The sequence below is a fragment of the Podarcis tiliguerta genome (genome assembly GCF_965153285.1).
Source record: "Podarcis tiliguerta genome assembly, chromosome: 10".
Taxonomy (NCBI): Eukaryota; Metazoa; Chordata; class Lepidosauria; order Squamata; family Lacertidae; genus Podarcis; species Podarcis tiliguerta.
The window spans coordinates 7,434,588-7,506,676 of NC_139543.1; positions in this window are offsets into that span (position 1 = coordinate 7,434,588).

The following is a 72,089-nucleotide window of genomic DNA, read 5'->3' on the forward strand; positions in this document are numbered from 1 at the left end:
TGTATCATGGGAAACAAAATTAGCCCTCCATGTCTGAACACCTTTTTTTGAAAAAATCCCTAAGCCGCGCGGTCACAATTTCAGCAAAAATCTGACGTTCTGCAATTCACTCAGAAATGGTGACAAACTGTTGCAAACGATCGACTGAAAGCTTTTTCGGTGAAAACAGATGGGTTTTTATCATGGGAAACAAAATTAGCCCTCCATGTCTGAACACCTTTTGTTGAAAAAATCCCTAAGCCGCGCGGTCACAATTTCAGCAAAAATCTGACGTTCTGCAATTCACTCAGAAATGGTGCCAAACTGTTGCAAACGATCCCCTGAAAGCTTTTTCGGTGGAAACAGATGGGTTTGTATCATGGGAAACAGAATTAGCCCTCAACGTCTGAACAACTTTTTTTGAAAAAATCCCTAAATCGCGCGGTCACAATTTCAGCAAAAATTTGACGTTCTGCAATTCACTCAGAAATGGTGCCAAACTGTTGCAAACGATCCCCTGAAAGCTTTTTTGGTGGAAACAGATGGGTTTTTTTCACGGGAAACAGAAATAGCCCTCAACGTCTGAACACCTTTTTTTGAAAAAATCCCTAAGCCGCGCGGTCACAATTTCAGCAAAATTCTGACGTTCTGCAATTCACTCATAAGTGGTGCCAAACTGTCGCAAACGATCCCCTGAAAGCTTTTTTGGTGGAAACAGATGGGTTTTTTTCACGGGAAACAGAAATAGCCCTCAACGTCTGAACACCTTTTTTTGAAAAAATCCCTAAGCCGCGCGATCACATTTTCAGCAAAAATCTGATGTTCTGCAATTCACTCAGAAATGGGGCTAAACTGTTGCAAACGATCGACTGAAAGCTTTTCCGGTGAAAACAGATCGGTTTTTATCATAGGAAACAGAATTAGCCCTCGATGTCTGAACACCTTTTTTTGAAAAAATCCCTAAGCCGCGCGGTCACAATTTCAGCAAAATTCTGACGTTCTGCAATTCACTCATAAGTGGTGCCAAACTGTCGCAAACGATCCCCTGAAAGCTTTTTCGGTGGAAACAGATGGGTTTGTATCATGGGAAACAGAATTAGGCCTCAACTTCTGAACAAGTTTTTTTGAAAAAATCCCTAAGCCGCGCGGTCACAATTTCAGCAAAAATCTGACGTTCTGCAATTCACTCAGAAATGGTGCCAAACTGTTGCAAACGATCGACTGAAAGCTTTTTCAGTGGAAACAGATGGGTTTGTATCATGGGAAACAGAATTAGCCCTCGAGGTCTGAACAACTTTTTTTGAAAAAATCCCTAAGCCGCGCGGTCACAATTTCAGCAAAATTCTGACGTTCTGCAATTCACTCAGAAATGGTGCCAAACTGTTGCAAACAATCGACTGAAAGCTATTTCGGTGAAAACAGATGGGTTTTTATCATGGGAAACAAAATTAGCCCGCCATGTCTGAACACCTTTTGTTGAAAAAATCCCTAAGCCGCGCGGTCACAATTTCAGCAAAAATCTGACGTTCTGCAATTCACTCAGAAATGGTGCCAAACTGTTGCAAACGATCACCTGAAAGCTTTTTTGGTGGAAACAGATGGGTTTTTATCATGGGAAACAGAATTAGGCCTCAATGTCTGAACACGTTTTTTTGAAAAAATCCCTAAGCCGCGCGGTCACAATTTCAGCAAAAATCTGACGTTCTGCAATTCACTCAGAAATGGTGCCAAACTGTTGCAAACGATCCCCTGAAAGCTTTTTCGGTGGAAACAGATGGGTTTTTATCATGGGAAACAGAATTAGCCCTCGATGTTTGAACACCTTTTTTTGAAAAAATCCCTAAGCCGCGCGGTCACAATTTCAGCAAAAATCTGACGTTCTGCAATTCAATCAGAAATCCTGCCAAACTGTTGCAAACGATCCCCTGAAAGCTTTTTCGGTGGAAACAGATGCGTTTGTATCATGGGAAACAAAATTAGCCCTCCATGTCTGAACACCTTTTGTTGAAAAAATCCCTAAGCCGCGCGGTCACAATTTCAGCAAAAATCTGACGTTCTGCAATTCACTCAGAAATGGTGCCAAACTGTTGCAAACGATCACCTGAAAGCTTTTTCGGTGGAAACAGATGGGTTTTTATCATGGGAAACAGAATTAGGCCTCAATGTCTGAACACGTTTTTTTGAAAAAATCCCTAAGCCGCGCGGTCAGAATTTCAGCAAAAATCTGACGTTCTGTAATTCACTCAGAAATGGTGCCAAACTGTTGCAAACGATCGACTGAAAGCTTTTTCGGTGGAAACAGATGGGTTTTTATCATGGGAAATAGAATTAGCCCTCAATGTCTGAATAACTTTTTTTGAAAAAATCCCTAAACCGCGCGGTCACAATTTCAGCAAAAATCTGACGTTCTGCAATTCACTCAGAAATGGTGCCAAACTGTTGCAAACGATCCCCTGAAAGCTTTTTCGGTGAAAACAGATGGGTTTTTATCATGGGAAACAAAATTAGCCCTCCATGTCTGAACACCTTTTGTTGAAAAAATCCCTAAGCCGCGCGGTCACAATTTCAGCAAAAATCTGACGTTCTGCAATTCACTCAGAAATGGTGCCAAACTGTTGCAAACGATCCCCTGAAAGCTTTTTCGGTGGAAACAGATGGGTTTGTATCATGGGAAACAGAATTAGCCCTCAACGTCTGAACAACTTTTTTTGAAAAAATCCCTAAACCGCGCGGTCACAATTTCAGCAAAAATTTGACGTTCTGCAATTCACTCAGAAATGGTGCCAAACTGTTGCAAACGATCCCCTGAAAGCTTTTTTGGTGGAAACAGATGGGTTTTTTTCACGGGAAACAGAAATAGCCCTCAACGTCTGAACACCTTTTTTTTGAAAAAATCCCTAAGCCGCGCGGTCACAATTTCAGCAAAATTCTGACGTTCTGCAATTCACTCATAAGTGGTGCCAAACTGTCGCAAACGATCCCCTGAAAGCTTTTTCGGTGGAAACAGATGGGTTTGTATCATGGGAAACAGAATTAGGCCTCAACTTCTGAACAAGTTTTTTTGAAAAAATCCCTAAGCCGCGCGGTCACAATTTCAGCAAAAATCTGACGTTCTGCAATTCACTCAGAAATGGTGCCAAACTGTTGCAAACGATCGACTGAAAGCTTTTTCGGTGGAAACAGATGGGTTTGTATCATGGGAAACAGAATTAGCCCTCGAGGTCTGAACAACTTTTTTTGAAAAAATCCCTAAGCCGCGCGGTCACAATTTCAGCAAAATTCTGACGTTCTGCAATTCACTCAGAAATGGTGCCAAACTGTTGCAAACAATCGACTGAAAGCTATTTCGGTGAAAACAGATGGGTTTTTATCATGGGAAACAAAATTAGCCCTCCATGTCTGAACACCTTTTTTTGAAAGAATCCCTAAGCCGCGCGGTCCCAATTTCAGCAAAAATCTGATGTTCTGCAATTCACTCAGAAATGGTGCCAAACTGTTGCAAACGATCGACTGAAAGCTATTTCGTTGAAAACAGATGGGTTTTTATCATGGGAAACAAAATTAGCCCTCCATGTCTGAACACCTTTTTTTCAAAAAATCCCTAAGCCGCGCGGTCACAATTTCAGCAAAAATCTAACGTTCTGAAATTCAATCAGAAATGGTGCCAAACTGTTGCAAACGATCCCCTGAATCACTTTTCGGTGGAAATAGATGGGTTTTTATCATAGGAAACAGAATTAGCCCTCGACGTCTGAACACCTTTTTTTGAAAAAATCCCTAAGCCGCGCGGTCACAATTTCAGCAAAAATCTAACGTTCTGAAATTCAATCAGAAATGGTGCCAAACTGTTGCAAACGATCCCCTGAAAGCTTTTTCGGTGAAAACAGATGGGTTTTTATCAAGAGAAACAGAATTAGCCCTTGACGTCTGAACAACTTTTTTTGAAAAAATCCCTAAGCCGCGCGGTCACAATTTCAGCAAAATTCTGACGTTCTGCAATTCACTCAGAAATGGTGCCAAACTGTTGCAAACGATCGACTGAAAGCTTTTTCGGTGGAAACAGATGGGTTTTTATCATGGGAAATAGAATTAGCCCTCAATGTCTGAATAACTTTTTTTGAAAAAATCCCTAAACCGCGCGGTCACAATTTCAGCAAAAATCTGACGTTCTGCAATTCACTCAGAAATGGTGCCAAACTGTTGCAAACGATCCCCTGAAAGCTTTTTCGGTGGAAACAGATGGGTTTTTATCATGGGAAACAGAATTAGCCCTCGATGTTTGAACACCTTTTTTTGAAAAAATCCCTAAGCCGCGCGATCACATTTTCAGCAAAAATCTGATGTTCTGCAATTCACTCAGAAATGGGGCCAAACTGTTGCAAACGATCGACTGAAAGCTTTTCCGGTGAAAACAGATCGGTTTTTATCATAGGAAACAGAATTAGCCCTCGATGTCTGAACACCTTTTTTTGAAAAAATCCCTAAGCCGCGCGGTCACAATTTCAGCAAAATTCTGAGGTTCTGCAATTCACTCATAAGTGGTGCCAAACTGTCGCAAACGATCCCCTGAAAGCTTTTTCGGTGGAAACAGATGGGTTTGTATCATGGGAAACAGAATTAGGCCTCAACTTCTGAACAAGTTTTTTTGAAAAAATCCCTAAGCCGCGCGGTCACAATTTCAGCAAAAATCTGACGTTCTGCAATTCACTCAGAAATGGTGCCAAACTGTTGCAAACGATCGACTGAAAGCTTTTTCGGTGGAAACAGATGGGTTTGTATCATGGGAAACAGAATTAGCCCTCGAGGTCTGAACAACTTTTTTTGAAAAAATCCCTAAGCCGCGCGGTCACAATTTCAGCAAAATTCTGACGTTCTGCAATTCACTCAGAAATGGTGCCAAACTGTTGCAAACAATCGACTGAAAGCTATTTCGGTGAAAACAGATGGGTTTTTATCATGGGAAACAAAATTAGCCCTCCATGTCTGAACACCTTTTGTTGAAAAAATCCCTAAGCCGCGCGGTCACAATTTCAGCAAAAATCTGACGTTCTGCAATTCACTCAGAAATGGTGCCAAACTGTTGCAAACGATCACCTGAAAGCTTTTTCGGTGGAAACAGATGGGTTTTTATCATGGGAAACAGAATTAGGCCTCAATGTCTGAACACGTTTTTTTGAAAAAATCCCTAAGCCGCGCGGTCACAATTTCAGCAAAAATCTGACGTTCTGTAATTCACTCAGAAATGGTGCCAAACTGTTGCAAACGATCCCCTGAAAGCTTTTTCGGTGGAAACAGATGGGTTTTTATCATGGGAAACAGAATTAGCCCTCGATGTTTGAACACCTTTTTTTGAAAAAATCCCTAAGCCGCGCGGTCACAATTTCAGCAAAAATCTGACGTTCTGCAATTCAATCAGAAATCCTGCCAAACTGTTGCAAACGATCCCCTGAAAGCTTTTTCGGTGGAAACAGATGCGTTTGTATCATGGGAAACAAAATTAGCCCTCCATGTCTGAACACCTTTTGTTGAAAAAATCCCTAAGCCGCGCGGTCACAATTTCAGCAAAAATCTGACGTTCTGCAATTCACTCAGAAATGGTGCCAAACTGTTGCAAACGATCCCCTGAAAGCTTTTTCGGTGGAAACAGATGGGTTTTTATCATGGGAAACAGAATTAGCCCTCGATGTTTGAACACCTTTTTTTGAAAAAATCCCTAAGCCGCGCGGTCACAATTTCAGCAAAAATCTGACGTTCTGCAATTCAATCAGAAATCCTGCCAAACTGTTGCAAACGATCCCCTGAAAGCTTTTTCGGTGGAAACAGATGCGTTTGTATCATGGGAAACAAAATTAGCCCTCCATGTCTGAACACCTTTTTTTGAAAAAATCCCTAAGCCGCGCGGTCACAATTTCAGCAAAAATCTGACGTTCTGCAATTCACTCAGAAATGGTGACAAACTGTTGCAAACGATCGACTGAAAGCTTTTTCGGTGAAAACAGATGGGTTTTTATCATGGGAAACAAAATTAGCCCTCCATGTCTGAACACCTTTTGTTGAAAAAATCCCTAAGCCGCGCGGTCACAATTTCAGCAAAAATCTGACGTTCTGCAATTCACTCAGAAATGGTGCCAAACTGTTGCAAACGATCCCCTGAAAGCTTTTTCGGTGGAAACAGATGGGTTTGTATCATGGGAAACAGAATTAGCCCTCAACGTCTGAACAACTTTTTTTGAAAAAATCCCTAAGCCGCGCGGTCACAATTTCAGCAAAAATCTGACGTTCTGCAATTCACTCAGAAATGGTGCCACACTGTTGCAAACGATCCCCTGAAAGCTTTTTCGGTGGAAACAGATGGGTTTTTATCATAGGAAACGGAATTAGCCCTCGACGTCTGAACACCTTTTTTTGAAAAAATCCCTAAGCCGCGCGGTCACAATTTCAGCAAAAATCTGACGTTCTGCAATTCAATCAGAAATGGTGCCAAACTGTTGCAAAAGAATCCCCTGAAAGCTTTTTCGGTGGAAACAGATGGGTTTGTATCAAGGGAAACAGAATTAGCCCTCAAGGTCTGAACAACTTTTTTGAAAAAATCCCTAAGCCGCGCGGTCACAATTTCAGCAAAAATCTGACGTTCTGCAATTCACTCAGAAATGGTGCCAAACTGTTGCAAACGATCCCCTGAAAGCTTTTTCGGTGGAAACAGATGGGTTTGTATCATGGGAAACAGAATTAGCCCTCGATGTCTGAACACCTTTTTTTGAAAAAATCCCTAAACCGCGCGGTCACAATTTCAGCAAAAATTTGACGTTCTGCAATTCACTCAGAAATGGTGCCAAACTGTTGCAAACGATCCCCTGAAAGCTTTTTTGGTGGAAACAGATGGGTTTTTATCATGGGAAACAGAAATAGCCCTCAACGTCTGAACAACTTTTTTTGAAAAAATCCCTAAGCCGCGCGGTCACAATTTCAGCAAAAATCTGACGTTCTGCAATTCACTCAGAAATGGTGCCACACTGTTGCAAACGATCCCCTGAAAGCTTTTTCGGTGGGAACAGATGGGTTTTTATCATGGGAAACAGAATTAGGCCTCAATGTCTGAACACGTTTTTTTGAAAAAATCCCTAAGCCGCGCGGTCACAATTTCAGCAAAAATCTGACGTTCTGTAATTCACTCAGAAATGGTGCCAAACTGTTGCAAACGATCGACTGAAAGCTTTTTCGGTGGAAACAGATGGGTTTTTATCATGGGAAATAGAATTAGCCCTCAATGTCTGAATAACTTTTTTTGAAAAAATCCCTAAACCGCGCGGTCACAATTTCAGCAAAAATCTGACGTTCTGCAATTCACTCAGAAATGGTGCCACACTGTTGCAAACGATCCCCTGAAAGCTTTTTCGGTGGGAACAGATGGGTTTTTATCATGGGAAACAGAATTAGGCCTCGATGTCTGAACACGTTTTTTTGAAAAAATCCCTAAGCCGCGCGGTCACAATTTCAGCAAAAATCTGACGTTCTGTAATTCACTCAGAAATGGTGCCAAACTGTTGCAAACGATCCCCTGAAAGCTTTTTCGGTGGAAACAGATGGGTTTTTATCATGGGAAATAGAATTAGCCCTCAATGTCTGAATAACTTTTTTTGAAAAAATCCCTAAACCGCGCGGTCACAATTTCAGCAAAAATCTGACGTTCTGCAATTCACTCAGAAATGGTGCCAAACTGTTGCAAACGATCCCCTGAAAGCTTTTTCGGTGGAAACAGATGGGTTTTTATCATGGGAAACAGAATTAGCCCTCGATGTTTGAACACCTTTTTTTGAAAAAATCCCTAAGCCGCGCGGTCACAATTTCAGCAAAAATCTGACGTTCTGCAATTCAATCAGAAATCCTGCCAAACTGTTGCAAACGATCCCCTGAAAGCTTTTTCGGTGGAAACAGATGCGTTTGTATCATGGGAAACATAATTAGCCCTCCATGTCTGAACACCTTTTTTTGAAAAAATCCCTAAACCGCGCGGTCACAATTTCAGCAAAAATTTGACGTTCTGCAATTCACTCAGAAATGGTGCCAAACTCTTGCAAACGATCCCCTGAAAGCTTTTTCGGTGGAAACAGATGGGTTTTTATCATGGGAAACAGAAATAGCCCTCAACGTCTGAACAACTTTTTTTGAAAAAATCCCTAAGCCGCGCGGTCACAATTTCAGCAAAAATCTGACGTTCTGCAATTCACTCAGAAATGGTGCCACACTGTTGCAAACGATCCCCTGAAAGCTTTTTCGGTGGGAACAGATGGGTTTTTATCATGGGAAACAGAATTAGGCCTCAATGTCTGAACACGTTTTTTTGAAAAAATCCCTAAGCCGCGCGGTCACAATTTCAGCAAAAATCTGACGTTCTGTAATTCACTCAGAAATGGTGCCAAACTGTTGCAAACGATCGACTGAAAGCTTTTTCGGTGGAAACAGATGGGTTTTTATCATGGGAAATAGAATTAGCCCTCAATGTCTGAATAACTTTTTTTGAAAAAATCCCTAACCGCGCGGTCACAATTTCAGCAAAAATCTGACGTTCTGCAATTCACTCAGAAATGGTGCCAAACTGTTGCAAACGATCCCCTGAAAGCTTTTTCGGTGGAAACAGATGGGTTTTTATCATGGGAAACAGAATTAGCCCTCGATGTTTGAACACCTTTTTTTGAAAAAATCCCTAAGCCGCGCGGTCACAATTTCAGCAAAAATCTGACGTTCTGCAATTCAATCAGAAATGGTGCCAAACTGTTGCAAAAGAATCCCCTGAAAGCTTTTTCGGTGGAAACAGATGGGTTTGTATCAAGGGAAACAGAATTAGCCCTCAACGTCTGAACAACTTTTTTTGAAAAAATCCCTAAGCCGCGCGGTCACAATTTCAGCAAAAATCTGACGTTCTGCAATTCACTCAGAAATGGTGCCAAACTGTTGCAAACGATCCCCTGAAAGCTTTTTCGGTGGAAACAGATGGGTTTGTATCATGGGAAACAGAATTAGCCCTCGATGTCTGAACACCTTTTTTTGAAAAAATCCCTAAACCGCGCGGTCACAATTTCAGCAAAAATTTGACGTTCTGCAATTCACTCAGAAATGGTGCCAAACTGTTGCAAACGATCCCCTGAAAGCTTTTTTGGTGGAAACAGATGGGTTTTTATCATGGGAAACAGAAATAGCCCTCAACGTCTGAACAACTTTTTTTGAAAAAATCCCTAAGCCGCGCGGTCACAATTTCAGCAAAAATCTGACGTTCTGCAATTCACTCAGAAATGGTGCCACACTGTTGCAAACGATCCCCTGAAAGCTTTTTCGGTGGGAACAGATGGGTTTTTATCATGGGAAACAGAATTAGGCCTCAATGTCTGAACACGTTTTTTTGAAAAAATCCCTAAGCCGCGCGGTCACAATTTCAGCAAAAATCTGACGTTCTGTAATTCACTCAGAAATGGTGCCAAACTGTTGCAAACGATCGACTGAAAGCTTTTTCGGTGGAAACAGATGGGTTTTTATCATGGGAAATAGAATTAGCCCTCAATGTCTGAATAACTTTTTTTGAAAAAATCCCTAAACCGCGCGGTCACAATTTCAGCAAAAATCTGACGTTCTGCAATTCACTCAGAAATGGTGCCAAACTGTTGCAAACGATCCCCTGAAAGCTTTTTCGGTGGAAACAGATGGGTTTTTATCATGGGAAACAGAATTAGCCCTCGATGTTTGAACACCTTTTTTTGAAAAAATCCCTAAGCCGCGCGGTCACAATTTCAGCAAAAATCTGACGTTCTGCAATTCAATCAGAAATCCTGCCAAACTGTTGCAAACGATCCCCTGAAAGCTTTTTCGGTGGAAACAGATGCGTTTGTATCATGGGAAACATAATTAGCCCTCCATGTCTGAACACCTTTTTTTGAAAAAATCCCTAAGCCGCGCGGTCACAATTTCAGCAAAAATCTGACGTTCTGCAATTCACTCAGAAATGGTGACAAACTGTTGCAAACGATCGACTGAAAGCTTTTTCGGTGAAAACAGATGGGTTTTTATCATGGGAAACAAAATTAGCCCTCCATGTCTGAACACCTTTTGTTGAAAAAATCCCTAAGCCGCGCGGTCACAATTTCAGCAAAAATCTGACGTTCTGCAATTCACTCAGAAATGGTGCCAAACTGTTGCAAACGATCCCCTGAAAGCTTTTTCGGTGGAAACAGATGGGTTTGTATCATGGGAAACAGAATTAGCCCTCGATGTCTGAACACCTTTTTTTGAAAAAATCCCTAAACCGCGCGGTCACAATTTCAGCAAAAATTTGACGTTCTGCAATTCACTCAGAAATGGTGCCAAACTGTTGCAAACGATCCCCTGAAAGCTTTTTCGGTGGAAACAGATGGGTTTTTATCATGGGAAACAGAAATAGCCCTCAACGTCTGAACAACTTTTTTTGAAAAAATTCCTAAGCCGCGCGGTCACAATTTCAGCAAAAATCTGACGTTCTGCAATTCACTCAGAAATGGTGCCAAACTGTTGCAAACGATCCCCTGAAAGCTTTTTCGGTGGAAACAGATGGGTTTGTATCAAGGGAAACAGAATTAGCCCTCGACGTCTGAACACCTTTTTTTGAAAAAATCCCTAAGCCGCGCGGTCACAATTTCAGCAAAATTCTGACGTTCTGCAATTCACTCAGAAATGGTGCCAAACTGTTGCAAACGATCCCCTGAAAGCTTTTTCGGTGGAAACAGATGGGTTTGTATCATGGGAAACAGAATTGGCCCTCGATGTCTGAATAACTTTTTTTGAAAAAATCCCTAAGCCGCGCGGTCACAATTTCAGCAAAAATCTGACGTTCTGCAATTCACTCCGAAATGGGGCCAAACTGTTGTAAACGATCGACTGAAAGCTTTTCCGGTGAAAACAGATCGGTTTTTATCATAGGAAACAGAATTAGCCCTCGATGTCTGAACACCTTTTTTTGAAAAAATCCCTAAGCCGCGCGGTCACAATTTCAGCAAAAATCTGACGTTCTGCAATTCAATCAGAAATCCTGCCAAACTGTTGCAAACGATCCCCTGAAAGCTTTTTCGGTGGAAACAGATGCGTTTGTATCATGGGAAACAAAATTAGCCCTCCATGTCTGAACACCTTTTTTTGAAAAAATCCCTAAGCCGCGCGGTCACAATTTCAGCAAAAATCTGACGTTCTGCAATTCACTCAGAAATGGTGACAAACTGTTGCAAACGATCGACTGAAAGCTTTTTCGGTGAAAACAGATGGGTTTTTATCATGGGAAACAAAATTAGCCCTCCATGTCTGAACACCTTTTGTTGAAAAAATCCCTAAGCCGCGCGGTCACAATTTCAGCAAAAATCTGACGTTCTGCAATTCACTCAGAAATGGTGCCAAACTGTTGCAAACGATCCCCTGAAAGCTTTTTCGGTGGAAACAGATGGGTTTGTATCATGGGAAACAGAATTAGCCCTCGATGTCTGAACACCTTTTTTTGAAAAAATCCCTAAACCGCGCGGTCACAATTTCAGCAAAAATTTGACGTTCTGCAATTCACTCAGAAATGGTGACAAACTGTTGCAAACGATCGACTGAAAGCTTTTTCGGTGAAAACAGATGGGTTTTTATCATGGGAAACAAAATTAGCCCTCCATGTCTGAACACCTTTTGTTGAAAAAATCCCTAAGCCGCGCGGTCACAATTTCAGCAAAAATCTGACGTTCTGCAATTCACTCAGAAATGGTGCCAAACTGTTGCAAACGATCCCCTGAAAGCTTTTTCGGTGGAAACAGATGGGTTTGTATCATGGGAAACAGAATTAGCCCTCGATGTCTGAACACCTTTTTTTGAAAAAATCCCTAAACCGCGCGGTCACAATTTCAGCAAAAATTTGACGTTCTGCAATTCACTCAGAAATGGTGCCAAACTGTTGCAAACGATCCCCTGAAAGCTTTTTCGGTGGAAACAGATGGGTTTTTATCAAGGGAAACAGAATTAGCCCTCGACGTCTGAACACCTTTTTTTGAAAAAATCCCTAAGCCGCGCGGTCACAATTTCAGCAAAATTCTGACGTTCTGCAATTCATTCAGAAATGGTGCCAAACTGTTGCAAACGATCCCCTGAAAGCTTTTTCGGTGGAAACAGATGGGTTTGTATCATGGGAAACAGAATTGGCCCTCGATGTCTGAATAACTTTTTTTGAAAAAATCCCTAAGCCGCGCGGTCACAATTTCAGCAAAAATCTGACGTTCTGCAATTCACTCAGAAATGGGGCGAAACTGTCGCAAACGATCCCCTGAAAGCTTTTTCGGTGGAAACAGATGGGTTTGTATCATGGGAAACAGAATTAGGCCTCGACTTCTGAACAAGTTTTTTTTGAAAAAATCCCTAAACCGCGCGGTCACAATTTCAGCAAAAATCTGACGTTCTGCAATTCACTCAGAAATGGTGCCAAACTGTTGCAAACGATCGACTGAAAGCTTTTTCGGTTTAAACAGATGGGTTTGTATCATGGGAAACAGAATTAGCCCTCGACGTCTGAACAACTTTTTTTGAAAAAATCCCTAAGCCGCGCGGTCACAATTTCAGCAAAATTCTTACGTTCTGCAATTCACTCAGAAATGGTGCCAAACTGTTGCAAACAATCGACTGAAAGCTATTTCGGTGAAAACAGATGGGTTTTTATCATGGGAAACAAAATTAGCCCTCCATGTCTGAACACCTTTTTTTGTAAAAATCCCTAAGCCGCGCGGTCGGAATTTCAGCAAAAATCTTACGTTCTGCAATTCACTCAGAAATGGTGCCAAACTGTTGCAAACGATCCCCTGAAAGACTTTTCGGTGGAAACAGATGGGTTTTTATCATAGGAAACAGAATTAGCCCTCGACGTCTGAACACCTTTTTTTGAAAAAATCCCTAAGCCGCGCGGTCACAATTGCAGCAAAAATCTAACGTTCTGCAATTCAATCAGAAATGGTGCCAAACTGTTGCAAACGATCCCCTGAAAGCTTTTTCGGTGGAAACAGATGGGTTTGTATCAAGGGAAACAGAATTAGCCCTCGATGTCTGAATAACTTTTTTGGAAAAAATCCCTAAACCGCGCGGTCACAATTTCAGCAAAAATCTGACGTTCTGCAATTCACTCAGAAATGGTGCCAAACTGTTGCAAACGATCCCATGAAAGCTTTTTCGGTGGAAACAGATGGGTTTGTATCAAGGGAAACAGAATTAGCCCTCGACGTCTGAACACCTTTTTTTGAAAAAATCCCTAAGCCGCGCGGTCACAATTTCAGCAAAATTCTGACGTTCTGCAATTCACTCAGAAATGGTGCCAAACTGTTGCAAACGATCCCCTGAAAGCTTTTTCGGTGGAAACAGATGGGTTTGTATCATGGGAAACAGAATTGGCCCTCGATGTCTGAACAACTTTTTTTGAAAAAATTCCTAAGCCGCGCGGTCACAATTTCAGCAAAAAACAGGCGTTCTGCAATTCACTCAGAAATGGTGCCAAACTGTTGCAAACGATCCCCTGAAAGCTTTTTCGGTGGAAACAGATGGGTTTGTATCAAGGGAAACAGAATTAGCCCTCGACGTCTGAACACCTTTTTTTGAAAAAATCCCTAAGCCGCGCGGTAACAATTTCAGCAAAATTCTGACGTTCTGCAATTCACTCAGAAATGGTGCCAAACTGTTGCAAACGATCCCCTGAAAGCTTTTTCGGTGGAAACAGATGGGTTTGTATCATGGGAAACAGAATTGGCCCTCGATGTCTGAATAACTTTTTTTGAAAAAATCCCTAAGCCGCGCGATCACATTTTCAGCAAAAATCTGACGTTCTGCAATTCACTCAGAAATGGGGCCAAACTGTTGCAAACGATCGACTGAAAGCTTTTCCGGTGAAAACAGATCGGTTTTTATCATAGGAAACAGAATTAGCCCTCGATGTCTGAACACCTTTTTTTGAAAAAATCCCTAAGCCGCGCGGTCACAATTTCAGCAAAATTCTGACGTTCTGCAATTCACTCATAAGTGGTGCCAAACTGTCGCAAACGATCCCCTGAAAGCTTTTTCGGTGGAAACAGATGGGTTTGTATCATGGGAAACAGAATTAGGCCTCAACTTCTGAACAAGTTTTTTTGAAAAAATCCCTAAGCCGCGCGGTCACAATTTCAGCAAAAATCTGACGTTCTGCAATTCACTCAGAAATGGTGCCAAACTGTTGCAAACGATCGACTGAAAGCTTTTTCGGTGGAAACAGATGGGTTTGTATCATGGGAAACAGAATTAGCCCTCGAGGTCTGAACAACTTTTTTTGAAAAAATCCCTAAGCCGCGCGGTCACAATTTCAGCAAAATTCTGACGTTCTGCAATTCACTCAGAAATGGTGCCAAACTGTTGCAAACAATCGACTGAAAGCTATTTCGGTGAAAACAGATGGGTTTTTATCATGGGAAACAAAATTAGCCCTCCATGTCTGAACACCTTTTTTTGAAAGAATCCCTAAGCCGCGCGGTCCCAATTTCAGCAAAAATCTGATGTTCTGCAATTCACTCAGAAATGGTGCCAAACTGTTGCAAACGATCGACTGAAAGCTATTTCGTTGAAAACAGATGGGTTTTTATCATGGGAAACAAAATTAGCCCTCCATGTCTGAACACCTTTTTTTCAAAAAATCCCTAAGCCGCGCGGTCAGAATTTCAGCAAAAATCTTACGTTCTGCAATTCACTCAGAAATGGTGCCAAACTGTTGCAAACGATCCCCTGAAAGCTTTTTCGGTGGAAACAGATGGGTTTGTATCAAGGGAAACAGAATTAGCCCTTGACGTCTGAACAACTTTTTTTGAAAAAATCCCTAAGCCGCGCGGTCACAATTTCAGCAAAATTCTGACGTTCTGTAATTCACTCAGAAATGGTGCCAAACTGTTGCAAACGATCCCCTGAAAGCTTTTTCGGTGGAAACAGATGGGTTTTTATCATGGGAAATAGAATTAGCCCTCAATGTCTGAATAACTTTTTTTGAAAAAATCCCTAAACCGCGCGGTCACAATTTCAGCAAAAATCTGACGTTCTGCAATTCACTCAGAAATGGTGCCAAACTGTTGCAAACGATCCCCTGAAAGCTTTTTCGGTGGAAACAGATGGGTTTTTATCATGGGAAACAGAATTAGCCCTCGATGTTTGAACACCTTTTTTTGAAAAAATCCCTAAGCCGCGCGGTCACAATTTCAGCAAAAATCTGACGTTCTGCAATTCAATCAGAAATCCTGCCAAACTGTTGCAAACGATCCCCTGAAAGCTTTTTCGGTGGAAACAGATGCGTTTGTATCATGGGAAACAAAATTAGCCCTCCATGTCTGAACACCTTTTGTTGAAAAAATCCCTAAGCCGCGCGGTCACAATTTCAGCAAAAATCTGACGTTCTGCAATTCACTCAGAAATGGTGCCAAACTGTTGCAAACGATCACCTGAAAGCTTTTTCGGTGGAAACAGATGGGTTTTTATCATGGGAAACAGAATTAGGCCTCAATGTCTGAACACGTTTTTTTGAAAAAATCCCTAAGCCGCGCGGTCACAATTTCAGCAAAAATCTGACGTTCTGTAATTCACTCAGAAATGGTGCCAAACTGTTGCAAACGATCCCCTGAAAGCTTTTTCGGTGGAAACAGATGGGTTTTTATCATGGGAAACAGAATTAGCCCTCGATGTTTGAACACCTTTTTTTGAAAAAATCCCTAAGCCGCGCGGTCACAATTTCAGCAAAAATCTGACGTTCTGCAATTCAATCAGAAATCCTGCCAAACTGTTGCAAACGATCCCCTGAAAGCTTTTTCGGTGGAAACAGATGCGTTTGTATCATGGGAAACAAAATTAGCCCTCCATGTCTGAACACCTTTTGTTGAAAAAATCCCTAAGCCGCGCGGTCACAATTTCAGCAAAAATCTGACGTTCTGCAATTCACTCAGAAATGGTGCCAAACTGTTGCAAACGATCACCTGAAAGCTTTTTCGGTGGAAACAGATGGGTTTTTATCATGGGAAACAGAATTAGGCCTCAATGTCTGAACACGTATTTTTGAAAAAATCCCTAAGCCGCGCGGTCACAATTTCAGCAAAAATCTGACGTTCTGTAATTCACTCAGAAATGGTGCCAAACTGTTGCAAACGATCGACTGAAAGCTTTTTCGGTGGAAACAGATGGGTTTTTATCATGGGAAATAGAATTAGCCCTCAATGTCTGAATAACTTTTTTTGAAAAAATCCCTAAACCGTGCGGTCACAATTTCAGCAAAAATCTGACGTTCTGCAATTCACTCAGAAATGGTGCCAAACTGTTGCAAACGATCCCCTGAAAGCTTTTTCGGTGGAAACAGATGGGTTTTTATCATGGGAAACAGAATTAGCCCTCAATGTTTGAACACCTTTTTTTGAAAAAATCCCTAAGCCGCGCGGTCACAATTTCAGCAAAAATCTGACGTTCTGCAATTCAATCAGAAATCCTGCCAAACTGTTGCAAACGATCCCCTGAAAGCGTTTTCGGTGGAAACAGATGCGTTTGTATCATGGGAAACAAAATTAGCCCTCCATGTCTGAACACCTTTTTTTGAAAAAATCCCTAAGCAACGCGGTCACAATTTCAGCAAAAATCTGACGTTCTGCAATTCACTCAGAAATGGTGACAAACTGTTGCAAACGATCGACTGAAAGCTTTTTCGGTGAAAACAGATGGGTTTTTATCATGGGAAACAAAATTAGCCCTCCATGTCTGAACACCTTTTGTTGAAAAAATCCCTAAGCCGCGCGGTCACAATTTCAGCAAAAATCTGACGTTCTGCAATTCACTCAGAAATGGTGCCAAACTGTTGCAAACGATCCCCTGAAAGCTTTTTCGGTGGAAACAGATGGGTTTGTATAATGGGAAACAGAATTAGCCCTCAACGTCTGAACAACTTTTTTTGAAAAAATCCCTAAACCGCGCGGTCACAATTTCAGCAAAAATTTGACGTTCTGCAATTCACTCAGAAATGGTGCCAAACTGTTGCAAACGATCCCCTGAAAGCTTTTTCGGTGGAAACAGATGGGTTTTTATCATGGGAAACAGAAATAGCCCTCAACGTCTGAACAACTTTTTTTGAAAAAATCCCTAAGCCGCGCGGTCACAATTTCAGCAAAAATCTGACGTTCTGCAATTCACTCAGAAATGGTGCCACACTGTTGCAAACGATCCCCTGAAAGCTTTTTCGGTGGAAACAGATGGGTTTTTATCATAGGAAACGGAATTAGCCCTCGACGTCTGAACACCTTTTTTTGAAAAAATCCCTAAGCCGCGCGGTCACAATTTCAGCAAAAATCTGACGTTCTGCAATTCAATCAGAAATGGTGCCAAACTGTTGCAAAAGAATCCCCTGAAAGCTTTTTCGGTGGAAACAGATGGGTTTGTATCAAGGGAAACAGAATTAGCCCTCAACGTCTGAACAACTTTTTTTGAAAAAATCCCTAAGCCGCGCGGTCACAATTTCAGCAAAATTCTGACGTTCTGCAATTCACTCAGAAATGGTGCCAAACTGTTGCAAACGATCCCCTGAAAGCTTTTTCGGTGGAAACAGATGGGTTTTTTTCACGGGAAACAGAATGAGTCCTGGACGTCTGAACAACTTTTTTTGAAAAAATCCCTAAGCCGCGCGGTCACAATTTCAGCAAAAATCTGACGTTCTGCAATTCACTCAGAAATGGTGCCACACTGTTGCAAACGATCCCCTGAAAGCTTTTCCGGTGAAAACAGATCGGTTTTTATCATAGGAAACAGAATTAGCCCTCGACGTCTGAACAACTTTTTTTGAAAAAATCCCTAAACCGCGCGGTCACAATTTCAGCAAAAATCTGACGTTCTGCAATTCACTCAGAAATGGTGCCAAACTGTTGCAAATGATCACCTGAAAGCTTTTTCGGTGGAAACAGATGGGTTTTTATCATGGGAAACAGAATTAGGCCTTAATGTCTGAACACGTTTTTTTGAAAAAATCCCTAAGCCGCGCGGTCACAATTTCAGCAAAAATCTGACGTTCTGTAATTCACTCAGAAATGGTGCCAAACTGCTGCAAACGATCGACTGAAAGCTTTTTCGGTGGAAACAGATGGGTTTTTATCATGGGAAATAGAATTAGCCCTCAATGTCTGAATAACTTTTTTTGAAAAAATCCCTAAACCGCGCGGTCACAATTTCAGCAAAAATCTGACGTTCTGCAATTCACTCAGAAATGGTGCCAAACTGTTGCAAACGATCCCCTGAAAGCTTTTTCGGTGGAAACAGATGGGTTTTTATCATGGGAAACAGAATTAGCCCTCGATGTTTGAACACCTTTTTTTGAAAAAATCCCTAAGCCGCGCGGTCACAATTTCAGCAAAAATCTGACGTTCTGCAATTCAATCAGAAATCCTGCCAAACTGTTGCAAACGATCCCCTGAAAGCTTTTTCGGTGGAAACAGATGGGTTTGTATCATGGGAAACAAAATTAGCCCTCCATGTCTGAACACCTTTTTTTGAAAAAATCCCTAAGCCGCGCGGTCACAATTTCAGCAAAAATCTGACGTTCTGCAATTCACTCAGAAATGGTGACAAACTGTTGCAAACGATCGACTGAAAGCTTTTTCGGTGAAAACAGATGGGTTTTTATCATGGGAAACAAAATTAGCCCTCCATGTCTGAACACCTTTTGTTGAAAAAATCCCTAAGCCGCGCGGTCACAATTTCAGCAAAAATCTGACGTTCTGCAATTCACTCAGAAATGGTGCCAAACTGTTGCAAACGATCCCCTGAAAGCTTTTTCAGTGAAAACAGATGGGTTTTTATCATGGGAAACAAAATTAGCCCTCCATGTCTGAACACCTTTTTTTGAAAAAATCCCTAAGCCGCGCGGTCACAATTTCAGCAAAAATCTGACGTTCTGCAATTCACTCCGAAATGGTGACAAACTGTTGCAAACGATCCCCTGAAAGCTTTTTCGGTGAAAACAGATCGGTTTTTATCATGGGAAACAAAATTAGCCCTCCATGTCTGAACACCTTTTGTTGAAAAAATCCCTAAGCCGCGCGGTCACAATTTCAGCAAAAATCTGACGTTCTGCAATTCACTCAGAAATGGTGCCAAACTGTTGCAAACGATCCCCTGAAAGCTTTTTCGGTGGAAACAGATGGGTTTTTATCATGGGAAACAGAATTAGCCCTCGATGTTTGAACACCATTTTTTGAAAAAGTCCCTAAGCCGCGCGGTCACAATTTCAGCAAAAATCTGACGTTCTGCAATTCACTCCGAAATGGTGACAAACTGTTGCAAACGATCCCCTGAAAGCTTTTTCGGTGAAAACAGATCGGTTTTTATCATGGGAAACAAAATTAGCCCTCCATGTCTGAACACCTTTTGTTGAAAAAATCCCTAAGCCGCGCGGTCACAATTTCAGCAAAAATCTGACGTTCTGCAATTCACTCAGAAATGGTGCCAAACTGTTGCAAACGATCACCTGAAAGCTTTTTCGGTGGAAACAGATGGGTTTTTATCATGGGAAACAGAATTAGGCCTCAATGTCTGAACACGTTTTTTTGAAAAAATCCCTAAGCCGCGCGGTCACAATTTCAGCAAAAATCTGACGTTCTGTAATTCACTCAGAAATGGTGCCAAACTGTTGCAAACGATCGACTGAAAGCTTTTTCGGTGGAAACAGATGGGTTTTTATCATGGGAAATAGAATTAGCCCTCAATGTCTGAATAACTTTTTTTGAAAAAATCCCTAAACCGCGCGGTCACAATTTCAGCAAAAATCTGACGTTCTGCAATTCACTCAGAAATGGTGCCAAACTGTTGCAAACGATCCCCTGAAAGCTTTTTCGGTGGAAACAGATGGGTTTTTATCATGGGAAACAGAATTAGCCCTCGATGTTTGAACACCTTTTTTTGAAAAAATCCCTAAGCCGCGCGGTCACAATTTCAGCAAAAAACAGGCGTTCTGCAATTCACTCAGAAATGGTGCCAAACTGTTGCAAACGATCCCCTGAAAGCTTTTTCGGTGGAAACAGATGGGTTTGTATCAAGGGAAACAGAATTAGCCCTCGACGTCTGAACACCTTTTTTTGAAAAAATCCCTAAGCCGCGCGGTAACAATTTCAGCAAAATTCTGACGTTCTGCAATTCACTCAGAAATGGTGCCAAACTGTTGCAAACGATCCCCTGAAAGCTTTTTCGGTGGAAACAGATGGGTTTGTATCATGGGAAACAGAATTGGCCCTCGATGTCTGAATAACTTTTTTTGAAAAAATCCCTAAGCCGCGCGATCACATTTTCAGCAAAAATCTGACGTTCTGCAATTCACTCAGAAATGGGGCCAAACTGTTGCAAACGATCGACTGAAAGCTTTTCCGGTGAAAACAGATCGGTTTTTATCATAGGAAACAGAATTAGCCCTCGATGTCTGAACACCTTTTTTTGAAAAAATCCCTAAGCCGCGCGGTCACAATTTCAGCAAAATTCTGACGTTCTGCAATTCACTCATAAGTGGTGCCAAACTGTCGCAAACGATCCCCTGAAAGCTTTTTCGGTGGAAACAGATGGGTTTGTATCATGGGAAACAGAATTAGGCCTCAACTTCTGAACAAGTTTTTTTGAAAAAATCCCTAAGCCGCGCGGTCACAATTTCAGCAAAAATCTGACGTTCTGCAATTCACTCAGAAATGGTGCCAAACTGTTGCAAACGATCGACTGAAAGCTTTTTCGGGGGAAACAGATGGGTTTGTATCATGGGAAACAGAATTAGCCCTCGAGGTCTGAACAACTTTTTTTGAAAAAATCCCTAAGCCGCGCGGTCACAATTTCAGCAAAATTCTGACGTTCTGCAATTCACTCAGAAATGGTGCCAAACTGTTGCAAACAATCGACTGAAAGCTATTTCGGTGAAAACAGATGGGTTTTTATCATGGGAAACAAAATTAGCCCTCCATGTCTGAACACCTTTTTTTGAAAGAATCCCTAAGCCGCGCGGTCCCAATTTCAGCAAAAATCTGATGTTCTGCAATTCACTCAGAAATGGTGCCAAACTGTTGCAAACGATCGACTGAAAGCTATTTCGTTGAAAACAGATGGGTTTTTATCATGGGAAACAAAATTAGCCCTCCATGTCTGAACACCTTTTTTTCAAAAAATCCCTAAGCCGCGCGGTCAGAATTTCAGCAAAAATCTTACGTTCTGCAATTCACTCAGAAATGGTGCCAAACTGTTGCAAACGATCCCCTGAAAGCTTTTTCGGTGGAAACAGATGGGTTTGTATCAAGGGAAACAGAATTAGCCCTTGACGTCTGAACAACTTTTTTTGAAAAAATCCCTAAGCCGCGCGGTCACAATTTCAGCAAAATTCTGACGTTCTGCAATTCACTCAGAAATGGTGCCAAACTGTTGCAAACGATCGACTGAAAGCTTTTTCGGTGGAAACAGATGGGTTTTTATCATGGGAAATAGAATTAGCCCTCAATGTCTGAATAACTTTTTTTGAAAAAATCCCTAAACCGCGCGGTCACAATTTCAGCAAAAATCTGACGTTCTGCAATTCACTCAGAAATGGTGCCACACTGTTGCAAACGATCCCCTGAAAGCTTTTCCGGTGAAAACAGATCGGTTTTTATCATAGGAAACAGAATTAGCCCTCGACGTCTGAACAACTTTTTTTGAAAAAATCCCTAAACCGCGCGGTCACAATTTCAGCAAAAATCTGACGTTCTGCAATTCACTCAGAAATGGTGCCAAACTGTTGCAAATGATCACCTGAAAGCTTTTTCGGTGGAAACAGATGGGTTTTTATCATGGGAAACAGAATTAGGCCTTAATGTCTGAACACGTTTTTTTGAAAAAATCCCTAAGCCGCGCGGTCACAATTTCAGCAAAAATCTGACGTTCTGTAATTCACTCAGAAATGGTGCCAAACTGTTGCAAACGATCGACTGAAAGCTTTTTCGGTGGAAACAGATGGGTTTTTATCATGGGAAATAGAATTAGCCCTCAATGTCTGAATAACTTTTTTTGAAAAAATCCCTAAACCGCGCGGTCACAATTTCAGCAAAAATCTGACGTTCTGCAATTCACTCAGAAATGGTGCCAAACTGTTGCAAACGATCCCCTGAAAGCTTTTTCGGTGGAAACAGATGGGTTTTTATCATGGGAAACAGAATTAGCCCTCGATGTTTGAACACCTTTTTTTGAAAAAATCCCTAAGCCGCGCGGTCACAATTTCAGCAAAAATCTGACGTTCTGCAATTCAATCAGAAATCCTGCCAAACTGTTGCAAACGATCCCCTGAAAGCTTTTTCGGTGGAAACAGATGGGTTTGTATCATGGGAAACAAAATTAGCCCTCCATGTCTGAACACCTTTTTTTGAAAAAATCCCTAAGCCGCGCGGTCACAATTTCAGCAAAAATCTGACGTTCTGCAATTCACTCAGAAATGGTGACAAACTGTTGCAAACGATCGACTGAAAGCTTTTTCGGGGGAAACAGATGGGTTTGTATCATGGGAAACAGAATTAGCCCTCGAGGTCTGAACAACTTTTTTTGAAAAAATCCCTAAGCCGCGCGGTCACAATTTCAGCAAAATTCTGACGTTCTGCAATTCACTCAGAAATGGTGCCAAACTGTTGCAAACAATCGACTGAAAGCTATTTCGGTGAAAACAGATGGGTTTTTATCATGGGAAACAAAATTAGCCCTCCATGTCTGAACACCTTTTTTTGAAAGAATCCCTAAGCCGCGCGGTCCCAATTTCAGCAAAAATCTGATGTTCTGCAATTCACTCAGAAATGGTGCCAAACTGTTGCAAACGATCGACTGAAAGCTATTTCGTTGAAAACAGATGGGTTTTTATCATGGGAAACAAAATTAGCCCTCAACGTCTGAACAACTTTTTTTGAAAAAATCCCTAAGCCGCGCGGTCACAATTTCAGCAAAATTCTGACGTTCTGCAATTCACTCAGAAATGGTGCCAAACTGTTGCAAACGATCCCCTGAAAGCTTTTTCGGTGGAAACAGATGGGTTTGTATCATGGGAAACAGAATTGGCCCTCGATATCTGAATAACTTATTTTGAAAAAATCCCTAAGCCGCGCGGTCACAATTTCAGCAAAAATCTGACGTTCTGCAATTCACTCAGAAATGGTGCCACACTGTTGCAAACGATCCCCTGAAAGCTTTTCCGGTGAAAACAGATCGGTTTTTATCATAGGAAACAGAATTAGCCCTCGACGTCTGAACAACTTTTTTTGAAAAAATCCCTAAACCGCGCGGTCACAATTTCAGCAAAAATCTGACGTTCTGCAATTCACTCAGAAATGGTGCCAAACTGTTGCAAATGATCACCTGAAAGCTTTTTCGGTGGAAACAGATGGGTTTTTATCATGGGAAACAGAATTAGCCCTCGACGTCTGAACACCTTTTTTTGAAAAAATCCCTAAGCCGCGCGGTCACAATTTCAGCAAAAATCTGACGTTCTGCAATTCACTCAGAAATGGTGCCAAACTGTTGCAAACGATCCCCTGAAAGCTTTTTCGGTGGAAACAGATGGGTTTTTATCATGGGAAACAGAATTAGCCCTCGATGTTTGAACACCATTTTTTGAAAAAGTCCCTAAGCCGCGCGGTCACAATTTCAACAAAAATCTGACGTTCTGCAATTCAATCAGAAATCCTGCCAAACTGTTGCAAACGATCCCCTGAAAGCTTTTTCGGTGGAAACAGATGCGTTTGTATCATGGGAAACAAAATTAGCCCTCCATGTCTGAACACCTTTTGTAGAAAAAATCCCTAAGCCGCGCGGTCCCAATTTCAGCAAAAATCTGATGTTCTGCAATTCACTCAGAAATGGTGCCAAACTGTTGCAAACGATCGACTGAAAGCTATTTCGTTGAAAACAGATGGGTTTTTATCATGGGAAACAAAATTAGCCCTCCATGTCTGAACACCTTTTTTTCAAAAAATCCCTAAGCCGCGCGGTCAGAATTTCAGCAAAAATCTTACGTTCTGCAATTCACTCAGAAATGGTGCCAAACTGTTGCAAACGATCGACTGAAAGCTTTTTCGGTGGAAACAGATGGGTTTTTATCATGGGAAATAGAATTAGCCCTCAATGTCTGAATAACTTTTTTTGAAAAAATCCCTAAACCGCGCGGTCACAATTTCAGCAAAAATCTGACGTTCTGCAATTCACTCAGAAATGGTGCCAAACTGTTGCAAACAATCGACTGAAAGCTATTTCGGTGAAAACAGATGGGTTTTTATCATGGGAAACAAAATTAGCCCTCCATGTCTGAACACCTTTTTTTGAAAGAATCCCTAAGCCGCGCGGTCCCAATTTCAGCAAAAATCTGATGTTCTGCAATTCACTCAGAAATGGTGCCAAACTGTTGCAAACGATCGACTGAAAGCTATTTCGTTGAAAACAGATGGGTTTTTATCATGGGAAACAAAATTAGCCCTCCATGTCTGAACACCTTTTTTTCAAAAAATCCCTAAGCCGCGCGGTCAGAATTTCAGCAAAAATCTTACGTTCTGCAATTCACTCAGAAATGGTGCCAAACTGTTGCAAACGATCCCCTGAAAGCTTTTTCGGTGGAAACAGATGGGTTTGTATCAAGGGAAACAGAATTAGCCCTTGACGTCTGAACAACTTTTTTTGAAAAAATCCCTAAGCCGCGCGGTCACAATTTCAGCAAAATTCTGACGTTCTGCAATTCACTCAGAAATGGTGCCAAACTGTTGCAAACGATCGACTGAAAGCTTTTTCGGTGGAAACAGATGGGTTTTTATCATGGGAAATAGAATTAGCCCTCAATGTCTGAATAACTTTTTTTGAAAAAATCCCTAAACCGCGCGGTCACAATTTCAGCAAAAATCTGACGTTCTGCAATTCACTCAGAAATGGTGCCAAACTGTTGCAAACGATCCCCTGAAAGCTTTTTCGGTGGAAACAGATGGGTTTTTATCATGGGAAACAGAATTAGCCCTCGATGTTTGAACACCTTTTTTTGAAAAAATCCCTAAGCCGCGCGGTCACAATTTCAGCAAAAAACAGGCGTTCTGCAATTCACTCAGAAATGGTGCCAAACTGTTGCAAACGATCCCCTGAAAGCTTTTTCGGTGGAAACAGATGGGTTTGTATCAAGGGAAACAGAATTAGCCCTCGACGTCTGAACACCTTTTTTTGAAAAAATCCCTAAGCCGCGCGGTAACAATTTCAGCAAAATTCTGACGTTCTGCAATTCACTCAGAAATGGTGCCAAACTGTTGCAAACGATCCCCTGAAAGCTTTTTCGGTGGAAACAGATGGGTTTGTATCATGGGAAACAGAATTGGCCCTCGATGTCTGAATAACTTTTTTTGAAAAAATCCCTAAGCCGCGCGATCACATTTTCAGCAAAAATCTGACGTTCTGCAATTCACTCAGAAATGGGGCCAAACTGTTGCAAACGATCGACTGAAAGCTTTTCCGGTGAAAACAGATCGGTTTTTATCATAGGAAACAGAATTAGCCCTCGATGTCTGAACACCTTTTTTTGAAAAAATCCCTAAGCCGCGCGGTCACAATTTCAGCAAAATTCTGACGTTCTGCAATTCACTCATAAGTGGTGCCAAACTGTCGCAAACGATCCCCTGAAAGCTTTTTCGGTGGAAACAGATGGGTTTGTATCATGGGAAACAGAATTAGGCCTCAACTTCTGAACAAGTTTTTTTGAAAAAATCCCTAAGCCGCGCGGTCACAATTTCAGCAAAAATCTGACGTTCTGCAATTCACTCAGAAATGGTGCCAAACTATTGCAAACGATCGACTGAAAGCTTTTTCGGTGGAAACAGATGGGTTTGTATCATGGGAAACAGAATTAGCCCTCCATGTCTGAACACCTTTTTTTCAAAAAATCCCTAAGCCGCGCGGTCAGAATTTCAGCAAAAATCTTACGTTCTGCAATTCACTCAGAAATGGTGCCAAACTGTTGCAAAGGATCCCCTGAAAGCTTTTTCGGTGGAAACAGATGGGTTTGTATCAAGGGAAACACAATTAGCCCTTGACGTCTGAACAACTTTTTTTGAAAAAATCCCTAAGCCGCGCGGTCACAATTTCAGCAAAAAACAGGCGTTCTGCAATTCACTCAGAAATGGTGCCAAACTGTTGCAAACGATCCCCTGAAAGCTTTTTCGGTGGAAACAGATGGGTTTGTATCAAGGGAAACAGAATTAGCCCTCAATGTCTGAACACCTTTTTTTGAAAAAATCCCTAAGCCGCGCGGTCACAATTTCAGCAAAAATCTGACGTTCTGCAATTCACTCAGAAATGGTGCCAAACTGTTGCAAACGATCCCCTGAAAGCTTTTTCGGTGGAAACAGATGGGTTTGTATCATGGGAAACAGAATTGGCCCTCGATGTCTGAATAACTTTTTTTGAAAAAATCCCTAAGCCGCGCGATCACATTTTCAGCAAAAATCTGACGTTCTGCAATTCACTCAGAAATGGGGCCAAACTGTTGCAAACGATCGACTGAAAGCTTTTCCGGTGAAAACAGATCGGTTTTTATCATAGGAAACAGAATTAGCCCTCGATGTCTGAACACCTTTTTTTGAAAAAATCCCTAAGCCGCGCGGTCACAATTTCAGCAAAATTCTGACGTTCTGCAATTCACTCATAAGTGGTGCCAAACTGTCGCAAACGATCCCCTGAAAGCTTTTTCGGTGGAAACAGATGGGTTTGTATCATGGGAAACAGAATTAGGCCTCAACTTCTGAACAAGTTTTTTTGAAAAAATCCCTAAGCCGCGCGGTCACAATTTCAGCAAAAATCTGACGTTCTGCAATTCACTCAGAAATGGTGCCAAACTGTTGCAAACGATCGACTGAAAGCTTTTTCGGGGGAAACAGATGGGTTTGTATCATGGGAAACAGAATTAGCCCTCGAGGTCTGAACAACTTTTTTTGAAAAAATCCCTAAGCCGCGCGGTCACAATTTCAGCAAAATTCTGACGTTCTGCAATTCACTCAGAAATGGTGCCAAACTGTTGCAAACAATCGACTGAAAGCTATTTCGGTGAAAACAGATGGGTTTTTATCATGGGAAACAAAATTAGCCCTCCATGTCTGAACACCTTTTTTTGAAAGAATCCCTAAGCCGCGCGGTCCCAATTTCAGCAAAAATCTGATGTTCTGCAATTCACTCAGAAATGGTGCCAAACTGTTGCAAACGATCGACTGAAAGCTATTTCGTTGAAAACAGATGGGTTTTTATCATGGGAAACAAAATTAGCCCTCCATGTCTGAACACCTTTTTTTCAAAAAATCCCTAAGCCGCGCGGTCAGAATTTCAGCAAAAATCTTACGTTCTGCAATTCACTCAGAAATGGTGCCAAACTGTTGCAAACGATCGACTGAAAGCTTTTTCGGTGGAAACAGATGGGTTTTTATCATGGGAAATAGAATTAGCCCTCAATGTCTGAATAACTTTTTTTGAAAAAATCCCTAAACCGCGCGGTCACAATTTCAGCAAAAATCTGACGTTCTGCAATTCACTCAGAAATGGTGCCAAACTGTTGCAAACAATCGACTGAAAGCTATTTCGGTGAAAACAGATGGGTTTTTATCATGGGAAACAAAATTAGCCCTCCATGTCTGAACACCTTTTTTTGAAAGAATCCCTAAGCCGCGCGGTCCCAATTTCAGCAAAAATCTGATGTTCTGCAATTCACTCAGAAATGGTGCCAAACTGTTGCAAACGATCGACTGAAAGCTATTTCGTTGAAAACAGATGGGTTTTTATCATGGGAAACAAAATTAGCCCTCCATGTCTGAACACCTTTTTTTGAAAAAATCCCTAAGCCGCGCGGTCACAATTTCAGCAAAATTCTGACGTTCTGCAATTCACTCAGAAATGGTGCCAAACTGTTGCAAACGATCGACTGAAAGCTTTTTCGGTGGAAACAGATGGGTTTTTATCATGGGAAATAGAATTAGCCCTCAATGTCTGAATAACTTTTTTTGAAAAAATCCCTAAACCGCGCGGTCACAATTTCAGCAAAAATCTGACGTTCTGCAATTCACTCAGAAATGGTGCCAAACTGTTGCAAACGATCCCCTGAAAGCTTTTTCGGTGGAAACAGATGGGTTTTTATCATGGGAAGCAGAATTAGCCCTCGATGTTTGAACACCTTTTTTTGAAAAAATCCCTAAGCCGCGCGGTCACAATTTCAGCAAAAAACAGGCGTTCTGCAATTCACTCAGAAATGGTGCCAAACTGTTGCAAACGATCCCCTGAAAGCTTTTTCGGTGGAAACAGATGGGTTTGTATCAAGGGAAACAGAATTAGCCCTCGACGTCTGAACACCTTTTTTTGAAAAAATCCCTAAGCCGCGCGGTAACAATTTCAGCAAAATTCTGACGTTCTGCAATTCACTCAGAAATGGTGCCAAACTGTTGCAAACGATCCCCTGAAAGCTTTTTCGGTGGAAACAGATGGGTTTGTATCATGGGAAACAGAATTGGCCCTCGATGTCTGAATAACTTTTTTTGAAAAAATCCCTAAGCCGCGCGATCACATTTTCAGCAAAAATCTGACGTTCTGCAATTCACTCAGAAATGGGGCCAAACTGTTGCAAACGATCGACTGAAAGCTTTTCCGGTGAAAACAGATCGGTTTTTATCATAGGAAACAGAATTAGCCCTCGATGTCTGAACACCTTTTTTTGAAAAAATCCCTAAGCCGCGCGGTCACAATTTCAGCAAAATTCTGACGTTCTGCAATTCACTCATAAGTGGTGCCAAACTGTCGCAAACGATCCCCTGAAAGCTTTTTCGGTGGAAACAGATGGGTTTGTATCATGGGAAACAGAATTAGGCCTCAACTTCTGAACAAGTTTTTTTGAAAAAATCCCTAAGCCGCGCGGTCACAATTTCAGCAAAAATCTGACGTTCTGCAATTCACTCAGAAATGGTGCCAAACTATTGCAAACGATCGACTGAAAGCTTTTTCGGTGGAAACAGATGGGTTTGTATCATGGGAAACAGAATTAGCCCTCCATGTCTGAACACCTTTTTTTCAAAAAATCCCTAAGCCGCGCGGTCAGAATTTCAGCAAAAATCTTACGTTCTGCAATTCACTCAGAAATGGTGCCAAACTGTTGCAAACGATCCCCTGAAAGCTTTTTCGGTGGAAACAGATGGGTTTGTATCAAGGGAAACAGAATTAGCCCTTGACGTCTGAACAACTTTTTTTGAAAAAATCCCTAAGCCGCGCGGTCACAATTTCAGCAAAATTCTGACGTTCTGCAATTCACTCAGAAATGGTGCCAAACTGTTGCAAACGATCGACTGAAAGCTTTTTCGGTGGAAACAGATGGGTTTTTATCATGGGAAATAGAATTAGCCCTCAATGTCTGAATAACTTTTTTTGAAAAAATCCCTAAACCGCGCGGTCACAATTTCAGCAAAAATCTGACGTTCTGCAATTCACTCAGAAATGGTGCCAAACTGTTGCAAACGATCCCCTGAAAGCTTTTTCGGTGGAAACAGATGGGTTTGTATCATGGGAAACAGAATTAGCCCTCGATGTTTGAACACCTTTTTTTGAAAAAATCCCTAAGCCGCGCGGTCACAATTTCAGCAAAAATCTGACGTTCTGCAATTCACTCAGAAATGGTGCCAAACTGTTGCAAACGATCACCTGAAAGCTTTTTCGGTGAAAACAGATGGGTTTTTATCATGGGAAACAAAATTAGCCCTCCATGTCTGAACACCTTTTTTTGAAAAAATCCCTAAGCCGCGCGGTCACAATTTCAGCAAAAATCTGACGTTCTGCAATTCACTCCGAAATGGTTACAAACTGTTGCAAACGATCCCCTGAAAGCTTTTTCGGTGAAAACAGATCGGTTTTTATCATGGGAAACAGAATTAGGCCTCAATGTCTGAACACGTTTTTTTGAAAAAATCCCTAAGCCGCGCGGTCACAATTTCAGCAAAAATCTGACGTTCTGTAATTCACTCAGAAATGGTGCCAAACTGTTGCAAACGATCCCCTGAAAGCTTTTTCGGTGGAAACAGATGGGTTTTTATCATGGGAAACAGAATTAGCCCTCGATGTTTGAACACCTTTTTTTGAAAAAATCCCTAAGCCGCGCGGTCACAATTTCAGCAAAAATCTGACGTTCTGCAATTCAATCAGAAATCCTGCCAAACTGTTGCAAACGATCCCCTGAAAGCTTTTTCGGTGGAAACAGATGGGTTTTTATCATAGGAAACGGAATTAGCCCTCGACGTCTGAACACCTTTTTTTGAAAAAATCCCTAAGCCGCGCGGTCACAATTTCAGCAAAAATCTGACGTTCTGCAATTCAATCAGAAATGGTGCCAAACTGTTGCAAAAGAATCCCCTGAAAGCTTTTTCGGTGGAAACAGATGGGTTTGTATCAAGGGAAACAGAATTAGCCCTCAACGTCTGAACAACTTTTTTTGAAAAAATCCCTAAGCCGCGCGGTCACAATTTCAGCAAAATTCTGACGTTCTGCAATTCACTCAGAAATGGTGCCAAACTGTTGCAAACGATCCCCTGAAAGCTTTTTCGGTGGAAACAGATGGGTTTGTATCATGGGAAACAGAATTGGCCCTCGATATCTGAATAACTTATTTTGAAAAAATCCCTAAGCCGCGCGGTCACAATTTCAGCAAAAATCTGACGTTCTGCAATTCACTCAGAAATGGTGCCACACTGTTGCAAACGATCCCCTGAAAGCTTTTCCGGTGAAAACAGATCGGTTTTTATCATAGGAAACAGAATTAGCCCTCGACGTCTGAACAACTTTTTTTGAAAAAATCCCTAAACCGCGCGGTCACAATTTCAGCAAAAATCTGACGTTCTGCAATTCACTCAGAAATGGTGCCAAACTGTTGCAAATGATCACCTGAAAGCTTTTTCGGTGGAAACAGATGGGTTTTTATCATGGGAAACAGAATTAGGCCTTAATGTCTGAACACGTTTTTTTGAAAAAATCCCTAAGCCGCGCGGTCACAATTTCAGCAAAAATCTGACGTTCTGTAATTCACTCAGAAATGGTGCCAAACTGTTGCAAACGATCGACTGAAAGCTTTTTCGGTGGAAACAGATGGGTTTTTATCATGGGAAACAGAATTAGCCCTCCATGTCTGAACACCTTTTTTTCAAAAAATCCCTAAGCCGCGCGGTCAGAATTTCAGCAAAAATCTTACGTTCTGCAATTCACTCAGAAATGGTGCCAAACTGTTGCAAACGATCCCCTGAAAGCTTTTTCGGTGGAAACAGATGGGTTTGTATCAAGGGAAACAGAATTAGCCCTTGACGTCTGAACAACTTTTTTTGAAAAAATCCCTAAGCCGCGCGGTCACAATTTCAGCAAAATTCTGACGTTCTGCAATTCACTCAGAAATGGTGCCAAACTGTTGCAAACGATCGACTGAAAGCTTTTTCGGTGGAAACAGATGGGTTTTTATCATGGGAAATAGAATTAGCCCTCAATGTCTGAATAACTTTTTTTGAAAAAATCCCTAAACCGCGCGGTCACAATTTCAGCAAAAATCTGACGTTCTGCAATTCACTCAGAAATGGTGCCAAACTGTTGCAAACGATCCCCTGAAAGCTTTTTCGGTGGAAACAGATGGGTTTGTATCATGGGAAACAGAATTAGCCCTCGATGTTTGAACACCTTTTTTTGAAAAAATCCCTAAGCCGCGCGGTCACAATTTCAGCAAAAATCTGACGTTCTGCAATTCACTCAGAAATGGTGCCAAACTGTTGCAAACGATCACCTGAAAGCTTTTTCGGTGAAAACAGATGGGTTTTTATCATGGGAAACAAAATTAGCCCTCCATGTCTGAACACCTTTTTTTGAAAAAATCCCTAAGCCGCGCGGTCACAATTTCAGCAAAAATCTGACGTTCTGCAATTCACTCCGAAATGGTTACAAACTGTTGCAAACGATCCCCTGAAAGCTTTTTCGGTGAAAACAGATCGGTTTTTATCATGGGAAACAGAATTAGGCCTCAATGTCTGAACACGTTTTTTTGAAAAAATCCCTAAGCCGCGCGGTCACAATTTCAGCAAAAATCTGACGTTCTGTAATTCACTCAGAAATGGTGCCAAACTGTTGCAAACGATCCCCTGAAAGCTTTTTCGGTGGAAACAGATGGGTTTTTATCATGGGAAACAGAATTAGCCCTCGATGTTTGAACACCTTTTTTTGAAAAAATCCCTAAGCCGCGCGGTCACAATTTCAGCAAAAATCTGACGTTCTGCAATTCAATCAGAAATCCTGCCAAACTGTTGCAAACGATCCCCTGAAAGCTTTTTCGGTGGAAACAGATGGGTTTTTATCATAGGAAACGGAATTAGCCCTCGACGTCTGAACACCTTTTTTTGAAAAAATCCCTATGCCGCGCGGTCACAATTTCAGCAAAAATCTGACGTTCTGCAATTCAATCAGAAATGGTGCCAAACTGTTGCAAAAGAATCCCCTGAAAGCTTTTTCGGTGGAAACAGATGGGTTTGTATCAAGGGAAACAGAATTAGCCCTCAACGTCTGAACAACTTTTTTTGAAAAAATCCCTAAGCCGCGCGGTCACAATTTCAGCAAAATTCTGACGTTCTGCAATTCACTCAGAAATGGTGCCAAACTGTTGCAAACGATCCCCTGAAAGCTTTTTCGGTGGAAACAGATGGGTTTGTATCATGGGAAACAGAATTGGCCCTCGATATCTGAATAACTTATTTTGAAAAAATCCCTAAGCCGCGCGGTCACAATTTCAGCAAAAATCTGACGTTCTGCAATTCACTCAGAAATGGTGCCACACTGTTGCAAACGATCCCCTGAAAGCTTTTCCGGTGAAAACAGATCGGTTTTTATCATAGGAAACAGAATTAGCCCTCGACGTCTGAACAACTTTTTTTGAAAAAATCCCTAAACCGCGCGGTCACAATTTCAGCAAAAATCTGACGTTCTGCAATTCACTCAGAAATGGTGCCAAACTGTTGCAAATGATCACCTGAAAGCTTTTTCGGTGGAAACAGATGGGTTTTTATCATGGGAAACAGAATTAGGCCTTAATGTCTGAACACGTTTTTTTGAAAAAATCCCTAAGCCGCGCGGTCACAATTTCAGCAAAAATCTGACGTTCTGTAATTCACTCAGAAATGGTGCCAAACTGTTGCAAACGATCGACTGAAAGCTTTTTCGGTGGAAACAGATGGGTTTTTATCATGGGAAATAGAATTAGCCCTCAATGTCTGAATAACTTTTTTTGAAAAAATCCCTAAGCCGCGCGGTCACAATTTCAGCAAAAATCTGACGTTCTGCAATTCACTCAGAAATGGTGCCAAACTGTTGCAAACGATCCCCTGAAAGCTTTTTCGGTGGAAACAGATGGGTTTTTATCATGGGAAACAGAATTAGCCCTCAATGTCTGAACACCTTTTTTTGAAAAAATCCCTAAGCCGCGCGGTCACAATTTCAGCAAAAATCTGACGTTCTGCAATTCAATCAGAAATCCTGCCAAACTGTTGCAAACGATCCCCTGAAAGCTTTTTCGGTGGAAACAGATGGGTTTGTATCATGGGAAACAAAATTAGCCCTCCATGTCTGAACACCTTTTTTTGAAAAAATCCCTAAGCCGCGCGGTCACAATTTCAGCAAAAATCTGACGTTCTGCAATTCACTCAGAAATGGTGACAAACTGTTGCAAACGATCGACTGAAAGCTTTTTCGGTGAAAACAGATGGGTTTTTATCATGGGAAACAAAATTAGCCCTCCATGTCTGAACACCTTTTGTTGAAAAAATCCCTAAGCCGCGCGGTCACAATTTCAGCAAAAATCTGACGTTCTGCAATTCACTCAGAAATGGTGCCAAACTGTTGCAAACGATCCCCTGAAAGCTTTTTCGGTGAAAACAGATGGGTTTTTATCATGGGAAACAAAATTAGCCCTCCATGTCTGAACACCTTTTTTTGAAAAAATCCCTAAGCCGCGCGGTCACAATTTCAGCAAAAATCTGACGTTCTGCAATTCACTCCGAAATGGTGACAAACTGTTGCAAACGATCCCCTGAAAGCTTTTTCGGTGAAAACAGATCGGTTTTTATCATGGGAAACAAAATTAGCCCTCCATGTCTGAACACCTTTTGTTGAAAAAATCCCTAAGCCGCGCGGTCACAATTTCAGCAAAAATCTGACGTTCTGCAATTCACTCAGAAATGGTGCCAAACTGTTGCAAACGATCCCCTGAAAGCTTTTTCGGTGGAAACAGATGGGTTTTTATCATGGGAAACAGAATTAGCCCTCGATGTTTGAACACCTTTTTTTGAAAAAATCCCTAAGCCGCGCGGTCACAATTTCAGCAAAAATCTGACGTTCTGCAATTCAATCAGAAATCCTGCCAAACTGTTGCAAACGATCCCCTGAAAGCTTTTTCGGTGGAAACAGATGCGTTTGTATCATGGGAAACAAAATTAGACCTCCATGTCTGAACACCTTTTGTTGAAAAAATCCCTAAGCCGCGCGGTCACAATTTCAGCAAAAATCTGACGTTCTGCAATTCACTCAGAAATGGTGCCAAACTGTTGCAAACGATCACCTGAAACCTTTTTCGGTGGAAACAGATGGGTTTTTATCATGGGAAACAGAATTAGGCCTCAATGTCTGAACACGTTTTTTTGAAAAAATCCCTAAGCCGCGCGGTCACAATTTCAGCAAAAATCTGACGTTCTGTAATTCACTCAGAAATGGTGCCAAACTGTTGCAAACGATCCCCTGAAAGCTTTTTCGGTGGAAACAGATGGGTTTTTATCATGGGAAACAGAAATAGCCCTCAACGTCTGAACAACTTTTTTTGAAAAAATCCCTAAGCCGCGCGGTCACAATTTCAGCAAAAATCTGACGTTCTGCAATTCACTCAGAAATGGTGCCACACTGTTGCAAACGATCCCCTGAAAGCTTTTTCGGTGGAAACAGATGGGTTTTTATCATAGGAAACGGAATTAGCCCTCGACGTCTGAACACCTTTTTTTGAAAAAATCCCTAAGCCGCGCGGTCACAATTTCAGCAAAAATCTGACGTTCTGCAATTCAATCAGAAATGGTGCCAAACTGTTGCAAAAGAATCCCCTGAAAGCTTTTTCGGTGGAAACAGATGGGTTTGTATCAAGGGAAACAGAATTAGCCCTCAACGTCTGAACAACTTTTTTTGAAAAAATCCCTAAGCCGCGCGGTCACAATTTCAGCAAAATTCTGACGTTCTGCAATTCACTCAGAAATGGTGCCAAACTGTTGCAAACGATCCCCTGAAAGCTTTTTCGGTGGAAACAGATGGGTTTGTATCATGGGAAACAGAATTGGCCCTCGATATCTGAATAACTTATTTTGAAAAAATCCCTAAGCCGCGCGGTCACAATTTCAGCAAAAATCTGACGTTCTGCAATTCACTCAGAAATGGTGCCACACTGTTGCAAACGATCCCCTGAAAGCTTTTCCGGTGAAAACAGATCGGTTTTTATCATAGGAAACAGAATTAGCCCTCGACGTCTGAACAACTTTTTTTGAAAAAATCCCTAAACCGCGCGGTCACAATTTCAGCAAAAATCTGACGTTCTGCAATTCACTCAGAAATGGTGCCAAACTGTTGCAAATGATCACCTGAAAGCTTTTTCGGTGGAAACAGATGGGTTTTTATCATGGGAAACAGAATTAGGCCTTAATGTCTGAACACGTTTTTTTGAAAAAATCCCTAAGCCGCGCGGTCACAATTTCAGCAAAAATCTGACGTTCTGTAATTCACTCAATAATGGTGCCAAACTGTTGCAAACGATCGACTGAAAGCTTTTTCGGTGGAAACAGATGGGTTTTTATCATGGGAAATAGAATTAGCCCTCAATGTCTGAATAACTTTTTTTGAAAAAATCCCTAAACCGCGCGGTCACAATTTCAGCAAAAATCTGACGTTCTGCAATTCACTCAGAAATGGTGACAAACTGTTGCAAACGATCCCCTGAAAGCTTTTTCGGTGAAAACAGATGGGTTTTTATCATGGGAAACAAAATTAGCCCTCCATGTCTGAACACCTTTTGTTGAAAAAATCCCTAAGCCGCGCGGTCACAATTTCAGCAAAAATCTGACGTTCTGCAATTCACTCAGAAATGGTGCCAAACTGTTGCAAACGATCCCCTGAAAGCTTTTTCGGTGAAAACAGATGGGTTTTTATCATGGGAAACAAAATTAGCCCTCCATGTCTGAACACCTTTTGTTGAAAAAATCCCTAAGCCGCGCGGTCACAATTTCAGCAAAAATCTGACGTTCTGCAATTCAATCAGAAATCCTGCCAAACTGTTGCAAACGATCCCCTGAAAGCTTTTTCGGTGGAAACAGATGCGTTTGTATCATGGGAAACAAAATTAGACCTCCATTTCTGAACACCTTTTGTTGAAAAAATCCCTAAGCCGCGCGGTCACAATTTCAGCAAAAATCTGACGTTCTGCAATTCACTCAGAAATGGTGCCAAACTGTTGCAAACGATCACCTGAAACCTTTTTCGGTGGAAACAGATGGGTTTTTATCATGGGAAACAGAATTAGGCCTCAATGTCTGAACACGTTTTTTTGAAAAAATCCCTAAGCCGCGCGGTCACAATTTCAGCAAAAATCTGACGTTCTGTAAATCACTCAGAAATGGTGCCAAACTGTTGCAAACGATCGACTGAAAGCTTTTTCGGTGGAAACAGATGGGTTTTTATCATGGGAAATAGAATTAGCCCTCAATATCTGAATAACTTTTTTTGAAAAAATCCCTAAACCGCGCGGTCACAATTTCAGCAAAAATCTGACGTTCTGCAATTCACTCAGAAATGGTGCCAAACTGTTGCAAACAATCCCCTGAAAGCTTTTTCGGTGGAAACAGATGGGTTTTTATCATGGGAAACAGAATTAGCCCTCGATGTTTGAACACCTTTTTTTGAAAAAATCCCTAAGCCGCGCGGTCACAATTTCAGCAAAAATCTGACGTTCTGCAATTCAATCAGAAATCCTGCCAAACTGTTGCAAACGATCCCCTGAAAGCTTTTTCGGTGGAAACAGATGCGTTTGTATCATGGGAAACAAAATTAGCCCTCCATGTCTGAACACCTTTTTTTGAAAAAATCCCTAAGCCGCGCGGTCACAATTTCAGCAAAAATCTGACGTTCTGCAATTCACTCAGAAATGGTGACAAACTGTTGCAAACGATCGACTGAAAGCTTTTTCGGTGAAAACAGATGGGTTTTTATCATGGGAAACAAAATTAGCCCTCGATGTCTGAACACCTTTTTTTGAAAAAATCCCTAAACCGCGCGGTTACAATTTCAGCAAAAATTTGACGTTCTGCAATTCACTCAGAAATGGTGCCAAACTGTTGCAAACGATCCCCTGAAAGCTTTTTCGGTGGAAACAGATGGGTTTTTATCATGGGAAACAGAAATAGCCCTCAACGTCTGAACAACTTTTTTTGAAAAAATCCCTAAGCCGCGCGGTCACAATTTCAGCAAAAATCTGACGTTCTGCAATTCACTCAGAAATGGTGCCACACTGTTGCAAACGATCCCCTGAAAGCTTTTTCGGTGGAAACAGATGGGTTTTTATCATGGGAAACAGAATTAGGCCTCAATGTCTGAACACGTTTTTTTGAAAAAATCCCTAAGCCGCGCGGTCACAATTTGAGCAAAAATCTGACGTTCTGTAATTCACTCAGAAATGGTGCCAAACTGTTGCAAACGATCGACTGAAAGCTTTTTCGGTGGAAACAGATGGGTTTTTATCATGGGAAACAGAATTAGCCCTAGACGTCTAAACAACTTTTTTGAAAAAATTCCTAAGCCGCGCGGTCACAATTTCAGCAAAAATCTGACGTTCTGCAATTCACTCAGAAATGGTGCCAAACTGTTGCAAACGATCCCCTGAAAGCTTTTTCGGTGGAAACAGATGGGTTTTTATCATGGGAAACAGAATTAGCCCTCGATGTTTGAACACCTTTTTTTGAAAAAATCCCTAAGCCGCGCGGTCACAATTTCAGCAAAAATCTGACGTTCTGCAATTCACTCAGAAATGGTGCCACACTGTTGCAAACGATCCCCTGAAAGCTTTTTCGGTGGAAACAGATGGGTTTGTATCATGGGAAACAGAATTAGCCCTCGATGTCTGAACACCTTTTTTTGAAAAAATCCCTAAACCGCGCGGTCACAATTTCAGCAAAAATTTGACGTTCTGCAATTCACTCAGAAATGGTGCCAAACTGTTGCAAACGATCCCCTGAAAGCTTTTTCGGTGGAAACAGATGGGTTTTTATCATGGGAAACAGAAATAGCCCTCAACGTCTGAACAACTTTTTTTGAAAAAATCCCTAAGCCGCGCGGTCACAATTTCAGCAAAAATCTGACGTTCTGCAATTCACTCAGAAATGGTGCCACACTGTTGCAAACGATCCCCTGAAAGCTTTTTCGGTGGAAACAGATGGGTTTTTATCATAGGAAACGGAATTAGCCCTCGACGTCTGAACACCTTTTTTTGAAAAAATCCCTAAGCCGCGCGGTCACAATTTCAGCAAAATTCTGACGTTCTGCAATTCACTCAGAAATGGTGCCAAACTGTTGCAAACGATCCCCTGAAAGCTTTTTCGGTGGAAACAGATGGGTTTGCATCATGGGAAACAGAATTGGCCCTCGATATCTGAATAACTTTTTTTGAAAAAATCCCTAAGCCGCGCGGTCACAATTTCAGCAAAAATCTGACGTTCTGCAATTCACTCAGAAATGGTGCCAAACTGTTGCAAACGATCGACTGAAAGCTTTTCCGGTGAAAACAGATCGGTTTTTATCATAGGAAAAAGAATTAGCCCTCGACGTCTGAACAACTTTTTTTGAAAAAATCCCTAAACTGCGCGGTCACAATTTCAGCAAAAATCTGACGTTCTGCAATTCACTCAGAAATGGTGCCACACTGTTGCAAACGATCCCCTGAAAGCTTTTTCGGTGGAAACAGATGGGTTTTTATCATAGGAAACGGAATTAGCCCTCGACGTCTGAACACCTTTTTTTGAAAAAATCCCTAAGCCGCGCGGTCACAATTTCAGCAAAATTCTGACGTTCTGCAATTCACTCAGAAATGGTGCCAAACTGTTGCAAACGATCCCCTGAAAGCTTTTTCGGTGGAAACAGATGGGTTTGCATCATGGGAAACAGAATTGGCCCTCGATATCTGAATAACTTTTTTTGAAAAAATCCCTAAGCCGCGCGGTCACAATTTCAGCAAAAATCTGACGTTCTGCAATTCCCTCAGAAATGGTGCCAAACTGTTGCAAACGATCGACTGAAAGCTTTTCCGGTGAAAACAGATCGGTTTTTATCATAGGAAAAAGAATTAGCCCTCGACGTCTGAACAACTTTTTTTGAAAAAATCCCTAAACTGCGCGGTCACAATTTCAGCAAAAATCTGACGTTCTGCAATTCACTCAGAAATGGTGCCAAACTGTTGCAAATGATCACCTGAAAGCTTTTTCGGTGGAAACAGATGGGTTTTTATCATGGGAAACAGAATTAGGCCTCAATGTCTGAACACCTTTTTTTGAAAAAATCCCTAAGCCGCGCGGTCACAATTTCAGCAAAAATCTGACGTTCTGCAATTCAATCAGAAATCCTGCCAAACTGTTGCAAACGATCCCCTGAAAGCTTTTTCGGTGGAAACAGATGGGTTTGTATCATGGGAAACAAAATTAGCCCTCCATGTCTGAACACCTTTTTTTGAAAAAGTCCCTAAGCCGCGCGGTCACAATTTCAGCAAAAATCTGACGTTCTGCAATTCACTCAGAAATGGTGCCAAACTGTTGCAAACGATCCCCTGAAAGCTTTTTCGGTGGAAACAGATGGGTTTTTATCATGGGAAACACAAATAGCCCTCAACGTCTGAACAACTTTTTTTGAAAAAATCCCTAAGCCGCGCGGTCACAATTTCAGCAAAAATCTGACGTTCTGCAATTCACTCAGAAATGGTGCCACACTGTTGCAAACGATCCCCTGAAAGCTTTTTCGGTGGAAACAGATGGGTTTTTATCATAGGAAACGGAATTAGCCCTCGACGTCTGAACACCTTTTTTTGAAAAAATCCCTAAGCCGCGCGGTCACAATTTCAGCAAAAATCTGACGTTCTGCAATTCAATCAGAAATGGTGCCAAACTGTTGCAAAAGAATCCCCTGAAAGCTTTTTCGGTGGAAACAGATGGGTTTGTATCAAGGGAAACAGAATTAGCCCTCAACGTCTGAACAACTTTTTTTGAAAAAATCCCTAAGCCGCGCTTTCACAATTTCAGCAAAATTCTGACGTTCTGCAATTCACTCAGAAATGGTGCCACACTGTTGCAAACGATCCCCTGAAAGCTTTTTCGGTGGAAACAGATGGGTTTTTATCATGGGAAACAGAATTAGCCCTCGATGTTTGAACACCTTTTTTTGAAAAAATCCCTAAGCCGCGCGGTCACAATTTCAGGAAAAATCTGACGTTCTGCAATTCAATCAGAAATCCTGCCAAACTGTTGTAAACGATCCCCTGAAAGCTTTTTCGGTGGAAACAGATGCGTTTGTATCATGGGAAACAAAATTAGCCCTCCATGTCTGAACACCTTTTTTTGAAAAAATCCCTAAGCCGCGCGGTCACAATTTCAGCAAAAATCTGACGTTCTGCAATTCACTCAGAAATGGTGCCAAACTGTTGCAAACGATCGACTGAAAGCTTTTCCGGTGAAAACAGATCGGTTTTTATAATGGGAAACAGAATTAGCCCTCGACGTCTGAACAACTTTTTTTGAAAAAATTCCTAAGCCGCGCGGTCACAATTTCAGCAAAAATCTGACATTCTGCAATTCACTCAGAAATGGTGCCAAACTTTTGCAAACGATCCCCTGAAAGCTTTTTCGGTGAAAACAGATGGGTTTGTATCAAGGGAGACAGAATTAGCCCTCGACGTCTGAACAACTTTTTTTGAAAAAATCCCTAAGCCGCGCGGTCACAATTTCAGCAAAAATCTGACGTTCTGCAATTCACTCAGAAATGGTGCCAAACTGTTGCAAACGATCCCCTGAAAGCTTTTCCGGTGAAAACAGATCGGTTTGTATCATGGGAAACAGAATTAGCCCTCGACGTCAAAACAACTTTTTTTGAAAAAATCCCTAAGCCGCGCGGTCACAATTTCAGCAAAAATCTGACGTTCTGCAATTCACTCAGAAATGGTGCCAAACTGTTGCAAACGATCCCCTGAAAGCTTTTTCGGTGGAAACAGATGGGTTTTTTTCACGGGAAACAGAATTAGTCCTCGACGTCTGAACAACTTTTTTTGAAAAAATTCCTAAGCCGCGCGGTCACAATTTCAGCAAAAATCTGACGTTCTGCAATTCACTCAGAAATGGTGCCAAACATGTGCAAACGATCGACTGAAAGCTTTTTCGGTGGAAACAGATGGGTTTTTACGATGGGAAATAGAATTAGCCCTCAATGTCTGAATAACTTTTTTTGAAAAAATCCCTAAACCGCGCGGTCACAATTTCAGCAAAAATCTGACGTTCTGCAATTCACTCCGAAATGGTGCCAAACTGTTGCAAACGATCCCCTGAAAGCTTTTTCGGTGAAAACAGATGGGTTTTTATCATGGGAAAAAAAATTAGCCCTCCATGTCTGAACACCTTTTGTTGAAAAAATCCCTAAGCCGCGCGGTCAAAATTTCAGCAAAAATCTGACGTTCTGCAATTCACTCAGAAATGGTGCCAAACTGTTGCAAACGATCCCCTGAAAGCTTTTTCGGTGGAAACAGATGGGTTTGTATCATGGGAATTAGAATTAGCCCTCGATGTCTGAACACCTTTTTTTGAAAAAATCCCTAAACCGCGCGGTCACAATTTCAGCAAAAATCTGACGTTCTGCAATTCACTCAGAAATGGTGCCAAACTGTTGCAAACGATCCCCTGAAAGCTTTTTCGGTGGAAACAGATGGGTTTTTATCATGGGAAACAGAATTAGGCCTCGATGTCTGAACAACTTTTTTTGAAAAAATCCCTAAGCCGCACGGTCACAATTTCAGCAAAAATCTGACGTTCTGCAATTCACTCAGAAATGGTGCCAAACTGTTGCAAACGATCGACTGAAAGCTTTTCCGGTAAAAACGGATCGGTTTTTATCATGGGAAACAGAATTAGCCCTCGACGTCTGAACAACTTTTTTTGAAAAAATTCCTAAGCCGCGCGGTCACAATTTCAGCAAAAATCTGACGTTCTGCAATTCACTCAGAAATGGTGCCAAACTGTTGCAAACGATCCCCTGAAAGCTTTTTCGGTGAAAACAGATGGGTTTGTATCATGGGAAACAGAATTAGCCCTCGACGTCTGAACAACTTTTTTTGAAAAAATCCCTAAGCCGCGCGGTCACAATTTCAGCAAAAATCTGACGTTCTGCAATTCACTCAGAAATGGTGCCAAACTGTTGCAAATGATCCCCTGAAAGACTTTTCGGTGGAAACAGATGGGTTTGTATCATAGGAAACAGAATTAGCCCTCGACGTCTGAACAACTTTTTTTGAAAAAATCCCTAAGCCGCGCGGTCACAATTTCAGCAAAAATCTGACGTTCTGCAATTCACTCAGAAATGGTGCCAAACTGTTGCAAATGATCAACTGAAAGCTTTTTCGGTGGAAACAGATTGGTTTCTATCATGGGAAACAGAAATAGCCCTCGACGTCTGAACAACTTTTTTTGAGAAAATCCCTAAGCCGCGCGGTCACAATTTCAGCAAAAATCTGACGTTCTGCAATTCACTCAGAAATGGTGCCAAACTGTTGCAAACGATCGACTGAAAGCTTTTCCGGTGAAAACAGATCGGTTTGTATCATGGGAAACAGAATTAGCCCTCGACGTCTAAACAACTTTTTTTGAAAAAATTCCTAACCCGCGCGGTCACAATTTCAGCAAAATTCTGACGTTCTGCAATTCACTCAGAAATGGTGCCAAACTGTTGCAAACGATCCCCTGAAAGCTTTTTCGGTGGAAACAGATGGGTTTTTTTCACGGGAAACAGAATGAGTCCTCGACGTCTGAACAACTTTTTTTGAAAAAATTCCTAAGCCGCGCGGTCACAATTTCAGCAAAAATCTGACGTTCTGCAATTCACTCAGAAATGGAGCCAAACTGTTGCAAACGATCCCCTGAAAGCTTTTTCGGTGGAAACAGATGGGTTTTTATCATGGGAAACAGAATTAGCCCTCAATGTCTGAACACCTTTTTTTGAAAAAATCCCTAAACCGCGCGGTCACAATTTCAGCAAAAATCTGACGTTCTGCAATTCACTCAGAAATGGTGCCAAACTGTTGCAAACGATCCCCTTAAAACTTTTCCGGTGATAACAGATGGGTTTTTATCATGGTAAACAGAATTAGCCCTCGACGTCTGAACACCTTTTTTTGAAAAAATCTCTAAGCCGCGCGGTCACAATTTCAGCAAAAATCTGACGTTCTGCAATTCAATCAGAAATCCTGCCAAACTGTTGCAAACGATCCCCTGAAAGCTTTTTCGGTGGAAACAGATGGGTTTGTATCATGGGAAACAGAAATAGCCCTCGACGTCTGAGCAACTTATTTTGAAAAAATCCCTAAGCCGCGCGGTCAGAATTTCAGCAAAAATCTCACGTTCTGTAATTCACTCAGAAATGGTGCCAAACTGTTGCAAACGATCGACTGAAAGCTTTTCCGGTGAAAACAGATCGGTTTTTATCATGGGAAACAGAATTAGCCCTAGACGTCTAAACAACTTTTTTGAAAAAATTGCTAAGCCGCGCGGTCACAATTTCAGCAAAAATCTGACGTTCTGCAATTCACTCAGAAATGGTGCCAAACTGTTGCAAACGATCCCCTGAAAGCTTTTTCGGTGAAAACAGATGGGTTTGTATCAAGGGAGACAGAATTAGCCCTCGACGTCTGAACACCTTTTTTTGAAAAAATCCCTAAGCCGCGCGGTCACAATTTCAGCAAAAATCTGACGTTCTGCAATTCACTCAGAAATGGTACCAAACTGTTGCAAACGATCAACTGAAAGCTTTTTCGGTGGAAACAGATGGGTTTGTATCATGGGAAACAGAAATAGCCCTCGGCGTCTGAACAACTTTTTTTGAGAAAATCCCTAAGCCGCGCGGTCACAATTTCAGCAAAAATCTGACGTTCTGCAATTCACTCAGAAATGGTGCCAAACTGTTGCAAACGATCCCCTGAAAGCTTTTCCGGTGAAAACAGATCGGTTTGTATCATGGGAAACAGAATTAGCCCTCGACGTCTAAACAACTTTTTTTGAAAAAATCCCTAAGCCGCGCGGTCACAATTTCAGCAAAAATCTGACGTTCTGCAATTCACTCAGAAATGGTGCCAAACTGTTGCAAACGATCCCCTGAAAGCTTTTTCGGTGGAAACAGATGGGTTTTTTTCACGGGAAACAGAATTAGTCCTCGACGTCTGAACAACTTTTTTTGAAAAAATTCCTAAGCCGCGCGGTCACAATTTCAGCAAAAATCTGACGTTCTGCAATTCACTCAGAAATGGTGCCAAACATGTGCAAACGATCGACTGAAAGCTTTTTCGGTGGAAACAGATGGGTTTTTACGATGGGAAATAGAATTAGCCCTCAATGTCTGAATAACTTTTTTTGAAAAAATCCCTAAACCGCGCGGTCACAATTTCAGCAAAAATCTGACGTTCTGCAATTCACTCCGAAATGGTGCCAAACTGTTGCAAACGATCCCCTGAAAGCTTTTTCGGTGAAAACAGATGGGTTTTTATCATGGGAAACAAAATTAGCCCTCCATGTCTGAACACCTTTTGTTGAAAAAATCCCTAAGCCGCGCGGTCACAATTTCAGCAAAAATCTGACGTTCTGCAATTCACTCAGAAATGGTGCCAAACTGTTGCAAACGATCCCCTGAAAGCTTTTTCGGTGGAAACAGATGGGTTTGTATCATGGGAAACAGAATTAGCCCTCGATGTCTGAACACCTTTTTTTGAAAAAATCCCTAAACCGCGCGGTCACAATTTCAGCAAAAATCTGACGTTCTGCAATTCACTCAGAAATGGTGCCAAACTGTTGCAAACGATCCCCTGAAAGCTTTTTCGGTGGAAACAGATGGGTTTTTATCATGGGAAACAGAATTAGGCCTCGATGTCTGAACAACTTTTTTTGAAAAAATCCCTAAGCCGCACGGTCACAATTTCAGCAAAAATCTGACGTTCTGCAATTCACTCAGAAATGGTGCCAAACTGTTGCAAACGATCGACTGAAAGCTTTTCCGGTAAAAACGGATCGGTTTTTATCATGGGAAACAGAATTAGCCCTCGACGTCTGAACAACTTTTTTTGAAAAAATTCCTAAGCCGCGCGGTCACAATTTCAGCAAAAATCTGACGTTCTGCAATTCACTCAGAAATGGTGCCAAACTGTTGCAAACGATCCCCTGAAAGCTTTTTCGGTGAAAACAGATGGGTTTGTATCATGGGAAACAGAATTAGCCCTCGACGTCTGAACAACTTTTTTTGAAAAAATCCCTAAGCCGCGCGGTCACAATTTCAGCAAAAATCTGACGTTCTGCAATTCACTCAGAAATCGTGCCAAACTGTTGCAAATGATCCCCTGAAAGACTTTTCGGTGGAAACAGATGGGTTTGTATCATAGGAAACAGAATTAGCCCTCGACGTCTGAACAACTTTTTTTGAAAAAATCCCTAAGCCGCGCGGTCACAATTTCAGCAAAAATCTGACGTTCTGCAATTCACTCAGAAATGGTGCCAAACTGTTGCAAATGATCAACTGAAAGCTTTTTCGGTGGAAACAGATTGGTTTGTATCATGGGAAACAGAAATAGCCCTCGACGTCTGAACAACTTTTTTTGAGAAAATCCCTAAGCCGCGCGGTCACAATTTCAGCAAAAATCTGACGTTCTGCAATTCACTCAGAAATGGTGCCAAACTGTTGCAAACGATCGACTGAAAGCTTTTCCGGTGAAAACAGATCGGTTTGTATCATGGGAAACAGAATTAGCCCTCGACGTCTAAACAACTTTTTTTGAAAAAATTCCTAACCCGCGCGGTCACAACTTCAGCAAAATTCTGACGTTCTGCAATTCACTCAGAAATGGTGCCAAACTGTTGCAAACGATCCCCTGAAAGCTTTTTCGGTGGAAACAGATGGGTTTTTTTCACGGGAAACAGAATGAGTCCTCGACGTCTGAACAACTTTTTTTGAAAAAATTCCTAAGCCGCGCGGTCACAATTTCAGCAAAAATCTGACGTTCTGCAATTCACTCAGAAATGGAGCCAAACTGTTGCAAACGATCCCCTGAAAGCTTTTTCGGTGGAAACAGATGGGTTTTTATCATGGGAAACAGAATTAGCCCTCGATGTCTGAACACCTTTTTTTGAAAAAATCCCTAAACCGCGCGGTCACAATTTCAGCAAAAATCTGACGTTCTGCAATTCACTCAGAAATGGTGCCAAACTGTTGCAAACGATCCCCTTAAAACTTTTCCGGTGATAACAGATGGGTTTTTATCATGGTAAACAGAATTAGCCCTCGACGTCTGAACACCTTTTTTTGAAAAAATCTCTAAGCCGCGCGGTCACAATTTCAGCAAAAATCTGACGTTCTGCAATTCAATCAGAAATCCTGCCAAACTGTTGCAAACGATCCCCTGAAAGCTTTTTCGGTGGAAACAGATGGGTTTGTATCATGGGAAACAGAAATAGCCCTCGACGTCTGAGCAACTTATTTTGAAAAAATCCCTAAGCCGCGCGGTCACAATTTCAGCAAAAATCTGACGTTCTGTAATTCACTCAGAAATGGTGCCAAACTGTTGCAAACGATCGACTGAAAGCTTTTTCGGTGGAAACAGATGGGTTTTTACCATGGGAAATAGAATTAGCCCTCAATGTCTGAATAACTTTTTTTGAAAAAATCCCTAAACCGCGCGGTCACAATTTCAGCAAAAATCTGACGTTCTGCAATTCACTCCGAAATGGTGCCAAACTGTTGCAAACGATCCCCTGAAAGCTTTTTCGGTGAAAACAGATGGGTTTTTATCATGGGAAACAAAATTAGCCCTCCATGTCTGAACACCTTTTTTTGAAAAAATCCGTAAGCCGCGCGGTCACAATTTCAGCAAAAATCTGACGTTCTGCAATTCACTCCGAAATGGTGCCAAACTGTTGCAAACGATCGACTGAAAGCTTTTTCGGTGAAAACAGATGGGTTTTTATCATGGGAAACAAAATTAGCCCTCCATGTCTGAACACCTTTTGTTGAAAAAATCCCTAAGCCGCGCGGTCACAATTTCAGCAAAAATCTGACGTTCTGCAATTCACTCAGAAATGGTGCCAAACTGTTGCAAACGATCGACTGAAAGCTTTTTCGGTGAAAACAGATCGGTTTTTATCATGGGAAACAGAATTAGCCCTCGACGTCTGAACAACTTTTTTTGAAAAAATTCCTAAGCCGCGCGGTCACAATTTCAGCAAAAATCTGACGTTCTGCAATTCACTCAGAAATGGTGCCAAACTGTTGCAAACGATCCCCTGAAAGCTTTTTCGGTGAAAACAGATGGGTTTGTATCATGGGAAACAGAATTAGCCCTCGACGTCTGAACAACTTTTTTTGAAAAAATCCCTAAGCCGCGCGGTCACAATTTCAGCAAAAATCTGACGTTCTGCAATTCACTCAGAAATGGTGCCAAACTGTTGCAAATGATCCCCTGAAAGACTTTTCGGTGGAAACAGATGGGTTTGTATCATAGGAAACAGAATTAGCCCTCGACGTCTGAACAACTTTTTTTGAAAAAATCCCTAAGCCGCGCGGTCACAATTTCAGCAATAATCTGACGTTCTGCAATTCACTCAGAAATGGTGCCAAACTGTTGCAAATGATCAACTGAAAGCTTTTTCGGTGGAAACAGATTGGTTTGTATCATGGGAAACAGAAATAGCCCTCGACCTCTGAACAACTTTTTTTGAGAAAATCCCTCAGCCGCGCGGTCACAATTTCAGCAAAAATCTGACGTTCTGCAATTCACTCAGAAATGGTGCCAAACTGTTGCAAACGATCGACTGAAAGCTTTTCCGGTGAAAACAGATCGGTTTGTATCATGGGAAACAGAATTAGCCCTCGACGTCTAAACAACTTTTTTTGAAAAAATTCCTAACCCGCGCGGTCACAATTTCAGCAAAAATCTGACGTTCTGCAATTCACTCAGAAATGGTGCCAAACTGTTGCAAACGATCCCCTGAAAGCTTTTTCGGTGGAAACAGATGGGTTTTTTTCACGGGAAACAGAATGAGTCCTCGACGTCTGAACAACTTTTTTTGAAAAAATTCCTAAGCCGCGCGGTCACAATTTCAGCAAAAATCTGACGTTCTGCAATTCACTCAGAAATGGAGCCAAACTGTTGCAAACGATCCCCTGAAAGCTTTTTCGGTGAAAACAGATGGGTTTTTATCATGGGAAACAAAATTAGCCCTCCATGTCTGAACACCTTTTGTTGAAAAAATCCCTAAGCCGCGCGGTCACAATTTCAGCAAAAATCTGACGTTCTGCAATTCACTCAGAAATCGTGCGAAACTGTTGCAAACGATCCCCTGAAAGCTTTTTCGGTGGAAACAGATGGGTTTGTATCATGGGAAACAGAATTAGCCCTCGACGTCTGAACAACTTTTTTTGAAAAAATCCCTAAGCCGCGCGGTCACAATTTCATCAAAATTCTGACGTTCTGCAATTCACTCAGAAATGGTGCCAAACTGTTGCAAACGATCCCCTGAAAGCTTTTTCGGTGAAAACAGATGGGTTTTTATCATGGGAAACAAAATTAGCCCTCCATGTCTGAACACCTTTTTTTGAAAAAATCCCTAAGCCGCGCGGTCACAATTTCAGCAAAAATCTGACGTTCTGCAATTCACTCAGAAATGGTGACAAACTGTTGCAAACGATCGACTGAAGGCTTTTTCGGTGAAAACAGATGGGTTTTTATCATGGGAAACAAAATTAGCCCTCCATGTCTGAACACCTTTTTTTGAAAAAATTCTTAAGCCGCGCGGTCACAATTTCAGCAAAAATCTGACGTTCTGCAATTCACTCCGAAATGGTGCCAAACTGTTGCAAACGATCCCCTGAAAGCTTTTTCGGTGAAAACAGATGGGTTTTTATCATGGGAAACAAAATTAGCCCTCCATGTCTGAACACCTTTTGTTGAAAAAATCCCTAAGCCGCGCAGTCACAATTTCAGCAAAAATCTGACGTTCTGCAATTCACTCAGAAATGGTGCCAAACTGTTGCAAACGATCGACTGAAAGCTTTTTCGGTGAAAACAGATCGGTTTTTATCATGGGAAAGAGAATTAGCCCTCGACGTCTAAAAAACTTTTTTGAAAAAATTCCTAAGCCGCGCGGTCACAATTTCAGCAAAAATCTGACGTTCTGCAATTCACTCAGAAATGGTGCCAAACTGTTGCAAACGATCCCCTGAAAGCTTTTCCGGTAGAAACGGATCGGTTTTTATCATGGGAAACAGAATTAGCCCTCGACGTCTGAACAACTTTCTTTGAAAAAATTCCTAAGCTGTGCGGTCACAATTTCAGCAAAAATCTGACGTTCTGCAATTCACTCAGAAATGGTGCCAAACTGTTGCAAACGATCCCCTGAAAGCTTTTTCGGTGAAAACAGATGGGTTTGTATCATGGGAAACAGAATTAGCCCTCGACGTCTGAACAACTTTTTTTGAAAAAATCCCTAAGCCGCGCGGTCACAATTTCAGCAAAAATCTGACGTTCTGCAATTCACTCAGAAATGGTGCCAAACTGTTGCAAACGATCCCCTGAAAGACTTTTCGGTGGAAACAGATGGGTTTGTATCATAGGAAACAGAATTAGCCCTCGACGTCTGAACAACTTTTTTTGAAAAAATCCCTAAGCCGCGCGGTCACAATTTCAGCAAAAATCTGACGTTCTGCAATTTACTCAGAAATGGTGCCAAACTGTTCCAAACTATCAACTGAAAGCTTTTTCGGTGGAAACAGATCGGTTTTTATCATGGGAAACAGAATTAGCCCTCGACGTCTGAACAACTTTTTTTGAGAAAATCCCTAAGCCGCGCGGTCACAATTTCAGCAAAAATCTGACGTTCTGCAATTCACTCAGAAATGGTGCCAAACTGTTGCAAACGATCGACTGAAAGCTTTTCCGGTGAAAACAGATCGGTTTGTATCATGGGAAACAGAATTAGCCCTCGACGTCTGAACAACTTTTTTTGAAAAAATTCCTAACCCGCGCGGTCACAATTTCAGCAAAAATCTGACGTTCTGCAATTCACTCAGAAATGGTGCCAAACTGTTGCAAACGATCCCCTGAAAGCTTTTTCGGTGGAAACAGATGGGTTTTTTTCACGGGAAACAGAATGAGTCCTCGACGTCTGAACAACTTTTTTTGAAAAAATTCTTAAGCCGCGCGGTCACAATTTCAGCAAAAATCTGACGTTCTGCAATTCACTCAGAAATGGAGCCAAACTGTTGCAAACGATCCCCTGAAAGCTTTTTCGGTGGAAACAGATGGGTTTTTATCATGGGAAACAGAATTAGCCCTCGATGTCTGAACACCTTTTTTTGAAAAAATCCCTAAGCCGCGCGGTCACAATTTCAGCAAAAATCTGACGTTCTGCAATTCACTCAGAAATGGTGCCAAACTGTTGCAAACGATCCCCTGAAAGCTTTTTCGGTGAAAACAGATGGGTTTTTATCATGGGAAACAAAATTAGCCCTCCATGTCTGAACACCTTTTGTTGAAAAAATCCCTAAGCCGCGCGGTCACAATTTCAGCAAAAATCTGACGTTCTGCAATTCACTCAGAAATGGAGCCAAACTGTTGCAAACGATCCCCTTAAAACTTTTCCGGTGAAAACAGATTGGTTTTTATCATCGTAAACAGAATTCGCCCTAGATGTCTGAACACCTTTTTTTAAAAAAAAAATCCCTAAGCCCCGCGGTCAGAATTTCAGCAAAAATCTGACATTCTGCAATTCACTCAGAAATGGGGCCAAACTGTTGCAAACGATCGACTGAAAGCTTTTCCGGTGAAAACAGATCGGTTTGTATCATGGGAAACAGAATTAGCCCTCGACGTCTGAACAACTTTTTTTGAAAAAATCCCTAAGCCGCGCGGTCACAATTTCAGCAAAAATCTGACATTATGCAATTCACTCAGAAATGGTGCCAAACTGTTGCAAACGATCAACTGAAAGCTTTTTCGGTGGAAACAGATGGGTTTGTATCATGGGAAACAGAAATAGCCCTCGGCGTCTGAACAACTTTTTTTGAGAAAATCCCTAAGCCGCACGGTCACAATTTCAGCAAAAATCTGACGTTCTGCAATTCACTCAGAAATGGAGCCAAACTGTTGCAAACGATCGACTGAAAGCTTTTCCGGTGAAAACAGATGGGTTTGTATCACGGGAAACAGAATTAATCCTCGACGTCTGAACAACTTTTTTTGAAAAAATTCCTAAGCCGCGCGGTCACAATTTCAGCAAAAATCTGACGTTCTGCAATTCACTCAGAAATGGAGCCAAACTGTTGCAAACGATCCCCTGAAAGCTTTTTCGGTGGGAACAGATGGGTTTGTATAATGGGAAACAGAATTAGCCCTCGACGTCTGAGCACCTTTTCTTGAAAAAATCCCTAAGCCGCGCGGTCACAATTTCATCAAAATTCTGACGTTCTGCAATTCACTCAGAAATGGTGCCAAACTGTTGCAAACGATCCCCTGAAAGCTTTTTCGGTGAAAACAGATGGGTTTTTATCATGGGAAACAAAATTAGCCCTCCATGTCTGAACACCTTTTTTTGAAAAAATCCCTATGCCGCGCGGTCACAATTTCAGCAAAAATCTGACGTTCTGCAATTCACTCAGAAATGGTGACAAACTGTTGCAAGCGATCGACTGAAAGCTTTTTCGGTGAAAACAGATGGGTTTTTATCATGGGAAACAAAATTAGCCCTCCATGTCTGAACACCTTTTTTTGAAAAAATTCTTAAGCCGCGCGGTCACAATTTCAGCAAAAATCTGACGTTCTGCAATTCACTCCGAAATGGTGCCAAACTGTTGCAAACGATCCCCTGAAAGCTTTTTCGGTGAAAACAGATGGGTTTTTATCATGGGAAACAAAATTAGCACTCCATGTCTGAACACCTTTTGTTGAAAAAATCCCTAAGCCGCGCAGTCACAATTTCAGCAGAAATCTGACGTTCTGCAATTCACTCAGAAATGGTGCCAAACTGTTGCAAACGATCGACTGAAAGCTCTTTCTGTGAAAACAGATCGGTTTTTATCATGGGAAAGAGAATTAGCCCTCGACGTCTAAAAAACTTTTTTGAAAAAATTCCTAAGCCGCGCGGTCACAATTTCAGCAAAAATCTGACGTTCTGCAATTCACTCAGAAATGGTGCCAAACTGTTGCAAACGATCGACTGAAAGCTTTTCCGGTGAAAACAGATCGGTTTTTATCATGGGAAACAGAATTAGCCCTAGACGTCTAAACAACTTTTTTGAAAAAATTCTTAAGCCGCGCGGTCACAATTTCAGCAAAAATCTGACGTTCTGCAATTCACTCAGAAATGGTGCCAAACTGTTGCAAACGATCCCCTGAAAGCTTTTTCGGTGGAAGCAGATGGGTTTTTATCATGGGAAACAGAATTAGGCCTCGATGTCTGAACACGTTTTTTTGAAAAAATCCCTAAGCCGCGCGGTCACAATTTCAGCAAAAATCTGACGTTCTGCAATTCACTCAGAAATGCTGCCAAACTGTTGCAAACGATCGACTGAAAGCTTTTCCGGTGAAAACAGATCGGTTTTTATAATGGGAAACAGAATTAGCCCTCGACGTCTGAACAACTTTTTTTCAGAAAATCCCTAAGCCGCGCGGTCACAATTTCAGCAAAAATCTGACGTTCTGCAATTCACTCAGAAATGGTGCCAAACTGTTGCAAACGATCGACTGAAAGCTTTTCCGGTGAAAACAGATCGGTTTGTATCATGGGAAACAGAATTAGCCCTCGACGTCTAAACAACTTTTTTTGAGAAAATCCCTAAGCCGCGCGGTCACAATTTCAGCAAAAATCTGACGTTCTGCAATTCACTCAGAAATGGTGCCAAACTGTTGCAAACGATCCCCTGAAAGCTTTTTCGGTGGAAACAGATGGGTTTTTATCATGGGAAACAGAATTAGGCCTCGATGTCTGAACAACTTTTTTTGAAAAAATCCCTAAGCCGCGCGGTCACAATTTCAGCAAAAATCTGACGTTCTGCAATTCACTCAGAAATGGTGCCAAACTGTTGCAAACGATCGACTGAAAGCTTTTCCGGTAGAAACGGAGCGGTTTTTATCATGGGAAACAGAATTAGCCCTCGACGTCTGAACAACTTTCTTTGAAAAAATTCCTAAGCTGTGCGGTCACAATTTCAGCAAAAATCTGACGTTCTGCAATTCACTCAGAAATGGTGCCAAACTGTTGCAAACGATCCCCTGAAAGCTTTTTCGGTGAAAACAGATGGGTTTGTATCATGGGAAACAGAATTAGCCCTCGACGTCTGAACAACTTTTTTTGAAAAAATCCCTAAGCCGCGCGGTCACAATTTCAGCAAAAATCTGACGTTCTGCAATTCACTCAGAAATGGAGCCAAACTGTTGCAAACGATCCCCTGAAAGCTTTTTCGGTGGGAACAGATGGGTTTGTATAATGGGAAACAGAATTAGCCCTCGACGTCTGAGCACCTTTTCTTGAAAAAATCCCTAAGCCGCGCGGTCACAATTTCCTCAAAATTCTGACGTTCTGCAATTCACTCAGAAATGGTGCCAAACTGTTGCAAACGATCCCCTGAAAGCTTTTTCGGTGAAAACAGATGGGTTTTTATCATGGGAAACAAAATTAGCCCTCCATGTCTGAACACCTTTTTTTGAAAAAATCCCTATGCCGCGCGGTCACAATTTCAGCAAAAATCTGACGTTCTGCAATTCACTCAGAAATGGTGACAAACTGTTGCAAGCGATCGACTGAAAGCTTTTTCGGTGAAAACAGATGGGTTTTTATCATGGGAAACAAAATTAGCCCTCCATGTCTGAACACCTTTTTTTGAAAAAATTCTTAAGCCGCGCGGTCACAATTTCAGCAAAAATCTGACGTTCTGCAATTCACTCCGAAATGGTGCCAAACTGTTGCAAACGATCCCCTGAAAGCTTTTTCGGTGAAAACAGATGGGTTTTTATCATGGGAAACAAAATTAGCACTCCATGTCTGAACACCTTTTGTTGAAAAAATCCCTAAGCCGCGCAGTCACAATTTCAGCAGAAATCTGACGTTCTGCAATTCACTCAGAAATGGTGCCAAACTGTTGCAAACGATCGACTGAAAGCTCTTTCTGTGAAAACAGATCGGTTTTTATCATGGGAAAGAGAATTAGCCCTCGACGTCTAAAAAACTTTTTTGAAAAAATTCCTAAGCCGCGCGGTCACAATTTCAGCAAAAATCTGACGTTCTGCAATTCACTCAGAAATGGTGCCAAACTGTTGCAAACGATCGACTGAAAGCTTTTCCGGTGAAAACAGATCGGTTTTTATCATGGGAAACAGAATTAGCCCTAGACGTCTAAACAACTTTTTTGAAAAAATTCTTAAGCCGCGCGGTCACAATTTCAGCAAAAATCTGACGTTCTGCAATTCACTCAGAAATGGTGCCAAACTGTTGCAAACGATCCCCTGAAAGCTTTTTCGGTGGAAGCAGATGGGTTTTTATCATGGGAAACAGAATTAGGCCTCGATGTCTGAACACGTTTTTTTGAAAAAATCCCTAAGCCGCGCGGTCACAATTTCAGCAAAAATCTGACGTTCTGCAATTCACTCAGAAATGCTGCCAAACTGTTGCAAACGATCGACTGAAAGCTTTTCCGGTGAAAACAGATCGGTTTTTATAATGGGAAACAGAATTAGCCCTCGACGTCTGAACAACTTTTTTTCAGAAAATCCCTAAGCCGCGCGGTCACAATTTCAGCAAAAATCTGACGTTCTGCAATTCACTCAGAAATGGTGCCAAACTGTTGCAAACGATCGACTGAAAGCTTTTCCGGTGAAAACAGATCGGTTTGTATCATGGGAAACAGAATTAGCCCTCGACGTCTAAACAACTTTTTTTGAAAAAATTCCTAACCCGCGCGGTCACAATTTCAGCAAAAATCTGACGTTCTGCAATTCACTCAGAAATGGTGCCAAACTGTTGCAAACGATCCCCTGAAAGCTTTTTCGGTGGAAACAGATGGGTTTTTATCATGGGAAACAGAATTAGGCCTCGATGTCTGAACAACTTTTTTTGAAAAAATCCCTAAGCCGCGCGGTCACAATTTCAGCAAAAATCTGACGTTCTGCAATTCACTCAGAAATGGTGCCAAACTGTTGCAAACGATCGACTGAAAGCTTTTCCGGTAGAAACGGAGCGGTTTTTATCATGGGAAACAGAATTAGCCCTCGACGTCTGAACAACTTTCTTTGAAAAAATTCCTAAGCTGTGCGGTCACAATTTCAGCAAAAATCTGACGTTCTGCAATTCACTCAGAAATGGTGCCAAACTGTTGCAAACGATCCCCTGAAAGCTTTTTCGGTGAAAACAGATGTTTTTGTATCATGGGAAACAGAATTAGCCCTCGACGTCTGAACAACTTTTTTTGAAAAAATCCCTAAGCCGCGCGGTCACAATTTCAGCAAAAATCTGACGTTCTGCAATTCACTCAGAAATGGTGCCAAACTGTTGCAAACGATCCCCTGAAAGACTTTTCGGTGGAAACAGATGGGTTTGTATCATAGGAAACAGAATTAGCCCTCGACGTCTGAACAACTTTTTTTGAAAAAATCCCTAAGCCGCGCGGTCACAATTTCAGCAAAAATCTGACGTTCTGCAATTCACTCAGAAATGGTGCCAAACTGTTGCAAACGATCACCTGAAACCTTTTTCGGTGGAAACAGATGGGTTTTTTTCACGGGAAACAGAATGAGTCCTCGACGTCTGAACAACTTTTTTTGAAAAAATTCTTAAGCCGCGCGGTCACAATTTCAGCAAAAATCTGACGTTCTGCAATTCACTCAGAAATGGAGCCAAACTGTTGCAAACGATCCCCTGAAAGCTTTTTCGGTGGAAACAGATGGGTTTTTATCATGGGAAACAGAATTAGCCCTCGATGTCTGAACACCTTTTTTTGAAAAAATCCCTAAGCCGCGCGGTCGCAATTTCAACAAAAATCTGACGTTCTGCAATTCACTCAGAAATGGTGCCAAACTGTTGCAAACGATCCCCTGAAAGCTTTTTCGGTGAAAACAGATGGGTTTTTATCATGGGAAACAAAATTAGCCCTCCATGTCTGAACACCTTTTGTTGAAAAAATCCCTAAGCCGCGCGGTCACAATTTCAGCAAAAATCTGACGTTCTGCAATTCACTCAGAAATGGTGCCAAACTGTTGCAAACGATCCCCTGAAAGCTTTTTCGGTGGAAACAGATGGGTTTTTATCATGGGAAACAGAATTAGGCCTCGATGTCAGAACACGTTTTTTTGAAAAAATCCCTAAGCCGCGCGGTCACAATTTCAGCAAAAATCTGACGTTCTGCAATTCACTCAGAAATGGTGCCAAACTGTTGCAAACGATCCCCTTAAAACTTTTCCGGTGAAAACAGATGGGTTTTTATCATGGTAAACAGAATTCGCCCTAGATGTCTGAACACCTTTTTTTAAAAAAAAATCCCTAAGCCCCGCGGTCAGAATTTCAGCAAAAATCTGACATTCTGCAATTCACTCAGAAATGGGGCCAAACTGTTGCAAACGATCGACTGAAAGCTTTTCCGGTGAAAACAGATCGGTTTGTATCATGGGAAACAGAATTAACCCTCGACGTCTGAGCAACTTTTTTTGAAAAAATCCCTAAGCCGCGCGGTCAGAATTTCAGCAAAAATCTGACGTTCTGTAATTCACTCAGAAATGGTGCCAAACTGTTGCAAACGATCGACTGAAAGCTTTTTCGGTGGAAACAGATGGGTTTTTACCATGGGAAATAGAATTAGCCCTCAATGTCTGAATAACTTTTTTTGAAAAAATCCCTAAGCCGCGCGGTCACAATTTCAGCAAAAATCTGACGTTCTGCAATTCACTCCGAAATGGTGCCAAACTGTTGCAAACGATCCCCTGAAAGCTTTTTCGGTGAAAACAGATGGGTTTTTATCATGGGAAACAAAATTAGCCCTCCATGTCTGAACACCTTTTTTTGAAAAAATCCCTAAGCCGCGCGGTCACAATTTCAGCAAAAATCTGACGTTCTGCAATTCACTCAGAAATGGTGACAAACTGTTGCAAACGATCGACTGAAAGCTTTTTCGGTGAAAACAGATGGGTTTTTATCATGGGAAACAAAATTAGCCCTCCATGTCTGAACACCTTTTGTTGAAAAAATCCCTAAGCCGCGCGGTCACAATTTCAGCAAAAATCTGACGTTCTGCAATTCACTCAGAAATGGTGCCAAACTGTTGCAAACGATCCTCTGAAAGCTTTTTCGGTGGAAACAGATGGGTTTTTATCATGGGAAACAGAATTAGGCCTCGATGTCTGAAAAACTTTTTTTGAAAAAATCCCTAAACCGCGCGGTCACAATTTCAGCAAAAATCTGACGTTCTGCAATTCACTCAGAAATGGTGCCAAACTGTTGCAAACGATCGACTGAAAGCTTTTCCGGTGAAAACAAATCGGTTTGTATCATGGGAAACAGAATTAGCCCTCGACGTCTAAACAACTTTTTTTGAAAAAATTCCTAACCCGCGCGGTCACAATTTCAGCAAAAATCTGACGTTCTGCAATTCACTCAGAAATGGTGCCAAACTGTTGCAAACGATCCCCTGAAAGCTTTTTCGGTGGAAACAGATGGGTTTTTATCATGGGAAACAGAATTAGGCCTCGATGTCTGAACAACTTTTTTTGAAAAAATCCCTAAGCCGCGCGGTCACAATTTCAGCAAAAATCTGACGTTCTGCAATTCACTCAGAAATGGTGCCAAACTGTTGCAAACGATCGACTGAAAGCTTTTCCGGTAGAAACGGAGCGGTTTTTATCATGGGAAACAGAATTAGCCCTCGACGTCTGAACAACTTTCTTTGAAAAAATTCCTAACCCGCGCGGTCACAATTTCAGCAAAAATCTGACGTTCTGCAATTCACTCAGAAATGGTGCCAAACTGTTGCAAACGATCCCCTGAAAGCTTTTTCGGTGAAAACAGATGGGTTTGTATCATGGGAAACAGAATTAGCCCTCGACGTCTGAACAACTTTTTTTGAAAAAATCCCTAAGCCGCGCGGTCACAATTTCAGCAAAAATCTGACGTTCTGCAATTCACTCAGAAATGGTGCCAAACTGTTGCAAACGATCCCCTGAAAGACTTTTCGGTGGAAACAGATGGGTTTGTATCATAGGAAACAGAATTAGCCCTCGACGTCTGAACAACTTTTTTTGAAAAAATCCCTAAGCCGCGCGGTCACAATTTCAGCAAAAATCTGACGTTCTGCAATTCACTCAGAAATGGTGCCAAACTGTTGCAAACGATCACCTGAAACCTTTTTCGGTGGAAACAGATGGGTTTTTTTCACGGGAAACAGAATGAGTCCTCGACGTCTGAACAACTTTTTTTGAAAAAATTCTTAAGCCGCGCGGTCACAATTTCAGCAAAAATCTGACGTTCTGCAATTCACTCAGAAATGGAGCCAAACTGTTGCAAACGATCCCCTGAAAGCTTTTTCGGTGGAAACAGATGGGTTTTTATCATGGGAAACAGAATTAGCCCTCGATGTCTGAACACCTTTTTTTGAAAAAATCCCTAAGCCGCGCGGTCGCAATTTCAACAAAAATCTGACGTTCTGCAATTCACTCAGAAATGGTGCCAAACTGTTGCAAACGATCCCCTGAAAGCTTTTTCGGTGAAAACAGATGGGTTTTTATCATGGGAAACAAAATTAGCCCTCCATGTCTGAACACCTTTTGTTGAAAAAATCCCTAAGCCGCGCGGTCACAATTTCAGCAAAAATCTGACGTTCTGCAATTCACTCAGAAATGGTGCCAAACTGTTGCAAACGATCCCCTGAAAGCTTTTTCGGTGGAAACAGATGGGTTTTTATCATGGGAAACAGAATTAGGCCTCGATGTCAGAACACGTTTTTTTGAAAAAATCCCTAAGCCGCGCGGTCACAATTTCAGCAAAAATCTGACGTTCTGCAATTCACTCAGAAATGGTGCCAAACTGTTGCAAACGATCCCCTTAAAACTTTTCCGGTGAAAACAGATGGGTTTTTATCATGGTAAACAGAATTCGCCCTAGATGTCTGAACACCTTTTTTTAAAAAAAAATCCCTAAGCCCCGCGGTCAGAATTTCAGCAAAAATCTGACATTCTGCAATTCACTCAGAAATGGGGCCAAACTGTTGCAAACGATCGACTGAAAGCTTTTCCGGTGAAAACAGATCGGTTTGTATCATGGGAAACAGAATTAACCCTCGACGTCTGAGCAACTTTTTTTGAAAAAATCCCTAAGCCGCGCGGTCAGAATTTCAGCAAAAATCTGACGTTCTGTAATTCACTCAGAAATGGTGCCAAACTGTTGCAAACGATCGACTGAAAGCTTTTTCGGTGGAAACAGATGGGTTTTTACCATGGGAAATAGAATTAGCCCTCAATGTCTGAATAACTTTTTTTGAAAAAATCCCTAAGCCGCGCGGTCACAATTTCAGCAAAAATCTGACGTTCTGCAATTCACTCCGAAATGGTGCCAAACTGTTGCAAACGATCCCCTGAAAGCTTTTTCGGTGAAAACAGATGGGTTTTTATCATGGGAAACAAAATTAGCCCTCCATGTCTGAACACCTTTTTTTGAAAAAATCCCTAAGCCGCGCGGTCACAATTTCAGCAAAAATCTGACGTTCTGCAATTCACTCAGAAATGGTGACAAACTGTTGCAAACGATCGACTGAAAGCTTTTTCGGTGAAAACAGATGGGTTTTTATCATGGGAAACAAAATTAGCCCTCCATGTCTGAACACCTTTTGTTGAAAAAATCCCTAAGCCGCGCGGTCACAATTTCAGCAAAAATCTGACGTTCTGCAATTCACTCAGAAATGGTGCCAAACTGTTGCAAACGATCCTCTGAAAGCTTTTTCGGTGGAAACAGATGGGTTTTTATCATGGGAAACAGAATTAGGCCTCGATGTCTGAAAAACTTTTTTTGAAAAAATCCCTAAACCGCGCGGTCACAATTTCAGCAAAAATCTGACGTTCTGCAATTCACTCAGAAATGGTGCCAAACTGTTGCAAACGATCGACTGAAAGCTTTTTCTGTGAAAACAGATCGGTTTTTATCATGGGAAAGAGAATTAGCCCTCGACGTCTAAAAAACTTTTTTGAAAAAATTCCTAAGCCGCGCGGTCACAATTTCAGCAAAAATCTGACGTTCTGCAATTCACTCAGAAATGGTGCCAAACTGTTGCAAACGATCCCCTGAAAGCTTTTTCGGTGGAAACAGATGGGTTTTTATCATGGGAAACAGAATTAGGCCTCGATGTCTGAACACGTTTTCTTGAAAAAATCCCTAAGCCGCGCGGTCACAATTTCAGCAAAAATCTGACGTTCTGCAATTCACTCAGAAATGCTGCCAAACTGTTGCAAACGATCGACTGAAAGCTTTTCCGGTGAAAACAGATCGGTTTTTATAATGGGAAACAGAATTAGCCCTCGACGTCTAAACAACTTTTTTTGAAAAAATCCCTAAGCCGCGCGGTCACAATTTCAGCAAAAATCTGACGTTCTGCAATTCACTCAGAAATGGTGCCAAACTGTTGCAAACGATCCCCTGAAAGACTTTTCGGTGGAAACAGATGGGTTTGTATCATAGGAAACAGAATTAGCCCTCGACGTCTGAACAACTTTTTTTGAAAAAATCCCTAAGCCGCGGGGTCACAATTTCAGCAAAATTCTGACGTTCTGCAATTCACTCAGAAATGGTGCCAAACTGTTGCAAACGATCCCCTGAAAGCTTTTTCGGTGGAAACAGATGGGTTTTTTTCACGGGAAACAGAATGAGTCCTCGACGTCTGAACAACTTTTTTTGAAAAAATTCTTAAGCCGCGCGGTCACAATTTCAGCAAAAATCTGACGTTCTGCAATTCACTCAGAAATGGAGCCAAACTGTTGCAAACGATCCCCTGAAAGCTTTTTCGGTGGAAACAGATGGGTTTTTATCATGGGAAACAGAATTAGCCCTCGATGTCTGAACACCTTTTTTTGAAAAAAACCCTAAGCCGCGCGGTCACAATTTCAGCAAAAATCTGAAGTTCTCCAGTTCACTCAGAAATGGTGCCAAACTGTTGCAAACGATCCCCTGAAAGCTTTTTCGGTGAAAACAGATGGGTTTTTATCATGGGAAACAAAATTAGCCCTCCATGTCTGAACACCTTTTGTTCAAAAAATCCCTAAGCCGCGCGGTCACAATTTCAGCAAAAATCTGACGTTCTGCAATTCACTCAGAAATGGTGCCAAACTGTTGCAAACGATCCCCTGAAAGCTTTTTCGGTGGAAACAGATGGGTTTTTATCATGGGAAACAGAATTAGGCCTCGATGTCAGAACACGTTTTTTTGAAAAAATCCCTAAGCCGCGCGGTCACAATTTCAGCAAAAATCTGACGTTCTGCAATTCACTCAGAAATGGTGCCAAACTGTTGCAAACGATCCCCTTAAAACTTTTCCGGTGAAAACAGATGGGTTTTTATCATGGTAAACAGAATTCGCCCTAGATGTCTGAACACCTTTTTTTAAAAAAAAATCCCTAAGCCCCGCGGTCAGAATTTCAGCAAAAATCTGACATTCTGCAATTCACTCAGAAATGGGGCCAAACTGTTACAAACGATCGACTGAAAGCTTTTCCGGTGAAAACAGATCGGTTTGTATCATGGGAAACAGAATTAGCCCTCGACGTCTGAACAACTTTTTTTGAAAAAATCCCTAAGCCGCGCGGTCACAATTTCAGCAAAAATCTGACATTATGCAATTCACTCAGAAATGGTGCCAAACTGTTGCAAACGATCAACTGAAAGCTTTTTCGGTGGAAACAGATGGGTTTGTATCATGGGAAACAGAAATAGCCCTCGGCGTCTAAACAACTTTTTTTGAGAAAATCCCTAAGCCGCACGGTCACAATTTCAGCAAAAATCTGACGTTCTGCAATTCACTCAGAAATGGTGCCAAACTGTTGCAAACGATCGACTGAAAGCTTTTCCGGTGAAAACAGATCGGTTTGTATCACGGGAAACAGAATTAATCCTCGACGTCTGAACAACTTTTTTTGAGAAAATTCCTAAGCCGCGCGGTCACAATTTCAGCAAAAATCTGACGTTCTGCAATTCACTCAGAAATGGAGCCAAACTGTTGCAAACGATCCCCTGAAAGCTTTTTCGGTGGGAACAGATGGGTTTGTATCATGGGAAACAGAATTAGCCCTCGATGTCTGAACACCTTTTCTTGAAAAAATCCCTAAGCCGCGCGGTCACAATTTCAGCAAAAATCTGACGTTCTGCAATTCACTCAGAAATGGTGCCAAACTGTTGCAAACGATCCCCTGAAAGCTTTTTCGGTGAAAACAGATGGGTTTTTATCATGGGAAACAAAATTAGCCCTCCATGTCTGAACACCTTTTGTTGAAAAAATCCCTAAACCGCGCGGTCACAATTTCAGCAAAAATCTGACGTTCTGCAATTCACTCAGAAATGGTGCCAAACTGTTGCAAACGATCCCCTGAAAGCTTTTTCGGTGAAAACAGATGGGTTTGTATCATGGGAAACAGAATTAGCCCTCGACGTCTGAACAACTTTTTTTGAAAAAATCCCTAAGCCGCGCGGTCACAATTTCAGCAAAAATCTGACGTTCTGCAATTCACTCAGAAATGGTGCCAAACTGTTGCAAACGATCAACTGAAAGCTTTTTCGGTGGAAACAGATTGGTTTGTATCATGGGAAACAGAAATAGCCCTCGACGTCTGAACAACTTTTTTTGAGAAAATCCCTAAGCCGCGCGGTCACAATTTCAGCAAAAATCTGACGTTCTGCAATTCACTCAGAAATGGTGCCAAACTGTTGCAAACGATCGACTGAAAGCTTTTCCGGTGAAAACAGATCGGTTTGTATCATGGGAAACAGAATTAGCCCTTGACGTCTAAACAACTTTTTTTGAAAAAAATCCTAACCCGCGTGGTCACAATTTCAGCAAAAATCTGACGTTCTGCAATTCACTCAGAAATGGTGCCAAACTGTTGCAAACGATCCCCTAAAAGCTTTTTCGGTGGAAACAGATGGGTTTTTTTCACGGGAAACAGAATGAGTCCTCGACGTCTGAACAACTTTTTTTGAAAAAATTCTTCAGCCGCGCGGTCACAATTTCAGCAAAAATCTGACGTTCTGCAATTCACTCAGAAATGGTGCCAAACTGTTGCAAACGATCCCCTGAAACCTTTTTCGGTGAAAACAGATGGGTTTCTTTCATGGGAAACAAAATTAGCCCTCCTTGTCTGAACACCTTTTGTTGAAAAAATCCCTAAGCCGCGCGGTCACAATTTCAGCAAAAATCTGACGTTCTGCAATTCACTCAGAAATGGTGCCAAACTGTTGCAAACGATCCCCTGAAAGACTTTTCGGTGGAAACAGATGGGTTTTTATCATGGGAAACAGAATTAGGCCTCGATGTCTGAAAAACTTTTTTTGAAAAAATCCCTAAGCCGCGCGGTCACAATTTCAGCAAAAATCTGACGTTATGCAATTCACTCAGAAATGGTGCCAAACTGTTGCAAACGATCGACTGAAAGCTTTTTCGGTGGAAACAGATGGGTTTGTATCATGGGAAACAGAAATAGCCCTCGACGTCTGAACAACTTTTTTTGAGAAAATCCCTAAGCCGCGCGGTCACAATTTCAGCAAAAATCTGACGTTCTGCAATTCAAACAGAAATGGTGCCAAACTGTTGCAAACAATCCCCTGAAAGACTTTTCGGTGGAAACAGATGGGTTTGTATCATAGGAAACAGAATTAGCCCTCGACGTCTGAACAACTTTTTTTGAAAAAATCCCTAAGCCGCGCGGTCACAATTTCAGCAAAAATCTGACATTATGCAATTCACTCAGAAATGGTGCCAAACTGTTGCAAACGATCAACTGAAAGCTTTTTCGGTGGAAACAGATGGGTTTTTATCATGGGAAACAAAATTAGCCCTCCATGTCTGAACACCTTTTTTTGAAAAAATCCCTAAGCCGCGCGGTCACAATTTCAGCAAAAATCTGGCGTTCTGCAATTCACTCAGAAATGGTGCCAAACTGTTGCAAACGATCGACTGAAAGCTTTTCCGGTGAAAACAGATCGGTTTGTATCATGGGAAACAGAATTAGCCCTCGACGTCTGAACAACTTTTTTTGAAAAAATTCCTAACCCGCGCGGTCACAATTTCAGCAAAAATCTGACGTTCTGCAATTCACTCAGAAATGGTGCCAAACTGTTGCAAACGATCCCCTGAAAGCTTTTTCGGTGGAAACAGATGGATTTTTTTCACGGGAAACAGAAATAGCCCTCGGCGTCTGAACAACTTTTTTTGAGAAAATCCCTAAGCCGCGCGGTCACAATTTCAGCAAAAATCTGACGTTCTGCAATTCACTCAGAAATGGTGCCAAACTGTTGCAAACGATCGACTGAAAGCTTTTCCGGTGAAAACAGATCGGTTTGAATCATGGGAAACAGAATTAGCCCTCGACGTCTAAACAACTTTTTTTGAAAAAATTCCTAAGCCGCGCGGTCACAATTTCAGCAAAAATCTGACGTTCTGCAATTCACTCCGAAATGGTGCCAAACTGTTGCAAACGATCCCCTGAAAGCTTTTTCGGTGGAAACAGATGGGTTTTTTTCACGGGAAACAAAATTAGCCCTCGACGTCTGAACAACTTTTTTTGAAAAAATATCTAAGCCGCGCGGTCACAATTTCAGCAAAAATCTGACATTATGCAATTCACTCAGAAATGGTGCCAAACTGTTGCAAACGATCCCCTGAAAGCTTTTTCGGTGGAAACAGATGGGTTTTTTTCACGGGAAACAGAATGAGTCCTCGACGTCTGAACAACTTTTTTTGAAAAAATTCCTAAGCCGCGCGGTCACAATTTCAGCAAAAATCTGACGTTCTGCAATTCACTCAGAAATGGAGCCAAACTGTTGCAAACTATCCCCTGAAAGCTTTTTCGGTGGAAACAGATGGGTTTTTATCATGGGAAACAGAATTAGCCCTCGATGTCTGAACACCTTTTTTTGAAAAAATCCCTAAACCGCGCGGTCACAATTTCAGCAAAAATCTGACGTTCTGCAATTCACTCAGAAATGGTGCCAAACTGTTGCAAACGATCCCCTGAAAGCTTTTTCGGTGAAAACAGATGGGTTTGTATCATGGGAAACAGAATTAGCCCTCGACGTCTGAACAACTTTTTTTGAAAAAATCCCTAAGCCGCGCGGTCGCAATTTCAGCAAAAATCTGACGTTCTGCAATTCACTCAGAAATGGTGCCAAACTGTTGCAAACGATCAACTGAAAGCTTTTTCGGTGGAAACAGATTGGTTTGTATCATGGGAAACAGAAATAGCCCTCGACGTCTGAACAACTTTTTTTGAGAAAATCCCTAAGCCGCGCGGTCACAATTTCAGCAAAAATCTGACGTTCTGCAATTCACTCAGAAATGGTGCCAAACTGTTGCAAACGATCGACTGAAAGCTTTTCCGGTGAAAACAGATCGGTTTGTATCATGGGAAACAGAATTAGCCCTTGACGTCTAAACAACTTTTTTTGAAAAAATTCCTAACCCGCGCGGTCACAATTTCAGCAAAAATCTGACGTTCTGCAATTCACTCAGAAATGGTGCCAAACTGTTGCAAACGATCCCCTAAAAGCTTTTTCGGTGGAAACAGATGGGTTTTTTTCACGGGAAACAGAATGAGTCCTCGACGTCTGAACAACTTTTTTTGAAAAAATTCCTAAGCCGCGCGGTCACAATTTCAGCAAAAATCTGACGTTCTGCAATTCACTCAGAAATGGAGCCAAACTGTTGCAAACTATCCCCTGAAAGCTTTTTCGGTGGAAACAGATGGGTTTTTATCATGGGAAACAGAATTAGCCCTCGATGTCTGAACACCTTTTTTTGAAAAAATCCCTAAACCGCGCGGTCACAATTTCAGCAAAAATCTGACGTTCTGCAATTCACTCAGAAATGGTGCCAAACTGTTGCAAACGATCCCCTGAAAGCTTTTTCGGTGAAAACAGATGGGTTTGTATCATGGGAAACAGAATTAGCCCTCGACGTCTGAACAACTTTTTTTGAAAAAATCCCTAAGCCGCGCGGTCACAATTTCAGCAAAAATCTGACGTTCTGCAATTCACTCAGAAATGGTGCCAAACTGTTGCAAACGATCAACTGAAAGCTTTTTCGGTGGAAACAGATTGGTTTGTATCATGGGAAACAGAAATAGCCCTCGACGTCTGAACAACTTTTTTTGAGAAAATCCCTAAGCCGCGCGGTCACAATTTCAGCAAAAATCTGACGTTCTGCAATTCACTCAGAAATGGTGCCAAACTGTTGCAAACGATCGACTGAAAGCTTTTCCGGTGAAAACAGATCGGTTTGTATCATGGGAAACAGAATTAGCCCTTGACGTCTAAACAACTTTTTTTGAAAAAATTCCTAACCCGCGCGGTCACAATTTCAGCAAAAATCTGACGTTCTGCAATTCACTCAGAAATGGTGCCAAACTGTTGCAAACGATCCCCTAAAAGCTTTTTCGGTGGAAACAGATGGGTTTTTTTCACGGGAAACAGAATGAGTCCTCGACGTCTGAACAACTTTTTTTGAAAAAATTCTTCAGCCGCGCGGTCACAATTTCAGCAAAAATCTGACGTTCTGCAATTCACTCAGAAATGGTGCCAAACTGTTGCAAACGATCCCCTGAAACCTTTTTCGGTGAAAACAGATGGGTTTCTTTCATGGGAAACAAAATTAGCCCTCCTTGTCTGAACACCTTTTGTTGAAAAAATCCCTAAGCCGCGCGGTCACAATTTCAGCAAAAATCTGACGTTCTGCAATTCACTCAGAAATGGTGCCAAACTGTTGCAAACGATCCCCTGAAAGCTTTTTCGGTGGAAACAGATGGGTTTTTATCATGGGAAACAGAATTAGGCCTCGATGTCTGAAAAACTTTTTTTGAAAAAATCCCTAAGCCGCGCGGTCACAATTTCAGCAAAAATCTGACGTTATGCAATTCACTCAGAAATGGTGCCAAACTGTTGCAAACGATCGACTGAAAGCTTTTTCGGTGGAAACAGATGGGTTTGTATCATGGGAAACAGAAATAGCCCTCGACGTCTGAACAACTTTTTTTGAGAAAATCCCTAAGCCGCGCGGTCACAATTTCAGCAAAAATCTGACGTTCTGCAATTCAAACAGAAATGGTGCCAAACTGTTGCAAACAATCCCCTGAAAGACTTTTCGGTGGAAACAGATGGGTTTGTATCATAGGAAACAGAATTAGCCCTCGACGTCTGAACAACTTTTTTTGAAAAAATCCCTAAGCCGCGCGGTCACAATTTCAGCAAAAATCTGACATTATGCAATTCACTCAGAAATGGTGCCAAACTGTTGCAAACGATCAACTGAAAGCTTTTTCGGTGGAAACAGATGGGTTTTTATCATGGGAAACAAAATTAGCCCTCCATGTCTGAACACCTTTTTTTGAAAAAATCCCTAAGCCGCGCGGTCACAATTTCAGCAAAAATCTGGCGTTCTGCAATTCACTCAGAAATGGTGCCAAACTGTTGCAAACGATCGACTGAAAGCTTTTCCGGTGAAAACAGATCGGTTTGTATCATGGGAAACAGAATTAGCCCTCGACGTCTAAACAACTTTTTTTGAAAAAATTCCTAACCCGCGCGGTCACAATTTCAGCAAAAATCTGACGTTCTGCAATTCACTCAGAAATGGTGCCAAACTGTTGCAAACGATCCCCTGAAAGCTTTTTCGGTGGAAACAGATGGATTTTTTTCACGGGAAACAGAAATAGCCCTCGGCGTCTGAACAACTTTTTTTGAGAAAATCCCTAAGCCGCGCGGTCACAATTTCAGCAAAAATCTGACGTTCTGCAATTCACTCAGAAATGGTGCCAAACTGTTGCAAACGATCGACTGAAAGCTTTTCCGGTGAAAACAGATCGGTTTGAATCATGGGAAACAGAATTAGCCCTCGACGTCTCAACAACTTTTTTTGAAAAAATTCCTAAGCCGCGCGGTCACAATTTCAGCAAAAATCTGACGTTCTGCAATTCACTCCGAAATGGTGCCAAACTGTTGCAAACGATCCCCTGAAAGCTTTTTCGGTGGAAACAGATGGGTTTTTTTCACGGGAAACAGAATTAGTCCTCGACGTCTGAACAACTTTTTTTGAAAAAATCCCTAAGCCGCACGGTCACAATTTCAGCAAAAATCTGACATTATGCAATTCACTCAGAAATGGTGCCAAACTGTTGCAAACGATCAACTGAAAGCTTTTTCGGTGGAAACAGATGGGTTTTTATCATGGGAAACAAAATTAGCCCTCCATGTCTGAACACCTTTTTTTGAAAAAATCCCTAAGCCGCGCGGTCACAATTTCAGCAAAAATCTGACGTTCTGCAATTCACTCAGAAATGGTGCCAAACTGTTGCAAACGATCAACTGAAAGCTTTTTCGGTGGAAACAGATGGGTTTTTATCATGGGAAACAAAATTAGCCCTCCATGTCTGAACACCTTTTTTTGAAAAAATCCCTAAGCCGCGCGGTCACAATTTCAGCAAAAATCTGACGTTCTGCAATTCACTCAGAAATGGTGCCAAACTGTTGCAAACGATCGACTGAAAGCTTTTCCGGTGAAAACAGATCGGTTTGTATCATGGGAAACAGAATTAGCTCTCGACGTCTAAACAACTTTTTTTGAAAAAATTCCTAAGCCGCGCGGTCACAATTTCAGCAAAAATCTGACGTTCTGCAATTCACTCAGAAATGGTGCCAAACTGTTGCAAACGATCCCCTGAAAGCTTTTTCGGTGGAAACAGATGGATTTTTTTCACGGGAAACAGAATTAGTCCTCGACGTCTGAACAACTTTTTTTGAAAAAATTCCTAAGCCGCGTGGTCACAATTTCAGCAAAAATCTGACGTTCTGCAATTCACTCAGAAATGGAGCCAAACTGTTGCAAACCATCCCCTGAAAGCTTTTTCGGTGAAAACAGATGGGTTTTTATCATGGGAAACAAAATTAGCCCTCCATGTCTGAACACCTTTTTTTGAAAAAATCCCTAAGCCGCGCGGTCACAATTTCAGCAAAAATCTGACGTTCTGCAATTCACTCAGAAATGGTGCCAAACTGTTGCAAACGATCGACTGAAAGCTTTTTCGGTGAAAAGAGATGGGTTTGTATCATGGGAAACAGAATTAGCCCTCGACGTCTAAACAACTTTTTTGAAAAAATTCCTAAGCCGCGCGGTGACAATTACAGCAAAAATCTGACGTTCTGCAATTCACTCAGAAATGGAGCCAAACTGTTGCAAACGATCCCCTGAAAGCTTTTTCGGTGAAAACAGATGGGTTTTTATCATGGGAAACAAAATTAGCCCTCCATGTCTGAACACCTTTTTTTGAAAAAATCCCTAAGCCGCGCGGTCACAATTTCAGCAAAAATCTGACGTTCTGCAATTCACTCAGAAATGGTGCCAAACTGTTGCAAACGATCCCCTGAAAGCTTTTTCGGTGGAAACAGATGGGTTTTTATCATGGGAAACAGAATTAGGCCTCGATGTCTGAAAAACTTTTTTTGAAAAAATCCCTAAGCCGCACGGTCACAATTTCAGCAAAAATCTGACGTTCTGCAATTCACTCAGAAATGGTGCCAAACTGTTGCAAACGATCGACTGGAAGCTTTTCCGGTAAAAACGGATCGGTTTTTATCATGGGAAACAGAATTAGCCCTCGACGTCTGAACAACTTTTTTTGAAAAAATTCCTAAGCCGCGCGGTCACAATTTCAGCAAAAATCTGACGTTCTGCAATTCACTCAGAAATGGTGCCAAACTGTTGCAAACGATCCCCTGAAAGCTTTTTCGGTGAAAACAGATGGGTTTGTATCATGGGAAACAGAATTAGCCCTCGACGTCTGTACAACTTTTTTTGAAAAAATCCCTAAGCCGCGCGGTCACAATTTCAGCAAAAATCTGACGTTCTGCAATTCACTCAGAAATGGTGCCAAACTGTTGCAAACGATCCCCTGAAAGACTTTTCGGTGGAAACAGATGGGTTTGTATCATAGGAAACAGAATTAGCCCTCGACGTCTGAACAACTTTTTTTGAGAAAATCCCTAAGCCGCGCGGTCACAATTTCAGCAAAAATCTGACGTTCTGCAATTCACTCAGAAATGGTGCCAAACTGTTGCAAACGATCGACTGAAAGCTTTTCCGGTGAAAACAGATCGGTTTGTATCATGGGAAACAGAATTAGCCCTCGACGTCTAAACAACTTTTTTTGAAAAAATTCCTAACCCGCGCGGTCACAATTTCAGCAAAAATCTGACGTTCTGCAATTCACTCAGAAATGGTGCCAAACTGTTGCAAACAATCCCCTGAAAGCTTTTTTGGTGGAAACAGATGGGTTTTTTTCACGGGAAACAGAATGAGTCCTCGACGTCTGAACAACTTTTTTTGAAAAAATTCCTAAGCCGCGCGGTCACAATTTCAGCAAAAATCTGACGTTCTGCAATTCACTCAGAAATGGAGCCAAACTGTTGCAAACTATCCCCTGAAAGCTTTTTCGGTGGAAACAGATGGGTTTTTATCATGCGAAACAGAATTAGCCCTCGATGTCTGAACACCTTTTTTTGAAAAAATCCCTAAACCGCGCGGTCACAATTTCAGCAAAAATCTGACGTTCTGCAATTCACTCAGAAATGGTGCCAAACTGTTGCAAACGATCCCCTGAAAGCTTTTTCGGTGAAAACAGATGGGTTTGTATCATGGGAAACAGAATTAGCCCTCGACGTCTGATCAACTTTTTTTGAAAAAATCCCTAAGCCGCGCGGTCACAATTTCAGCAAAAATCTGACGTTCTGCAATTCACTCAGAAATGGTGCCAAACTGTTGCAAACGATCAACTGAAAGCTTTTTCGGTGGAAACCCATTGGTTTGTATCATGGGAAACAGAAATAGCCCTCGACGTCTGAACAACTTTTTTTGAGAAAATCCCTAAGCCGCGCGGTCACAATTTCAGCAAAAATCTGACGTTCTGCAATTCACTCAGAAATGGTGCCAAACTGTTGCAAACGATCGACTGAAAGCTTTTCCGGTGAAAACAGATCGGTTTGTATCATGGGAAACAGAATTAGCCCTTGACGTCTAAACAACTTTTTTTGAAAAAATTCCTAACCCGCGCGGTCACAATTTCAGCAAAAATCTGACGTTCTGCAATTCACTCAGAAATGGTGCCAAACTGTTGCAAACGATCCCCTAAAAGCTTTTTCGGTGGAAACAGATGGGTTTTTTTCACGGGAAACAGAATGAGTCCTCGACGTCTGAACAACTTTTTTTGAAAAAATTCTTCAGCCGCGCGGTCACAATTTCAGCAAAAATCTGACGTTCTGCAATTCACTCAGAAATGGAGCCAATCTGTTACAAACGATCCCCTGAAAGCTTTTTCGGTGGAAACAGATGGGTTTTATCATGGGAAACAAAATTAGCCCTCCTTGTCTGAACACCTTTTGTTGAAAAAATCCCTAAGCCGCGCGGTCACAATTTCAGCAAAAATCTGACGTT